Source organism: Hordeum vulgare, chromosome 6H (genome assembly GCF_904849725.1).
Source record: "Hordeum vulgare subsp. vulgare chromosome 6H, MorexV3_pseudomolecules_assembly, whole genome shotgun sequence".
NCBI lineage: Eukaryota > Viridiplantae > Streptophyta > Magnoliopsida > Poales > Poaceae > Hordeum > Hordeum vulgare.
This window is the reverse complement of record NC_058523.1, coordinates 1,020,193-1,092,281: the sequence shown is the minus strand read 5'-3', so window position 1 is coordinate 1,092,281 and position 72,089 is coordinate 1,020,193. Positions and strand designations below refer to the sequence as shown.

The following is a 72,089-nucleotide window of genomic DNA, read 5'->3' as shown; positions in this document are numbered from 1 at the left end:
ACCAACAATTTTAGATGATCAAGGATCAACTGACATGGTATATTTTCCCCAAGTTTAGATGACCAACGATCAACATGGCATAGCATGAACTAAATCCATTTATGTGGTCACAAAAACGAAGAAGTTGTCTTATCATTTTTATTCTATATAAACTAATAAACATACTACTCCCTATGTCCCTTGTGGAATAAACATGTGACTGTCCAGGCATGCATTGAAATATACATAGTTGCGTACAAATCTAACAATGTATCTTTTATAATGACCTTTTGCAGGGTTGTGATGCCTCCATCTACGTGGGTACGAGGCCGTGAACAAGATCAAGGCCGCTGTCGGGGCTTACCAGAGTGGGAGGGGGCGGTGACGACGGTGAGGGAGGCGGCGGCGAGGGGGGCGGTAGCGGCGACGAGGGGAGGGGGTGGTGACGACGACGAGGGAGGCGGCGGTGACGACGGCGACGGTGAGGGAGCCGAGGGAGGCATTGGTGGCTTCAGATTGAGGAGAGGGGGTGGGGGAGTGGGGGAGTTAGCAAATTTCGCGGTCGCGGTGTGAACTGAACATAGTAGTAGCGTTGGTTCCTAAACATGCGCTACTGCTATTGTACTTAGCAGTAGCGGTGGTCCTAAACCTGCGCTGCTACTACAGCTACTGCGGCTACGGCGTTGGGCCCCTTTTATAAGTAGCGCTGGATACTACACAGTGCTACTGATATTGAACTTAACAGTAGCGGAGGTTTAGGAACGCTGCTGCTACTCTAGCTACTGCGGGGTTTCCTGTTTATCAGTAACGCGTATTATGAGGCCTGCGCTACTGCTAAGGACATTAGCAGTAGCGCTGGGTGATATCCAGCGCTACTGCTTAATAGTAGCAGCGCTTTCTACTTTCCAACGCTACTAATAGGCTCCTACCTGTAAGGTGTTTCCTAGTAGTGACACAATGCGTTAATGATTGAAATTACCGGTCGAGCATGAACTTCAGCGACATGTACTCATCATCGTCTATTCTTAGTGAGTCCAGTACGTGAACGGTTCCCTCATCAACGAAAATGACTAGTAGGATCTAGTGGAATCTGTGTTGTATAAACGGGCATGCATGCAACTTATCAAGCACTATAGGTAAACTTAACATTGATCGGGTAAGCAAAACTGAATTTATAGTACAAGACAGTAACACTCACCTGAAGTTGTGAGGAAATAATATTTTTTCATTTTGACTTGGTTTCTCCAAAAACCAGAACAAGTGATCCTCTGTATCTTTTGGGAATTCTAGTACCGCCTTCTCAAAAATGCTATTTGGGTCAATGAAGCCAATGCCATATGCTCCATCTTTTTTCATTTCAAACATCTTCATTCTGCATAACACCACACACAAAAGAATAAAGTAAGGATAATTAAAGGCAAATGAACGAGCCGATGATCTAGGGACTTAAATCTTTCCTACTTATAAAGGTTGGAGTTGGTGGTGAGTCCATATGTGAAACCATATAAATAAACAAATGCACTTCTACCAGCATGTGAGACTAGCAACCTTTCAAAAGATGTAATAAACAAATGGTATTGTTGTGAGACCTATGACATCCCAGATAAACAAGTAGCTTCTATCCTAATATGAGCATAACACTTATAAAAATACAAACTTTAAATGCATACGATTCCAATTCAAAATCATGGTCTTAATTTCTCTACCCAATAAATTCTTCCAGTTTTATAGCATAGTAGAAGAGAGTGGCCACATTGCAATTTCAACATGGTCATAAACGTTGTCCTCCTACAAAATCCATGATCTTGTGCACTGAAATTACTCATGTCCATTCGCCTATGTTTTAGAATTTAAAATGTTATCTCACTGTAATCTTGCAAAGGACCTACAATAGTCTCTTAAAATCGTCAGCGACTAAACATGACCTTTTGTTATATTTACGTTCCCTTTTTAATCATATACCATGGAATAGACGTAAGACATCATCATCTTTGGATGATTTCCTAAGCCAATAGTATCACATCATTGTTTTTATGGCTTCGTAGCCAGGCACGGGCATTGTGCTAGTTACAGAAAGAAATCACTTACAAACAATAGCAACTGACGATAGATTTGTCGAGTACGTCTTGATTGTATAACTGCATAATACTGGATTGGCAATCCACAAATCTTTTGGAGTGAAGAAATGCTCTTCCTTCACATTCACCACGAGGGATGTACGCCCGAGTTCTAATTCGTCCATGTACCAGGTATGGAGTTTGTACATTTGCGTTGATAGCTGCTTCAGAAGCTCAGGCCTGACGAAAGGTTTCTTGGGTTGAAATGTCCATACTAGTTGGTTATCCCCTTCCACCGTGGGAATGTCCTTGTTGCCTAGAAGTTGTAAAACAGTGACACCGGCCTCTCCAGCCATCTCATTAGCAACATAGAGATCGACTTGCTCATTGGTACCCACCTTGGGCGGCGGGATCCATTGCACTGACTGTTCTCCAATCTAGGGAATGGTTTTCCTCCTTTCAGTAAGGAGCTTCCCCCTCGTTCGCCCTTTTTGATGTGACTTGATAACAGAGCGGTCATAGTTTGATATAGTCCTCTTCACAGGCGGAGAGTCCGATAGATTGGCCAGAACGTGCTTGACGGTTTGCAGAGGTATTATCTCCTTTCGCGGGGGCTTTCTGTTGGCAAAATAGGCCCGCAACTCAGCATCAACTGTCTCGTCCCTTTCCTCCGTGGTTTTCTCGCAAGCCAACTTTGGCGGGGGAGGAGGGGTGTGTCTCTTCCTTGGCTTATTCCGCTTTGGACTCTGGTTCTTCATCAGAAAATGAAATGGCGGGTTGGCGTGGTGGAGTCGGCTGACGCAGTGGTGGACTCGCGCTCGGCTCCATGCCGGGGTGGGATGTAGTCGACTGACGTGGTGGCAGAGAAGCGCCGGGCTCCATGCCGGGGTGGGATGGAGTCGGCTGATGCGGTGGCGGACTAGTGCTGCGCTCCTTGTCGGGCTGGCGAGGTGGAGTCGGCTGACGCGGCGGACTTGGAGGTGGAGTGGGTGGCCTTGGAAAGATGATGCAATCCTTTCTCCCTAAGCAGAGACCACGTAAGACTTCTTGCAGTGTTTGTTCACCTCCAGGAACGTCGAGCTCTAGTGACTTATATCCTGGCATCACTTTATCCACCCCGACACGAGCATAGCCAAGTGGAATCGGAGTGGAATGGAAGGTTGCATCAGGGGGATTTGTTAAAGCATAGCCGACTGCTGCCTTCATGGATATGTTCTTGAGTTTCATGTGTAGCTCACAACTTTGCGTCTCTCTGATTTCATTCACGGGGTAGTGAGCGAGCAGTGCATCGTTGGCAAGGACCCCCGTGGAAATCATGCTCCTTTTTGGCATCGATGAGATGGTACTATCCAATGTTGGATCTGCTGGTTACTCTGGCAGCTGAGGAGTCCTTTGCTGGCTAAGTGTGTCGATCTGCTCCTGGTGCCGCATGAATTTGCATTCCAAATCCGCAAGCCGGTCAGCATCCTGATTCCTGTTGGCTGCCTCCTGGTTCTTGTTTCTCGAACGTATTTTGTAAGAGTCGCTCCAGTCCTTCAACCCTCAATCCATGGAATAATGCCTTTGCCTTGTGTTTCTCCCGGGTTTTCAGGATTCTTGAGGGCGCGTGTAAGCTCATCGTTCTCTCTGTCGGGCTGGAACACCGTCATTCGAGCATCTTCTATTGCAGAAATAATAGCTTGAGATGCATTTTTAAGACTTGCTTGCTCCATAAGCAACACCGTGTTTGGGTCCAACTTTCCCCCATGTCCATAAAACCAATTCCTGCACCTTTCAAGCCAAGTGGATGTTTGCGGAGTGACCACTAGATCAATCATCTTATGTTCGAATTCATCCCACTTAGGAATGCCACTCTTGTAGCAACCTGGCACCAGAGAATGGTGATGCTCTTATTTCTGAGCATTTTCCTTGTCTATCCTCGCCCGCACCTTAGATCTTTGTGATTGCTTGAACTGCATGAATAAGTCCTAGTGATCTTTTATCTTCTCGTATTGTCTAGTGAATTCTAGTATCTTGCCTTGTTTGCCGAATTCGACCCATGACCTATTCTTCGAGTTGCAGAATTGGGTGGCCATATACTTAAGAGAAAACTTCTTTACTTTCTCACGTTGTTTATCTGTAAAATGATCTGGTAGGGTGAAATGTGTCATGAGCTTATCCCAAAGCATAGTTTTTGCTCTTTCATCCACAAAACTAACTTCTCCATCTTGCTTTAGCCTACGCCATTCTTCAATGGAGATAGGGATTTGGTCCGTGACAATAACTCTGCATTGAGGTACAAATTCGGATGCATTCTTTTTGGGATCAGTTGGTTTTCCATCTAATGTTATCACATCAATGTTGTACCTTGTGCCCTCGGGCAACTTTTTGGCCGGGCCTCGTACTTCCTTGCTCGATCCGGAGGGCTAAAAGAGGAGATTCATTAATTAATATATATATATATATATATACATATCTATTAATACACATCTAATGATCCCCCGAGGCCAAATATACACCTTGCCGGACTTTGATAATTCGAGAAAATTTTCTTCAGCATCATCGTCTGGTTCCCCTTTGTCTCTTGGTTGTCTCCTCAATTCCCTCACCGGATGGGTATTGTGAGAAATCATATTCTTCTTCATTCTCTTCGTTTCTAGAGTGTACCATGTCATACAATACATGCTCTTGATCATGGTCTCTGTCTCTACCGTCCATAGCTTAACTAACCGAGAAAAAGATAAAACAATTTAGTATTCACTTTATCTAGCAAGATCATCATGTATATATAATATCACTAATACATCGAATAATCCACTTAATTAATGCATCATCCAATAATCCACTTAATATTATCGAATAAATAATCTCGAATACATCATTAATACATCTCTCGAATAATATCTAACTGATCAACAAACAAAGAGTTGCCACTGTACTGAGTCGCGGGCGGTGGACACGCAAAGAGCAAGACCCTTCACCGGATCATAGCTCGGGTGAGATCCCTAAAGAACCTGCCAGGTATTAGAGAACCTGGCGTCCAACGCCTCCATGTAGCGACGGACGTGCCCGTCCTCCTCCCTGACACGGCGACGTACCTCCTCCTCGGGGACCAACCGCCTCGGCATCAAAAGTGGCCCACATGACCGCCACCAAAGAAGCTCTGGGTCGACGAGAGGAGCCCGGTTCCTCACCAAGCTGCGTGCCCCCGAAGGTAGCTCCTCCCAGTGCCAGCCCGGCGGAGCCCAGTCCCGGACATTTTGCGCCTCTCAAGCACGTGGTGGCCACTGAGTCAACGACGAGGATGCGAGCCAGGCATCGTCGACGTCGAGAATCAATTCTACAACTATTTAAATCCCAACTATTTAATGATCTTTTACAAGTATTTAAGTGAAAAAATTGTAGTTTGAAAATTACCATACATGCCATAAGAGTGAAATGATTATGAACAGATCTGAAGTGTAGGAAATGTCATTAGCTCAAAGTGATAGGATTTGGGGAGGGTTGATATTACTGAATTCTAAACTAGCTAGGATGGTAATAATCTCCATCACTAAAGTGAACTTGAAGATAGCTCAAATCTTTTTAGACAAATTATTACTCGAAGGAAAATCTGAGGTAGCATATGTTAATGCAGGTACCGTTGGTAATCCCTGACTAAAGTGAACATGAAGATCTTACATAGAAATGAAATAAAGCTTATATTACTTAGGATCAGTTTTTTCGTGGAATTTAAGGATGATTACTAATATGTTTAAGATTCATGATTCTTTTGTTAATCACCAAATACATAGAAGTACCTACATGTGCCTTCAATGGAATGTGAATACAAGTGAGATTGTCACTAATTTTAATCTATGGCAATCCATGACTAAGCAAGTGAACATGAATTGTGAACATGCAGGTTCCGTTGGCAATCCATGGCGCCGCCGTGCTCGGGAAAGCCGATGGCAATTGCTCCGCCGCGCTAGGGAACGTAGACGGGAGGCGGACCTAGCTAGGGAAGGAGAGGGAGGAGTGGCCGAGCTCACCGTCGAAGCAGAGGAGGGCCAGGATCCAGCAGCTTCTCATCGCCGGGAAGAGGGAGGAGGCGTAGGCGGTCGGCTTGGTGGTGGACGACAAGGACGACTTCGGGGGTGGCGGCGACGACGAGGACGACTTCGAGGGCGGAGGCGACGGCATCGGGGGCAGGGGCGTCGGGGGCAGGGGCATCGGGGGCAGGGGCATCGGGGGCAGGGGCAGGGGAAGCAAAGGGCTTTAGTCCCGGTTGGTTTCTCCAACCGGGACTAAAGGGGGACTTTAGTCCCGGTTGGAGCCACCAACTGGGACTATAGGCCTGTTCTTGGCACCTCCGAGGAAGTTTAGTCCCACCTCCCCAAACGAAGCACGCTGGTAGTGCTTTATAAGCCCCTCCGCGGTTGCCACCTCGAAGTGTGCGATTATATAGAAAATTCGACGTAAATTTCAAAGTGCTACTTGGGCAGTTGATGTAAAAGCGGCACTAAGAATGTTTGGACTATTGAATAACATCCTATGCAATGAGAATGCTTGGACTATTCCAGAACCACCTCCTAAGCCAACTCCGAAGAAAAGAGGTATTCTATTGCTCAGTCCCTAAGATATGCAAGAAGCTAAGAAATCTATGAAAGAGAAATGCATTAAGTCTAAAGATGTCAAAAATCTACCACCTATCGAAGAGATCCATGGTCTCGATAACCCGATACAGGTAGTAGAAGTAAATTATATGCGTAGGTTTGATGAGAGTCATATTCCTTTTGATAAACCTGCTAGCCTATGCCTTGAAGAATTTGATAACTTTGTTGCCAAACAACAGAGTTTCAATGATTATGTTAGCGGACAATTGGAACATAATGCTCGTATGCTTAGTGTAGACAGAAACGTCAATGATCTTAAGCTTCTGTGTAAACATGTCTCTATGGTTACTACTCAGGTAGAACAAGTACTTCAAGCTCAGAATGACTTGCTCAATGAGTTGAATGACAATCATGTCAGAGTCGTTACTAGAGGCGGTAGAATGACCCATGAACCCTTGTATCCTAAGAGAATTGAACAAGATTCTGAAGGAGTTAGCACTCATGCACCTAGTCATCCTAGAAAGAAGAAGAAATATGATAGGAACCTGCACGCTAGCAACCCAGATGCTTATACACCTGAGAATCCAACTGATGTCTCTGTTTCGGATGCTGAGACACAATCTGGTGATGAACATGAGCCTAATGATAATATCAATAGTGATGTTCATGTTAATGCTCAACCTAGCAGTGATAAAGATGTGGAGATTGAACCTATTGATCTTGATAACCCACAGCCTAAGAATAGAAGATACGATAAGAATGACTTCGCTGCTAGTTAGCATGGTAAAGAAAGGGTACCATGGGTTCAAAAACCAATGCCCTTTCCTCCCAAACCATCCAAGAAAAAGGATGGTGAGGATTTTGAGCGATTTGTTGAAATGATTAGACCTGTCTTTCTACAAATGAGTTTGACAGATATGCTCAAAATGTCTCCGTATGCTAAGTACATGAAGGATATTGTTACTAATAAGAGGAGGATACCTGAGGTTGAGATTTCCACCATGCTTGCTAACTATACCTTCAAGGGTGGAACTCCTAAGAAACTAGGTGATCCCGGTGTGCCCACTATACCTTGCTCCATTCAAGGTAACTACGTTAGAACTTCTTTATGCGACCTTGGAGCCGGTGTTAGTGTTATGCCTCTCTCTCTGTATTGTAGGCTTGAACTGGATAAATTGACACCCACTGAAATCTCTGTGCAAATGGCCGACAAATCAACTGCTTTCCCTATCGGCATTTGCGAGGATGTGCTCGTCGTGGTTGCCAATGTCACTATCTTGATAGACTTTGTTATCTTGGATATTCCCGAGGACGATGCCATGGCGGTGATCCTCGGAAGACCCTTTTTAAACACCGCAGGGGCTACTATAGATTGCAGCAAAGGCAATGTCACTTTCCATGTCAATGGTAATGAGCATACGGTGCACTTTCCGAAGAAACAATATCGAGTACATTGCATCAATGCTATCGAAAAAACTTCATGATTCCTATTGGGAGCTTTGAATGCCCTATACCTCCTGTCAAGATGAAGTATGTTTTGCTTGTTGGGGAGATACACATCCCCATTGAGGTGACCTAGTGACTATTCGAAAATTCTCCGTTCTCTCTTGCGATTCGAAAAGGTTTGTCGAGGAGACTTGATCAACCTGATTGACGGATTTCTTTCGATGACCATGAGAAGGATGAATCGAGGAGTCACAAACCTCTGTTCCGAGCTTTCACCTTCGGTTGCTTAGAAGAAAAATGATAAGTTTAGTTTAGTTTTCCTTGTTTTCTGTCTTAGCGTCCCGTAGAAAAGTACCCCGAAAATAAAAGTTCTCCGAATGTCCTGAAAATCAAGTATGATTTTTTTTTTGGAATTTTTGAAAAATACTGAGACGAAAAGCTAGTCTAGGAGATGCGCTAGTGGGCCACAAGCCCAGGAGGGCCGGCCACCCCTCTGGCTGGGGCTGGCAGGCTTGTGGGGCCTACACGCACCCCCTCCACTCATTCTAGTAGTCATCCACTTCTCCTACCTCCAGAAAAACTCATTTCGCAGCTCAAACCCGTGTTCTTGCTCCTCTTGCTGGGATTTTCTATCTCCTTGCTCAAAGCACCATTCTCCGAACTGTTTTGGGGAAACTTCTCCCTGGTAAGTGACTCCTCCATTGTTCCACTTAGTTTTTCCTCTAGTGCCTTATACTTCGCGTATTTTTGCTGCCGTGGTGACCATGTTCTTGAGCTTTGCATGCTAATTCTAGCTGGTCCCAAGTAGTTTTGATGCGTAATATGGCCTCTAGGCACTTGTGGGAGTAGTTGCTACGAGTTTTGTTGAGCCTTGTTCAATTTTCCTTAGAATCACTAAAAAATTCAGAAATTTTCAGAGATAGAAAACGGAAAAGATGAGGAGCTTCTTAAGAGGCTCTTCAAGCCGTTCCCCCAAGGATGATGGAAGTGAGAAGAAGCCCAAGTATCCGGTCCCTTGAGTTGCAGAAGTTCGAGCGTGCGAATGGCCAAGCGATGTGTTCTTACGCGCCGCCGGAATTTATGAGAACTTTTACTACTTGGTGGAGAACGCTAGCCTTACCGCCTTCGTTGAAGAAAAATTTCCGCAATACCTCCTCCTCACTAATATCTTCGTACAAAGCTTTAACTTCTATGCGAGGAAGAATCCTCCTATGGTTGAGTTCAAACTTTATGATATCCCCCAGTGCATGTCACTCCAGGATTTTTGCAATGTTTGCAAATTACCGTACGTTGGGGATATTCATGAACCTCGTCCAGGGGACTTGGAAGCTTTCATCGATACTATTGTTGTAGGAGAGTAGAGAGGAGTGTCTTGTGCTAGAGCTGCTAGCATTCATTTTCCCATGCTTCGGTACTTCTCACTATTTGTGGGAACATGTTTGATTGGCCGTGAGAAAGCTGGGTCACATAGTTCCCCAGATCTTGCGGTCTTGCGCGAAGCCCTTTATAACGATAAAACTTATAGCTTGGGCGCTATAGTAGCTCAACGGTTGAACACGAACCGTTCTAAAGGGGTTGTCTATGGAGGTATCTATGCTACTCGTCTTGCTAGACACTTTGAGATACCTATTTGACTGGACGAGGAAGAAGAGATTCTTCTTCCTGAGAAATATCTAGATTATGATAGCATGGTTTGCCATGACTTTCTTGATAGAGATACAAATAGAAGGATGATTTATAACCTGGTATTTAGTCAGGGTACTCGTGAGACTATTACTTTGCCTGCTCCTTCTTTGTTCAATCTTCATGCAGACAGGTACATTATTATGCCCTCGGACATCTACGCATATTGGGGCCTAGCCCAACCACAGGTGTCCGTGCCCAAGCAACTAGTCGAGTACTAGACGCCGGTTTATCAGTGGATGCCAGAGGAGCTCACACAGCAGTGGCATCCTCAGTCATCTCCGGAGTACCCCGGAGCTGGTTATTTCCCTCCATGGGAGTAGACCAACTTAGGCCAAAAGCCTAAGCTTGGGGGAGTATGTGTTTCTCACCTACTTTACATTCTTGCTTATGCTTTCACTTTGTTCGTCGTTGTTCACACTTTGCCACTATATCATCCATGTTAGTTTATTCTTTTTCTCGTTTTCTTTTTGTGTGCCTGTCTAGTTTGAGAAAACCCAAAAAGATTTTCTTGTTCTTCTTTTGCTTGTTGGGAGCTTTCCCGTGTAAATAGTTTTATTTTTCTTTGGGTCAAGGTAGAAGACCATTGTTACAATGTTTAGTGGCTCTCGCATGCATATCTGCTTATCTGTTAAAGAGCCATATTACTTTGTCTTCTCATTTGTGTTTTCCTGCAGATTCCAGCTTTAGTCCAATGCACGAGCACTCTTATTATTGTTCACATTATTCGATCGTGCAAGTGAAAAGCAATAATGATGATATATGATGAAGTGACTGAGCCTGGAAAAGATGGTATGAACTCAAACTATTTTGTTTTTGTAAATATGACTAGCTCATTGTTCCTGATTCAGCTTTGTTGTGAGAGAAACATGTTTGCAATGACAACTTAGAGATCATAGTTGCCGATGCCATGCTTACTTTGCTAGGAGCTTATAATGGTTTGTCTTGGATGCCCACATGAATGTTGAGATGACTATGATGTAGTATGATAGGATGGTATCCTCCTTTGAATGATTCAAGTGGCTTGACTTGGCGCATGTTCATCCATGTAGTTGAAACAAAATCAACACAGCCTCTATGATATTCATGTTCATGGTGATTTATGTCCTACTCATGCTTGCACACAATGTTAGTCAATCTCAATGCATTTTGATGACTGTTGTCGCTCTCTAGTTGGTCGCTTTCCCAATCTTTTGCTAGCCTTCACTTGTACTAAGCGGGAATACTGCTTGTGCATCCACTCCCATGAACCCAAAGTTGTTCCATATGAGTCCACCATACCTACCTATATGCGGTATCTACCTGCCGTTCCAAGTAAATTTGCATGTGCCACTCTCTAAATCTTAAAGAAATAATATGTTTTGCATGCCCGAACTGCTCATGTGGTGACAGGGGGCTATCAGTATCTTCCATGCTAGGTGTGTTATCCTCGATATGTGTTTATTCACTATCATTCACGAGAAAGGGGCCGGTAATTGGAATGCCAGTTCCATGCTCAAATCGAAAAGATAATTGCAAATAAAACTCCCCCAGGATTGTTGTTGGTATGGACGGTACCCGAAGATTCGTCTAGCCGTGGAGTGTGATTGATCGGTGGTGGGGGAGTCAAAAGTTTACTTTTCTGTTTGGTAACCTCCTATAGCATGTGTAGCGTCGAAGATGGTAAGAACTCTTAGTCATTGCGTTGACAATGAAAGTATTATCTCTGTTTTCAAAGCTTGAGCTCTCGCACCTCTACAAAATCAATGCTTCTCTCTACGAAGGGTCTGTCTATTTATTTTCCTGTTGAGTCTCCTCATCTTATAAAAGCACCAATTAGAGAGCACCTCTGTAATTTTTATGCTTTGCTTTTAACTGTGTTGAGTATCACTGTGACTCGATCTTCTTTGCCATGATTTACAATGTTTAGTCAGCCCTTGGTCTTTGAAGGTGCTCTGCATTTATGTTTTGCGATTTCAGAAAGAGCTAGTGAGATACCATCTGTTCGTACTGCTTCATGATTGTTTTGATTGAAGTGTTGACGTTTGAGACTTATTGTTATTTGCTCGCTAGTTGATTATGAGTTTACCGTGACACCTAGATGTCATTTGCTTATGTGGTTTGCTTATGATCTTGCTGAAATTCTGGATATGAGTTAGACATAGTTGCAACAACAAGATCAAATAGAGTTTGTCAAAGTTTTTCTTTTGTCTCTTTCAGTTTGTCAACTGAATTGCTTGACGATAAGCAAGGCTTTAAGCTTAGGGGAGTTGATACGTCTCCATCGTATCTACTTTTCCGAACTCTTTTGCCCTTTTTTTGGACTCTAATTTGCATGATTTGAATGGAACTAACCCGGACTGACGCTGTTTTCAGCAGAATTGCCATGGTGTTGTTTTTGCGCAGAAATAAAAGTTCTCGGAATGACCTGGAAATCTACGAGAAAATTTTGTAGAATATATAAATAATATTGGTGCAAGAATCAACTGGAGGGACGGAGTCAGGAGCCCACAAGCCCACCAGGCCCCCCCTGGCCGGGGCTGGCGGGCTTGTGAGCCCCTCGGGACTCCGCCGCCCCCAATTCCAGCTCTATATAACCTCTTTCGTCCGAAAAAATCAGGGAGAAGAGTTCATTGTGGTTTACGATATGGAGGTGCCACCACCTCCTGTTCTTCCTCTAGAGGGCAGATCTGGAGTTTGTTTTGGGCTCCGGAGAGGGGACATCGTCACCATCGTCATCATCAACCTTGCTTCATCGCCAATTCCATGATGCTCTTCACCGTTCGTGAGTAATCTCATCGTAGGCTTGCTGCACGGTGATGGGTTGGATGAGATCTATCATGTAATCGAGTTAGTTTTGACGGGGATTGATCCCTAGTATCCACTATGTTGTGAGATTGATGTTGCTACTACTTTGCCATACTTTATGCTTGTCACTGGCGCCCGAGTGCCATGATTTCAGATCTGACCCTATTATGTTGTCTCCAATATATGTGTGTTTTAGATCCTATCTTGCAAGTTGTAGTCACCTACTATGTGTTATGACCCGGCAACCCCGGAGTGACAATAGCCGGAACCACTCCCGGAGATGACCATAGTATGAGAAGTTCATGTATTCACCAAGTGTTAATGCGTTGGTATGGTTGTTTATTAAAAGGAGAACCTTAATATCCCGTAGTTCCCATTAGGACCCCACTGACACGGGAGGGATGGACAATAGATGTCATGCATGTTCTTTTCCCTAAGCACGTATGACTACATACGAAATACATGCCTACATTAGATTGACGAATGGGAGCTAGTTACTTATGTCTCCATGTTATAGATGTTACATGATGAATCACATCCGGCATAATCATCCATCACCGGTCCAGTGCCTAAGAGTTTTACCTACTGGTCCTTGCTATGTTACTTTGCCGCTACTGCTGTCACTGCTACTGCTGTTACTCTGTTGCTACTGCTGTTAGTTTGCTGCTACTGGTTATTATTGCTACTGCTGCTATCATACTACCTTGCCACTGATACTTTGCTGTAGACACTAAATCTTTCAGGTGTGGTTGAATTGACAACTCAACTGCTAATACTTGAGAATGTTCTTTCGCTTCCCCTTGAGTCGAATCAATAAATTTGGGTTGAATACTCTACCCTCGAAAACTATTGCGATCCGCTATACTTGTGGGATATCACCCATCATATGAGCGCGCGCGTGGATCACACCATAGGGTTAGTAGTATGTTGATAGGACTATGTATTGTAGGGCAAGGGTCACAGAACCTTCAGCCTAGCATAGAAATTGATGCATACAGGATTGAAGGGGGACCAATATATCTTATTGCTATGGTTGGGTTTTACCTTAATGAACGTTAGTAGTTGCGGATGCTTGCTAATAGTTCGAATCATAAATGCATAGAATTCCAAGTAAGGGATGACAAGCTAGCAGTGGCCTCTCCCACATAAAACTATCAATCGGTCTAGTAACGTAGTCAATTACTTAGGGACAATTCCGCAACTCCTACCACCACTTTTCCACACTCGTTAAACTAACGTAATTGTTTGTTTGTCTTAGCAGCCCCTAGTTTTTACTTACGTGTTCTTTATTTTTTTGCTAGCCTATCCTATCACTCCTACAAAGTACTTCTAGTTTCATACTTGTTCTCAGTAAAGCGAACGTAAAGTGTGCTTATAGTTGTATCGGTGGTCGATAGAACTTGAGGGAATATTTGTCCTACCTTTAGCTCCTCGTTGGGTTCGACACTCTTAATTATCGAAAAACGCTACAATTGATCCCCTATACTTGTGGGTTATCAAGAACTTTTTCTGGCGCCGTTGCCGGGGAGAAATAGCGTGGGGTGAATATTCTCGTGTGTGCTTGTTTGCTTTATCACTAAGTAGATGTATTTGCTGTTCTAAGTTGTTCTCTATCTTTAGTTATGGATATGGAACACGAATTACCAAAAAAATTAGGTGTACTTGCTACTCATGGAGATGGGGAACCTCCTAAAACCCTCGAAACTCGTTATGTGGAAAATATTATGCAGTTCTTTAATAATCCTGAGAAAACTCAATTCAATTATATAATGGCATAGACGTTGGATCAACGTGAATACTTTAGGGATTATCGTTTGACTCAAAAAGGGAAACTATTATGGGATCAAATTCATATGTTGAAATGCTATGCTCGGGAGCTATGCTTGAGATGTGATGTTACTTGTTGCTCAAGGATGAAGGCTCAACACCTTCCCTTTTCTTGTAAATTTAATGCTAATGCAACCTTGGCTTCTTATGGTAATGGTATATATGATTACTATGATGTGGAACAAATAGAAGAGTTTGTTGCTTTTATGGGTGCTTATGAAATTGAAGCTTTGTTTAAAAGGTGTGATGATAATGATGATGCTGCTTACCGATCTGAAAATTTTGTTATGCTTCGTTATTTTTATACTAATTATGAATATAATGCCCATATTGATCGATTTATGGAGAAATTCTGCACTGCCCAAGAAGAGACTAATATTTTGCAGGAAACTATGGAAGAAGAAAATGCTAAAAGTGTGAGTTCATTAGATGAAAAAGATGACGAGGAGAGCGCAGAACAAAAGGAGGAAGAGTGGACTAGCTACCTGTGCCCACCTTCTAATGAGAGTAACTATTCAACTCATACATTGTTTAATTTCCCTTCGTACTTACCGAAGGACGAATGCTATGTTGATTGCTATGATCCCTTGGATTCGTTTGAAATATCCCTTTTTTATGAACTTGATGCTTGCTATGCTTGTGGCCATGATGCCAATATGAATGATGCTTATGAATATGAACTTGCTATAGTTCCTTATGTTAAACATGAAATTGTTGCTATCGCACCCACTTATGATAGTCCTACTATCGTTTTGAACTCTCCCAACTACACTATATCGGAGAAGTTTGCTCTTATTATAGGGATTACATAGATGGGTTGCCTTCTACTATTAGGCATGATGATTTTGATGAATATAATATGCATGTGCTTGCTGCGCCTACTTGCAATTATTACGAGAGAGGAACTACATCTCCACCTCTCTATGCTTCCAATACGATAAAATTGCAATAAACTGCTTATGCTATGTATTGGCCTTTACTTGATGTGCATGAATTATTGTTTTATGACATGCCAATGCATAGGAAGAGAGTTAGACTTCGCCATTGCATGATATATGTTACCTTGTGCTCACTACTAAATTACAAAACATTGTTAATTAAAATTGGCTTTGATATACCTTGGGATCCGGGTGGATCCATTACTTGAGCACTTTATACCTAGCATAATGGCATTAAAGAAAGCCCTGCCTGGGAGACATCCCGGAAGTTTTAGAGAGTCATTTAGTTCTGTTGAGTGCTTTTATTTATTTTAAAAACAAAAATATATATAGGGGAACTTAAAACTTTTTCAAAAAGAGAAGCGATTGAAAGGTGATGCATTGCGGAAGTGAGGGTTGACCTTGAAACACTTGTGTTCATGCTCATGGAAACAATGTAGAATTTTTCATGGAAGCTTCTCGCAAAAAAACTTATCCCCTTGTAAAATTCCATTGTATTATAAAAATAATGTGCCAAGTAAAGCCTTTATGATTAGTTTGGGTGATAGTTGTTTGATCATGCTAAAAAAGACAAAAACTTTGCACTCACGAATCATTTCTTCTTTCTATATAGAGAGTGATATTGAGTTGATTCTTTTTACTGCTGATTGATATACAAGTTGCCTTAATTAGCATAGTTGTTTCAGAATTTTTGGAGTATCATAAATGTGGTATACGTTCAGATTACTACAAACTGTTCTGTTTTTGACAGATTCTATTTTCTATGCATTGTTCTCTTATTTTGATGAATCTATGGGTAGTATCGGGGGGTATGAACCATGGTGAAGTTGGATTACAGTATATATAATGCTAATATGAATTTGCAATGAGTTCACAACAGTACTTAAAGTGGTGATTTACTTTATTATACTAACGGATCTCACGAAGGTTTTGTTGAATTTTCTGTAATTGAAGTTTTCAAGTTGTGGGTGAGACCACGATGGATGAAGGAATAAGGAGAGGCAAGAGCCTAAGGTTGGGGATGCCCGAGGCACCCCAAGGTAATATTCAAGGAAGACTCAAGAGTCTAAGCTTGGGGATGCCCCGGAAGGCATCCCCTCTTTCGTCTACATTCTATAGGTAATTTTACTCGGAGCTATATTTTTATTCGTCACAGGATACGTGCAAATTCTTGGTGCGTATTTTATGTTTATTTTTCCTTTTTATTTTATGCACCATGCTGGTATGAGATAGTTCTTGGTTGATTTATAGAATGCTCTTTGCACTTCACTTATATCTTTTGAGTATGGCTTTATAGAATGCTTCATCTGCTTCACTTATATCATTTGAAGTTTGGATTGCCTGTTTCCCTACACATAGAAAACCGCCATTTGTAGAATGCTCTTTTGCTTCACTTATATTTGTTAGAGCGGGGCATATCTTTTGTAGAAATAACTAAACTCTCATGCTTCACTTATACCTATTTAGAGAGTTAACAGGAGTTGGTCATTCACATGGTTAGTCATAAAATCCTACATAAAACTTGTAGATCACTGTATATGATATGTTTGATTCCTTGCAATAGTTTTGCGACATGAAGATGTGACATTAGAGTCATGCTATTGAGTAATTGTGTATTCGTAGAAATACTTGTGTTAAGATTTGTGATTCCCGTAGCATGCACGTATGGAGTACCTTGTTTCGATGACTAATAGACTTTTGCAATAAGTATGTGAGTTCTGAATGACTAATGTTGAGCCCATGGATTATACACACTCTCATCCTTCCACCATTGCTAGCCTCTCTAGTACCGCACAACTTTCGCCGGTGCATTACACCCACCATATATCCTTCCTCAAAACAGCCAATATACCTACCTATTATGGCATTTCCGTAGCCATTCCGAGATATATTGCCATGCAACTTCCATCGTTTTGTTTATTATGACACGCACCATCATTGTGATATTGCTTGGCATGATCGTAAGATAGCTGGCATGATGTTCTCATGGATTGTCCGTTTTTTGATGTCATTTCTACGCTAGATGATTGCACATTCCGGTACACCGCCGGAGGCATTCATATAGACTCATATTTTGTTCTAAATATCAAGTTGTAAGTAAATAAAAGTGTGATGATCATCATTATTAGAGCATTGTCCCATGTAAGGAAGTAATAAAAGAGGCCAATGAACCCCAAATAAAAAAAATAGGCCAAAGAAGCCCACCAAAAAAAAGAAAATAATAAAAATAATAGTAAAAAAAGAGAGAAAAGAGGGAAGGGCAATGCTACTATCCTTTACCACACTTGTGCTTCAAAGTAGCACCATGATCTTCATGGTAGAGAGTCTCCTATGTTGTCACTTTCATATACTAGTGGGAAGTTTTCATTATAGAACTTGGCTTGTATATTCCAATGACGGGCTTCCTCAAATTGCCCTTGGTTTTCGTGAGCAAGCGAGTTGGATTGACACCCACTAGTTCCCTTTTGAGCTTTCATACACTTATAGCTCTTGTGCATCTGTTGCATGACAATCCCTACTCACTCACATTGATATCTATTGATGGGCATCTCCATAGCCCGTTGATACGCCTAGTTGATGTGAGACAATCTCCTCCTTTTTGTCTTCTCCACAATCACCATATTCTATTCCACCTATGGTGCTATGTGCATGGCTCACGTTCATGTACTGCGTGAAAGTTGAAAAAGTTTGAGAGCATTAAGGTATGAAACAATTGCTTGGCTAAAACCAGGGTTGGGCTTGATTTAAATACATTGTGTGGGGAAGATGGAGCATAGCGAGACTATAAGATTTTGTAGGGATAACTTTCTTTGACCATGATATTTTGAGAAGACATGATTGCTTTGTTAGTATGCTTGAAATATTATTGTCTTTATGTAAAATGATAGACTATTGCTTCAAATCACTCGTATTTTAGTATTCATGCCATGATTAGATTATATGATCAAGATTATGCTAGGTAGCATTCCACATGAAAAATTATCTTTTTCATCATTTACCGACTCGAGGATGAGCAGGAATTAAGCTTGGGGATGCTGATACGTCTCCGTCGTATCTATAATTTTTGATTGTTTCATGCCAATATTTTACAACTTTCATATACATTTGGCAACTTTTTATACTTTTTTTGGGACTTACATATTGATCCAGTGCGCAGTGCCAGTTCATGTTTGTTGCATGTTTTTTGTTTCGCAGATTATCGAGACCAAACGAAGTCCAAACGCAATAAAAAACCTACGGGTATTTTTTTGGAATATTTATGATCTTTGGGAAGTAGAATCTACGCGAAACAATGCCCGAGGAGGTCACAACCCCCCTAGGCGCGCCCTAGGGGGTGACGCGGCTGGCCGGCTTGTGACCAATCCCTAAGGCGGTTGGGGCCCTTCTTTCACCGCAAGAAATCTAATATCCGGAAAAAAGTCGTGTTAAAATTTCAGCCCAATCGGAGTTACGGATCTCTAGGAATTTTGGAAACGGTGAAAGCCAGAATCTGGTAGCGCAGAAACAGAAGGACATAGAGAGAGAGATCCAATCTCGGAGGGGCTCTCGCCCCTCCGCCGACATGGAGACCATGGACCAGAGAGGAAACCCTTCACCCATCTAGGGAGGAGGTCAAGGAAGAAGAAGAAGAAGGGGGGTTCTCCACCCCTCTCTCTCTACGGCGCCGGAACGCCGTCCGGGACATCATCGTGCGACGACGATCTACACCAACACCTCCGTCATCTTCACCAACACCTCCATCACCTTCCCCCATCTATATTCAGCAGTCCACTCTAGTTGTGAGGTATTGCCATCCTATTATGTCCAATGATGTATTGCCATCCTATGATGCCATCACGGAGTCGTCGGGCCGGAAGACTACGTCACCGACGTCGACGCCGTTGCAGCCGTCATCGTCGAGTGGAGCGTGCGCGAGGAGGCAGAGCGCCGACGTCACGCCGAGGAGCTCGAAGACCTCGAGTGGAGGAAGGTGGTCGCCGCCAACCTTGCATTTTTAATGTAAGACTTGGATAAAATAAGGTGTCTAAGTTCGGAAAACTTTAATCCCTCTTTCATATGTTTGTCAAGCGAGATGCAACAATGAAATTTAATTAAGCCACCAGCTTGGCAAGCCAGATGCAAACACTCAAATATAAATCGCCATTTAGAAAAATTGGAAGTCATCATTTACAAATCTAATTAAGTCATCATTTACAAATCTAAGTCGCCAACTCGGCCATGAATTCATAAATATCTGGCACTACATTCTACTACTATAAATGATGAGGTGATGAGGCACTCCTCTATCAATTTTATAGAGTACGTGGTGGGTAACTAATTAGCTGCTCTCATGGAAGACAGTAAATGCACGGCCGCATTGGTGAGACCCTCCTGCTGTGGATATAAGAGACCAAACCCATGTGACTTCCTATTACTGCGAAATAGTGGTTGAGTGAGAGAGATATTTGCAGCGGCAGAAACTGAGTGGTACCAACACACTCCTTTCCCTGTAGATGTTAATCATGTTGCTCATGTAGGATTAGGAAAGAAAGCCAAACCGAGTCCTAGTAGTATTAGGATTCCTAGTCCTAGTCTATTTCCATAGTCCCTTGTGGACGTGTATAAAAGACACCCTAGGGGTGTTGATTGTAACACCAGAAAAACGAAAAGCAATACAAAGCAAAGGCTCGACACGGGCCTTTAGCCATCAAATCCATCGATCAGTTTTATTCGTGTCGCTAGTTACGCAAGTTCCGTCAAGTAGCCGGCCGAAGAAAGAATCGCGTAGGCACGCCTGTACAGCTGCATACGCACGTTCAAAAGCCAACATTTGGTATCTAGAGCCTCGACGATCTACGATCTACGATGACGGACAGCGACGCTGAGTCGGTCAAGTCCGGCAGCGGCGGTGCCAAGGCGAACAAGAACGGCGACAAGGTGAAGAAGGGCGTCAAGTCAGCAACCAGTGGTGGAGGAACGAGCGGCGCTAACGTCCAGGCGCATCGCAACATCCCCATCCAGTACCCGATGCTCACCGACGCCAACTACGGCGTGTGGGCGGTGAAGATGAAGATTATTCTCCGAACCCTCCGAGTGTGGCAGGCAATCACGGACGACGACGTCGATGACGAGTCCGACGAAGGTGCCATGGCCGCCATAGCCCAGTCCGTGCCAGATTCCGTGCTGATGACATTGGCGGAGTTCGAGACGGCAAGAGAGGCGTGGAACGCACTCAAGGAGATGAGGATCGGAGAAGATCGCGTCACCAAGGCACGGGCACAAGTGCTGAAGCGCCAATTTCACAAGTTGCAGATGGAGGAAACTGAATCGGTGAATGACTACGCCATGCGTCTTACTACTTTGGTGGGAGAGATCCGCGCGCTTGGTGCAAAGCTCGATGAGACCGAGATCGTGGAGACATTTTTCAGTTCTGTCACTGATAAATTCACGTACATCATCGGCACGCTCGAGCAGCTTTACGACATCGACGACATGACCATAACGGAGGCGATCGGACGATTGCGGACATGGGAAGAGAATGCTCGTGGCTGTCGAAAAGGCAAAGGAGGAGGTAGCGACCAACTCATGTACTCGCGCGCAGATTGGGAGGCCCCAAGTAGCAAAGGAAGGCGTGACGGTGGCGAAGGCTCAGGCAACACGAAGGGTGATGGACAAACCGGAAAAGGCAAAGGAAAAGGCAAACCACAAGGTCGTGGTAAGGCGGGCCAATCTAAAGAGCAGAAACCACGGAACTTGGACTTGTCCGAGGTCAAGTGCTATAACTGCAATAAGATGGGTCACTTTGCGAAGGATTGTCCAAAGCCTAACAAGCGGGAGATCAAGGCAAATTTGGCAAAGCAGGAAGACGAAGGTCCAGGTCTTCTGATGGCCGAAGTTTGTGATCTCGCTAAAACGGTGGTTGTAAAACCAAGCCGGAAGGTGCTACTTCATGAGGAAAAAGTGACACCAAAGGTATCCGGTGATCAGAACGTGTCGTGGTATCTCGACACGGGTGCCAGTAACCACATGACGGGGTGCAAGGAGAAATTCCTCGAGCTGGAATACGATGTTGAAGGCTCGGTCAAGTTCGGTGATGGTTCAGCTGTGGAGATTTGCGGGCAAGGATCTGTCCTCTTTGAGGGTCTCACAGGCGAACATCGCATACTCACCGGAGTGTACTACATCCCACGGCTGCGCAACAACATCATCTCTATTGGGAAGCTTGACGAGAATGGATGCAAGGTGAATATAGAGAGCGGAGTGATGACGATCTTCGACAACCTCCGAAACGTGCTAGCTCGTGTTAATCGCACACGGAATAGGCTCTATATCCTCAACCTTCATCAATCTCAACCGGAGTGTTGGCTTGCCAAGAGTGATGATGATTCGTGGTTATGGCATGCTAGATTTGGACACGTTAACTTCTACGCCTTGAAGAAGATGTCAAAGATGCAGATGGTATCCGGGATGCCAGTTATCGACCATGTTGATCGAGTATGTGACGGGTGCTTGGTTGGAAAACAGCACCGCAGGCCATTCCCTGCTCAGTCTACCTATCGTGCAAGTGATGCACTCGAGCTGCTCCATGGTGATCTATGTGGCCCTATCACCCCGGCAACTCACGCTGGAAAGAAGTATTTCTTCCTTGTGGTAGACGACTACTCGAGATATATGTGGGTCATTCTCCTACGATCTAAAGATGAGGCGTTTGAAGCGTTCAAGAAATTGAAGGCTGCAACAGAGATGGAACACAAGCTGAAGGTTCGCGCTCTACGGACAGATCGCGGCGGAGAGTTTACGTCGAATGAGTTCAACGACTACTGCGAGAAGATTGGCATAAAGAGGTTCCTCACGGCACCTTACACGCCGCAGCAGAATGGGGTCATTGAAAGGCGCAATCGAACCGTCGTTGACATGGCAAGGAGTTTACTCAAGAGCAAGAACCTGCCAGGGACTTTTTGGGGAGAAGCTGTCTCGACGGCGGTCTATCTTCTCAACCGGGCTCCAACGAAGGCGGTGATCGGCAAGACTCCGTATGAAGCAATTTACGGACGTAAGCCGAATGTGTCTCATCTACGGACATTCGGGTGCGTGGCACATGTGAAGACGGCGGAGCCGCACCTCTCAAAGCTTGCCGATCGTAGCACCAAGATGGTGTTCATCGGATACGAGAGCAGTTCTGGCACCAAGGCATACCGTTTCTACGATCCACAAACCAAGCGTCTACGGATTTCACGCGACGTCGTGTTTGAAGAAAACCAAGCGTGGAATTGGAGCGCCGCAGCCGACGATGCTCCAAATAGTAACATATTTGCAGTTGAATTTCCAACTGATGATGATGCAGGGGAGGATGTCCAGGTGATTGGCAAGACACCTAACCAAGGTGACCACAATGGTAGTGATCATCATGGTGCCGACACCGACGACGACGCGCATAGGTCGCAAGGAGATAGCGACAACGCCGCGCACGACACAGGTGGAGATCTCGACGACAACATCGACAACGAGGCGCATAGTGACGACGACAATCAAGATGATGGTCACGGTCACGACGACTACGCCGACGACACGGATGTCGATGACACACCAAGGTCTCAGCCGTCTTCCTCAAGTGCATCAACACCGACACAATTTGTGTCGCCTCCTTCGCAAGCCACAACGGACTCCTCAGGGCCTCGTCGCTACAAGACCCTCAAGAAAGTCTACAAGTACACAAAGCCAGTTACGCTCGAGTACTCCGGACTATGTCTGTTCGGAGTTGAGGAGCCGGCGAACTTCGTAGATGCGAGAAAAAGTCCTAGCTGGACGCACGCCATGGATGAGGAGATGAAGGTAATTGAGAGCAATGGCACGTGGACTTTGGTAACCCGACCTCCAAACCAAAAGACGATAGGTTTGAAGTGGGTTTACAAGTTAAAGAAGGACACGGAGGGTGCCATTGTGAAGTACAAGGCAAGACTCGTTGCAAAGGGCTACGTTCAACGTCAAGGAGTTGACTATGATGAGGTATTTGCACCGGTTGCTCGAATCGAGACGGTGAGAGTGCTCCTAGCTTTGGCAGCACAAGAGGATTGGAAGGTTCATCATATGGATGTTAAATCCGCTTTCCTCAACGGCGATCTCACAGAAGAAGTGTACGTGGAACAACCCCTCGGCTACGAGAAGAAAGGCGAAGAAGGGAAAGTTTACAAGCTCAAGAAGGCACTTTACGGGTTGAAGCAAGCGCCAAGAGCTTGGAACTCAAAGTTAGACCGAAGTCTGGTCTCGCTCGGGTTCAAGAGATGTCCCCTCGAGCACGCAGTCTATACAAAGAACTCCAAAGGCTCAAACCTGCTAGTTGGAGTTTATGTCGACGATCTGATTATCACCGGAGATAGCGTACAAGAAATTGAACGTTTCAAGGCACAAATGAAGAACAAGTTTAGCATGAGTGATCTGGGATTACTCAGCTATTACTTGGGCATCGAAGTGAAGCAAAGCTCCGGAGAGATTTCCCTATGTCAATCGGCTTACGCGGTCAAGTTATTGGACAAGTGTGGCATGTCAGATTGCTACGCGACACAAGTTCCAATGGACCAACGTCACAAGTTGAGCAAGCGTAGCTCAAATCCGCCGGTGGACACCACAATGTATCGAAGCGTTGTGGGTAGCCTAAGATACTTGGTGCATACCCGACCTGACTTGGCTTATTCAGTCGGGATCGTGAGTCGTTTCATGGAGAATCCGACAACCGAACACATGAGCGCGGTCAATCAAATTCTACGCTATGTGAAAGGCACAATTAATCTTGGCTGCACGTACAGAAAGGGAAAGGAAGGATTGATCCTTCGTGGATATTCAGATAGTGACATGGCAGGTGATGTTGATGACCGAAAGAGCACAACGGGCATGGTTTTCTACCTTGGCCCGAATCCGATTAGCTGGAATTCTCAGAAGCAAAAGGTGGTGGCACTGTCTTCATGCGAGGCAGAATACATAGCGGCAAGCACGGCGGCTTGTCAAGCAGTGTGGCTGAGAAGACTCCTAGCTATTCTTGCAAAGCGGGAGGTGCAGAAGGTGTCACTGAAGATCGATAACCAAGCTGCAATCTCGTTGTGCAAAAATCCGGTTCATCACGAAAGAAGCAAGCACATAGATACCCGGTTCCACCATATCCGGGAGTGCATTGAAGAAGGGTTGATCGAGGTTCAACATGTGAACACGAAAGACCAACTTGCCGATATTTTCACCAAGTCCCTCGGTCGACAGAAGTTCATCGAGATGAGGAGGAAAGTCGGAGTGCAAGAAGTGAAGTCAAGCAACAAGATTAAGGAGGTGAATGTAGATGTTAATCATGTTGCTCATGTAGGATTAGGAAAGAAAGCCAAACCGAGTCCTAGTAGTATTAGGATTCCTAGTCCTAGTCTATTTCCATAGTCCCTTGTGGACGTGTATAAAAGACACCCTAGGGGTGTTGATTGTAACACCAGAAAAACGAAAAGCAATACAAAGCAAAGGCTCGACACGGGCCTTTAGCCATCAAATCCATCGATCAGTTTTATTCGTGTCGCTAGTTACGCAAGTTCCGTCAAGTAGCCGGCCGAAGAAAGAATCGCGTAGGCACGCCTGTACAGCTGCATACGCACGTTCAAAAGCCAACATTCCCTCTATAAATAGGAGCCTTGTGTTCTAGGATTTCCATCAATCCAACATAGCCATTTCTCATTCTTCTGGAGAAATTAAAGCCAAGAAGCCAACCATGGCACCCAGCAAGAGTATTAAGAGTGTGGTCATTTGTGTTCTCATACTGGGTTTAGTTCTGGAGCAGGTCCAGGTGGAGGGAAAAAGTTGCTGCAAGGACACGTTAGCTAGAAACTGCTACAACACTTGCCGTTTCGCGGGTGGTTCCCGTCCAGTCTGCGCAGGTGCTTGTCGTTGTAAAATCATAAGTGGTCCAAAATGCCCTAGTGACTATCCTAAACTGAATCTTCTCCCTGAATCCGGTAAGAGATATCATTGTTATTCTTTTCAACTTGTTCATAATGACCTCCTAACATGAAATTATTTACATACTTATTGTTCAAATTACTTTGGCAGGTGAACCAGATGTCACTCAGTACTGCACCATTGGATGCAGGAATTCTGTCTGTAACAATATGGACAATGGTAATTTTAATTTACCACATTTTTATATTTTTTATTCATCTCATAGAAAAAATTTGTGTTTTAGACATACATAACGTCAACTATTTTGTAACAGTTTTCCGTGGCCAAGAAATGAAATTCGACATGGGACTCTGCAGCAACGCATGTGCCCGTTTCTGCAATGATGGTGCAGTCATTCAGTCTGTTGAAGCCTAATCATGCCTTCTTGTGCATGATTTCTATGGCCAAGGTCGTATTGTCATTTTGTCTTGAATAATCTTGATACCATCAGCTGTATCGAAGGAAATGTATCATCTTACTTATGCATTTCTGTTTTTCCCTTGTTCCAATAAGGGTCGCCACGATGAATCTATTTGTACCCTTGGCTTAATATAAAAGTTCCATGGATATATTATGTGATACACTACAATTTTCAAATTTTCCGATGTTGTTTCATGTATATCAATCGTTTTATATTAAGTCCCAATGTTTTGAGATTATATTTACCTTTGAACATATGAGCTATCATGTATTTACCGTGAAACTTTTTTCTCCACTAAATATTAATGAGGCGTTACACGATATAAAGGAACTCAAAGGGCCATCAATTGGCTAGTCGAACAGAATGTTGCTAGCAGGAAATTAATGGTAATCACCAACATGTTTTGCGTATTTTAGGACAACTATGATCACTAAGGGAGGAGGGACGGTCGGTGGAGACATATAACTTTGATTGCTAACTCGTTAGGCCACGACGAGCGTATATAACCACCAAACTGCCCCTTAAAATTTGTAAAATTCTAGTGTTCTAGGGAATTTCTATACATTGTTTGGCGATGACCCAAATCGTCACACAATAATGATATATCCAGCTATATTTTTGTGTCGATTGTATTTCCTTTTCAGCATCTTCAATCTAACATTATAGACTGGTGCACCCTCATATTTGTAGCCTTGTAAAAGGGAGATATGGATTTGGACTACAAACCAAATGAAAATGAGAGTATGTTCATAGAGTCACTTTAAGTAATACTCCAAATAAAAAGCACAGTGACCTCGACTGTGTTTCGGTCACAAAACTGATCAAGATTAGTTACTGGAGATAGTTCTATGCACAAACCAACCCTAATAATACTCATAGTTTGTTTCTTGTTCACTGAACGTATCTATGATAATACTTAAGAAAAACTTCATGTGACTCTATATACTGGGGCATCTCACACGTATATATTTCTTTATTCTGAATATTGTTTACCGAAAATGTCAATGGGCCTAGATTTAATGAAGTGCGGGTATGCAATATAAATTTGTTTCTTTGTTTGAGAATATGTATCTAGGGTATTCACATGCTAGCACACTCAGAGGTATACTGGACCAGAATGAGGTTGAGGCCGCTTTCATGGTATTGGTAGTGGCTTGTTGCCGCCTTCTGCATGTCTTAAGTATCACTTCTTATCATGTCTTAAGTATCACTTCTTATCATCCGCCTTCTGGACCATGTGCCTTAAGCCAATAATGCTTTTCCCCTTCAACAAAACGCAAGACAGGCAAAGGCTAGTCGCAAAACAAAACAAAAAGTTTGCACACCTAGATGGGGCAATGATGCTTTCATCCATAATGTTTTCTTTCTCATTTGAATGCGATTTCCTCTTTTGATTAAAGTTTCATGCAGTAGTTAATGGTAAAATGGAGTACTACTTGGGTAGCTCCCGTGGTCCGTGGGTCATGATTTACTTAATCGGATATTTTTGTGAAAGATTCACTCCTCTATTATTTTTGAAAAGTACCACTCCATCTTAAAATAAGTGACTTAACTTTGTACTAAATCTGAAGGTAGTAAATGATGGGCTGCTCACATGCAACAGGGCGGATGCATGGATCTGTACAATAGGGATGCCTGAATACTCGTGGTACACGAGTATACCATAGGCAAGGATGATGTGTGCTAATCTCGTTATGTATAAATAAGTTACGCCATCAGGGCCGACAGCGCAATCACTTGTAAAAGCATCCCTAGCAGATCCCGAAAAAAAGCATCCCTAGCATACCCAGAATAAAAACATCCTTAGCAGATCCCGAATAGAGAATAGAGACGATAGATTTTTTTTCTTGCCACAAAGGGATGATAGAGATGTGAGAGACAAGAATAAAAGCATCCCTAGAAGATCCCGAATAATGCCCCGACCTGTAAAACAACCGTAAAAATACGAGTCCATGCGGAAAAAGTTACCCGATAAGACCCCTCAAACGCGTGGGACCAGTAAATATTTTTGCGGGGCGCGGCAAAATTCCCACCCCAACCCGCGAAAACGCAGGTTCTCCCCTTCACCCTGTCAGTGCCCTGTATATATCAGGTTCGGTTGACAGGTGGGATATTTCAGCCCGGGCTTTTCCCCCGCCCATCGTCGTCGGGCTGCCGCCTATGACTCCTGCCATACCAGCTGTCGGGATCACGCTGGCGGGTCGCCATCACCCCGGGATTGACCCGTACCCCTTCTTGCTGCCTCGGCCGGTCGAAAAGTTGCATATCGGTGACTGTTTGTCGTGCCTGTGGGATCTGACATTCCCGGCCACCACCGGCTGCGCCAAGCCATGGCTTGGTCGCGGAGCACTCCGCAGAGTCCTAGAAAAGCGCCAGCGCCGCATGCAGGTACTGGATGTACTCTAGTCGTCATCGTTGGTTTTCCGGCAAGGCCTCGGCCGACCGTCGACCAGGCTCGGTGCTCGTGCAGCGGCTCGCCGGCTTGCCGATGCCGCTCATACAGTGCGACGACTGCACAGAGACAGTGTTGTGGCTCACATCTAGCTAGTATGCGACAACACCTCGAATGTGTATTCTTAAAATGCAATAACGACGGTTTATGTCCTTCTTTCCGGTCCTCAAAGATTTGATAAATCATTACGTATCCAATGTCTTTGTAGAAAATAAAGAAGCAAAAAAAATGTGTTTTCATGCTCCAAATTAAAAAGCAAATAACAGATTTACGGGTCGGTGGCGGACGACGACCGAGAAGCCGTTTTTCCATAAACCGTAAACGACCTTTTGGTTCGCTGATATATGGGGTCTGCTAAAGATGCTCTAAGGGCTGCCGGATTGGTCATCAAGGAATTAGTGAGTTGGTCAGAATAATATTTTTGGAAATATTTGTTGCTTAGTAGTTATTACAAAACATATTTATACTTAGGTTGAGTCATCATCCATACACTGAAGTACCGAAGTTGCACTTAGATAGTTCACAAATTAGTATGAAATTTTACTGTCCTACTTCATGAAAAAGTAGTTCACAAAAAGTAGGATTCGTATGAAATTTTACTGTCCTACTTCATGACGATAGTAGCTTCTCTCTAGGAAAGCATAGATAGTTCACAAATTAGTATTCACAATAAAAAATGATTTTAATAGAAAATCTTGCATAAAATATGCTGTCTAAATTGGACAAACAATATGCCCTCTTTCACTTGGTCGGTAAGCCAGATGGAACACTGAAATTTAATTAAGTCAAGAGCTTGGTAAGCCAGATACAAACACTCAAATCTACATCACCTTTTACTAGTTTAAGTCACCATTTTAAAATCTAATTAAGTAATCATTTATAAATCTCAGTAACCAGCTCAGCCATAAATTAATAATTAGTATGCACTGCATTCTACTACTATAAAGGATGAGGTGACAAGGCACTCCTATATGATTTGGTCACTCGTTTTACTTTATTAACCAAATTCAAGGTCAACAAAGACTGCATGGAAAGGTTGGGACTGAAGGCGCATCAGAGTACACCACCATGACGAGTAGCTGCATTATCCTGTCCAAGAGCGGGTTCAATGCTTGTTTAAAAAACTACCTCTGGCTTCTCCATTTGAAGAAATGGCGTTGCTGCCTTCTCATTCATGGACGATAGGAATCCACTATGCCATCGCTAGAGAGAAAAGAGAGAAGAGAGAATGGAATTTGCATTGGTTGCCTATTGGAGAAAGATGACAACAATCAAAGGCAAGTTAATTGCCATCACATGGTCGACGTCGCCTCTTTCGTTGTATTTGGATTAATTGAGTACAATAGGTACTTAGTGTAATTTACAAAGATATAGAATTTGCGCATGGTACTTTTTTGTTAAAAAATGGAAGAACAACCTTTTCTACGGGGGATGCCACATATGTGGTGGCTCCCTAAAATGTAATCAATAGTCTTGCGTGATTCACGTATGAGTTTGGCGTCTATTGGCATGCATTATTGCTGCCCATACTATGATTGTATATTATTGATTATATATGCAAGTAAGTACAAAGTGATGGTCCATGTCATCAATTTAATAGCAGCTTTATGCGGGACCGCAACATACATTTCTACCAGTAAGATTGGTAACTTTTAAAGAAAAATGTTATTCGGGCATCTTTTTGCATTTTTTGCGTTGGTATTTGGGTTTAAGATATTTGTTTTTTCATGAATGCTTTGTTTCTAGCAACTAGACAAATGCGGGAGTCCTACAAAGAGACAAATAAAAACGTGAAACACGCACAAACATAAAATCTAGATCAACAAGTGTACTAAGAGACGAATGCATACGTGAAACATGCAAGCCAACTTTCTAGGCTCCTTATCATGTTGGTGTTTCAATAGGGATGGGAGGCTGCGTCCTACTAAAAGATCTAAGCAATAAGACTTCCATATAATAAAAATGCAAAATTGTTTCGGGTGGTTGGTGGTTCATAATTTCTCTTAAGTTATTAGATATCTGAGCATGGGCTCTGAATTTTTCAGATGGTCCCTATATGGTCTGGACCAGCGGGTTGACATGTAAATGTGATATAGTACTCTAACCTAGCTATATATCCATCTATTATCTACTAAAATAAAAATACGAATATAAAATAGGGAAATAGGCTAGAAAATCAGACATTAACTAGCAACATATGACCATTATTTAAATGATGTATGAAATAGTCTATGGATATAAAAGTTTCATAATTATTACTTACATATGACCATTATTTAGTATGCAGAAGATTATTGACTGCACGGTGGCAAGAAAGAGATGAAAACAAAAGAGTTATTTAGTAAACATAAGGTTGTTTTTGCCAGTGCATGTAACTAGTATTCAATTACTGCGTGTAGTGATTAGTTGGGTAATGGGTCTATTACCAGCAATACACTATTCAATCCATCCAGTAAGGGTTGCTGTAGCCAGCAACGATGTTGTCTTTCAGCTCACCTCCATTATTGTGGATCACGGAGTCATCACCTCCATTATTGTGGATCACGGAGTCGTCACCTCCACAATTCTGGACCATGCGTCAGTTTTTGTAATGAGGGTGCAGCCATTCAACCCGTTGAAGCCTAATCATGCATTCTTATGCATGATTTCTATGGCCAAGGTCGTATTGCCATTTCATCTTCAATAGTATTGGATACCACCGGTTGTATCAAAGCCTATGTTGCATCTTACTAATGTATTTATGTTTCTTACTTGTTCCTATAAGAGTCGTCACGGTGAATCTATTTGTACCCTTGGCCAATCAATATAAATGATTCATGCATATATTATGTGATATATTGTAATTTTTACATTTTTTATGTTGTTTCCTCTAAATCAATCCTTTTAAATTACGACCATGTGTTTTCATATTCTATTCAACAATCAACATATGAGCTATCATGTTGTTACCATGAAAGTTTTCTCCACTAAGCTTTAATTAGGTATCATAGATATAAAGGAACTTAAAGTTTGATCAAGTAGCTAGTTGAACAGAACTCGAAATTTAGAATAGGAGGATGGAGTGACAGAAATGATAGTTCCTCGGTTGACAAGTTCTCACATAAGGTCTAAATATGGAGCCAAGAGGAAGTTATGGCTATGCTTGGGTATTTACCCTAATAAATCTTAGGATTTGTGTATTATTTGCTAAAAGCACAATCAAAGTATATGTGAGTCATTGGTCTCTCATGACATAATATCTTACTTGGGAAGGCAAGCAATTTAATTTATTTTCTACAGAAAAATATTGGTTGGAAACAATTTTTCATCATATACATGAATCCAGATTGCTGTGTAAGGATTAAGGAGGATAACTATGTAGCTCGCAAATCACGTTAACTAGCCATACTTTAAGCGTGTGAATCCAAAAATAACTAGCCGGACGCCCCCACCCCATTCACTAGCCTTTATAAAGTAAGCTCAGTATCTCTTACTCCATCCGTCCCAAAATTCGTGTCTTAGATTTGTCTAGATATGAATGTACCTAGTCATGTTTTAATATTTAGATACATTCACTTTTAGACAAACCTAAGACAAGAATTTTAGGATGGAGGGAGTATTTACTAATTGGACGCACCTTTTAAGGATCTCTCATTAATCCAGATCATCAAAATTAATTACACCATTGCATTGTGGAATTAACGTTCAAGATAAAAAAGAAAACGTACGTAACGCGGATGAGCCCATGCCACAAAAAATAGGCATCTGATATGTGAAACATTCCATTACTGTTTTTTTATAGAAAACACAACAACACGTACATGTAGGACTAAACCAACACGTACATGTAAGAGTCCTCCATCTCCACGTTCAAGTTCTAAGCACTAAAAATACACGTGCCTCTATCTGCCTACAGAAAAAGTAAACAAATATGGAAAAAAGTGTCCACGTCCCAATTGTGGAAAATACAAGTTCATGTTCCATTCAAAAATAAAAAAACAATACACTAATTTTTCCGGAATTGTTTTTCAGTAGCACACACAATGAATAAAAAGGCCTGTATCCCGATTTCCTGAAAAACACGTGCATGTTCCCCTCAAAAATGAAAGAAGACACATATTTTTTTTTATCAAGCACCACGTTATGGGGAATAAAGAGTTGATGCATGATAAAGACCCATGTAACCACGTTATGGGTTGGGAAATCGCACCATACAAAATATTAAAACAGAACATATACATAAAGTTGCATGCCCAAAATAATATATATGAATACAAACCCCGTAATTTTTATTGTTATTTCAAATAGGTGTATTTTTCGCAACCATGCCCACTTAAATTGTAAATTAATTGGTAATTGTTTTCTAAGTATTACGGTATACTCAATTTTTTAATTCGATACACGAGAGATACATTCACAATTAAATATTCTTCAGTTAAAGAGTAAGCTCTAAGCAATGCACACAGATGTGATGGAGATTAAGTAAAATGCAGAAATAACTTTGTTTTTCTTTGTCTGAGTATTTTTTCCCATGTGAATGAAGTCGAATTGTGGTTGTGCTATATTTACACCGAGCATGACAAATCAATACAATCTTAGATAAACGAATTGAACACAAAATGGAACACACATTCACGCAAAAAGTAGTCGGTAGAATAATATTTCGAAAACATGTTGTACTTCTTCTGATAATTTCAATTTATTTAATGTTTCCATTATTTATATATGCATCATCATTGGAGAAAAAACAAACCCATGTGAGCCACTACATCTTGATTAGGGGACTCGATCATCATGAATCCCTTTTGTAAATGTATATCCGAGGAATAATATATCATGGCCAAACTACATTTTTGTTAGCCAGAATATAAATTATTTTATATTATATTTTTGTACATATTTTTGACTCTTTTATATGACAAAATTTAATTATCTTAGTAGTATGCAATTACTGAACAATGTTAAAAAGGACTATATCATAGTAATATGGAATTCTGAACAATGCAGAAGCACGGTTTGATGACTAGTTAACCTAATCCAACAACACTTGATTAGTATGATAGGATATAAAATTTCAGCCGTCTGATGCCTAGTAGTGCACGTTGATAAAACCACATATAGTCATCCTTGCGAAATACCCGTGTAGTTGTAATACTCATGATGCCATTGAATGAGTCTAGTACATCCATCAATTACTGATGTGCATCCTGCTGGACGCTGGACTAGCATGAAGATGTGATGGACAAAATAATTGACGAATCTTAACTACGTTGTGTGTCGATTTTTTGTTTGTGTTATTAAGATCTATGTTAGTTCCCACAATTTGCTGGTTCCGTACAAGTTTAGGCCTACGATCTTCAATAATTGCAAGGAACCACCACACGTGTGCCATCACTTGTAAACAAGCTAGTTTTTATTCCGTTTTTGAAAGCACCGCCCACAAATTCTATAATTGTAGACTGCACAGGCCCACTCATTTCGCTTTATTAACAAAATTGATGGTCAACAAGTATTACACGGAGAGGTTGGGGACTGGAGGAGATTACGAGCAGTTACATGCCGGCTGTTGGATGTCCTTCTCCACATTAGCATCAGAGTTCACCGCCACGACGAGCGGCTGTTTTATCTTGCTCGACAACGAGTTCAAACTAGAGCAATGCTCGTTAAAAAAATCTACTTCTACCATCTCCAGTTTAAGTATCTTTCTCCAGCATGGCCGATAGGAATCAACTATGCCATCGCCAGAGAGAAAAGAGAGAAAAAAGACTGGAGTTTTCATGGGCCGCCGATTGGAGAAATATGACAACCAACAAAGGCGCTTTAACGGCCATCACATGGTCATGGTCGTCACTTTACCTATTTTTTGGTTAATTGAGTCAAACATGCAATTGGTGTAATCTGTACAGTAATAGAATTAGCTTTTTTTGCAAAAAACAATAAAGAACAAACTTTTTTTCCGTGAGTATGGTAAGAAAAAATGTTATTCAGGCAGGCATTTTTTGCGTTGGTATTTGGTTTTAAGGTATTTTTTGCTTCATGAATATTTGGTGTCTACCAACTAGACAAATGCGGAAGTCCAACAAAGAGAATAATACATACGTGAAACATGCACAAGCATCCAACCTAAATCAACGGGGTACTAAGAGACGAATGCATATGTGAAACAAGAAAGAGAGCCTGCTACCCTCGTTATCATGTCGTTGTTTCAATAGGGGCTCGGAATGGCGATGGACGGCTGTTCCTACTATTAAGATATCAAAACAATAAGACTTTCATATAATAAGAAATGGAAAATTATTCGGTCTTGTTGGTGGTTCATAGTCCCGGTTGGTAAGGGCCTATAGCCCCGGTTTATCAACCGGTACTATTAACTTGGGACTAAAGACGCCTCTCCCTTTAGTCCCGGTTTGCTACAAACCGTGATTAATACCTTTCCACGTGGCTCGGATTTTTAGTCCCGGTTGGTAACATCATCTGGGACTACAGGCTATGGTGATTTTGGGTTTTGAGGTTTATTGTTTATTTTTGCTTTTTATTTTCTGTTTTCTATTTAATTATTTTTCATTTAAAACATATCTTACGCTTGTACATATCGTACATGTTATGCATATATCATAAGATATCTCGTAGGACCAATCATATATCATAGAATTTCGAGAGGGGCCATATATGTGCATGCGCATATTATATAACACACCCATATATATATACAATTTGGTATATATAATTTCTACTACAACTTGCGGATCCATTACATGCATGCATTAATTGGTGAACTGGTATTCTCCTTTCGGATCTATAACCTGCTCCAACAAAAATCCCAAAAATTAATCTTTGAAACGCTCGTATGCATTCCGTTCGGAGGAGTTCCTCCCGCTTCTCCAAAATCTTTTAAATAACAAGATCAATATGAATATTTTATACATGCGTATATATAGTAGGTGAGGCATGTCGCACATACCCCGATAGTCGCCGCAATATTCACACTTCCAATATTCATCGTTAGACATTTTCTGTTTTAATGTGGTAAATGTGTAAACAACAACCGTGACACTATATCGAAAGAATTCACACTCCCAAGCACTCCATATGTCCTAGTTTCTAGCACTAATCATGACGAAATTCACGGAAATTTTCGGCATGACCATTGCTAAATAGTGGACATATGGTGCGTCTGAAATTTGCCGGAACGGAAATGAATCAACATTCGGGCAAAACATAGGCCACTCGCACATTTCGACAACACTCGAATAATAATGTGCACTACATTTCAAATACAACATTTGCTAGATGCCAGGTAAGAAAAAACATGAGCTTAATTTTTGGTTTCTCACCAACTTCAACTCTTATTAAGCTTCTACTGTCTAGAAAAATAAGATTTATTATTTAAACCAAAATTATGCAAGAGGTGTTTCTTACTAAGTCTAAGTACTTGAAATCATCAACCTTTAGGTAAACAACACCAACAATTTTAGATGATCAAGGATCATCTGACGAGGGTTATTTTCCCCAAGTTTAGATGACCAATGATCAACATGGCATAGCATGAACTAAATCCATTTATGTGGTCACAAACAAGGAAGAAGTTGTCTTATCATTTTCATTCTATATAAACTAATAAACATACTACTCCCTATGTCCCTTGTGGAATAAACATGTGACTGTCCAGGCATTCATTGAAATATACATAGATGCGTACAAATCTAACAATGTATCTTTGATAATGACCTTTTGCAGGGTTGTGATGCCTCCATCTACATGGGTACGAGGCCGTGAACAAGATCAAGGCTGCTGTGGGGGCTTACTAGAGCGGGAGGGGGGCGGTGACGACGGCGAGGGAGGAAGCGGCGAGGGGGGCGGTGGCGCGACGAGGGGATGGGGCGGTGACGACGACGAGGGAGGCGGCAGTGATGACGACGGTGATGGTGAGGGAGGCAAGGGAGGCAGCGGCGGCTTCAGATCGAGGAGAGGGGGGTGGGGGAGTGGGGGAGTTAGGAAATTTCGAGGCCGCAGTGTTAACTAAACATAGTAGTAGCGTTGGTTCCTAAACATGCGCTACTGCTATTGAACTTAGCAGTAGCGGTGGTCCAAATCCTGCGTTGCTACTACAGCTACTGTGGCTACGTCGTTGGGCCCCTTTTATCAGTAGCGCTGGATACTACACAGTGCTACTGATATTGAACTTAGCAGTAGCGGAGGTTTAGGAATGCCGCTGCTACTATAGCTACTGCGGTGTTTCCTGTTTATCAATAGCGCATATTATGAGGCCTGCAATACTGCTAAGGACATTAGCTGTAGCGCTGGGTGATATCCATCGCTACTTCTTAATAGTAGCAGAGCTTTCTACTTTCCAGCGCTACTAATAGGCTCCTAACTATAAGGTTTTTCCTAATAGTGACACAATGCAATAATGATTGAAATTACCGGTGGAGCATGAACTTTAGCGACATGTACTCATCATCATCTATTCTTAGTGAGTCCAGTACGTGAACGGTTCCCTCGTCAACCAAAATGACTAGTAGGATCTAGTGGAATCTGTGTTGTATAAGAGGGCATGTATGCAACTTATCAAGCACTATACGTAAACATAACATTGATCGAGTAAGCAAAGCTGAATTTATAGTATAAGACAGTAACACTCACCTGAAGTTGTGAGGAAATAATATTTTTTCATTATGACTTGGTTTCTCCAAAAACCCGAACAAGTGATCCTCTCTATCTTTTGGGAATTCTAGTACCGCCTTCTCAAAAATGCAATTTGGTTCAATGAAGCCAATGCCAAATGCTCCATCTTTTTTCGTTTCAAACATCTTTATTCTGCATAACACCACACACAAAAGAATAAAGTAAGGATAATTAAAGGCAAATGAACGAGCCGATGATCTAGGGACTTAAATTACAGAAAGAAATCACTTACAGATAATAGCAACTGACGATAGATTTGTCGAGTACGTCTTGATTGTATAACTGCCATAATACTGGATTGTCAATCCACAAATCTTTTGGAGTGAAGAAATGCTCTTCCTTCACATTCACCACGAGGGATGTACGCCCGAGTTCTGATTCCTTCATGTACCAGGTATGGAGTCTGTAAATTTGCGTTGATAGCTGCTTCACAAGCTCAGGCCTGACGAGAGGTTTCTTGGGTTGAAATGTCCATACTAGTTGGTTATCCCCTTCCATCGTGGGAATGTCCTTGTTGCCTAGAAGTTGTAAAACAGTGACACCGGCCTCTCCAGCCATCACTTTAGCAACATAGAGATCGACTAGCTCATTGGTACCCACCTTGACTGTTCTCCCATCTAGGGAATTGTTCTCCTCCTTTCAGTAAGGAGCTTCCCCCTCGTTCGCCCTTTTTGATGTGACTTGATAACAGAGCGGTCATAGTTTGATATAGTCCTCTTCGCAGGCGGAGGGTCCGAAAGATTGGCCAGAACGCGCTTGACGGTTTCCAGAGGTATCTCCTTTGGCGGGGGCTTTCTGTTGGCAAAATAGGCCCGCAACTCAGCATCAACTGTCTCGTCTCTTTCCTCCATGGTTTTCTCGCAAGCCCGCTTTGGCGGGGGAGGAGGGGTGTGTCTCCACCTTGGCTTATTCGGCTTTGGACTCTGGTTCTTCATCAGAAGATGAAATGTCCGCCCGGTGGCGGGTTGGCGGGGTGGAGTCGGCTGACGCGGTGGTGGACTCGCGCTGGGCTCCATGCCGGGGTGGGATGTAGACGACTGCCGTGGTGGCAGAGAAGCGCCAGGCTCCATGCCGGTGTGGGATGGAGTCGGCTGACGCGGTGGCGGACTAGTGATGCGCTCCGTGTCGGGCTGGCGAGGTGGAGTCGGCTGACGCGGCGGACTTGGAGGAGGATTCGGTGGCCTTGGAAAGATGACGCAATCCTTTCTCCATAAGCACAGACCACGTAAGACTTCTTGCAGTGTCTGTTGCCCTTCACCTCCAGGAACGTCGAGGTCTGGTGACTCATATCCTGGCATTACTTCATCCACCCCGAGACGAGCATAGCCAAGTGGAATCGGAGTGGAATGGAAGGTTGCATCAGTGGGATTTGTTAAAGGATAGCCGACCGCTGCCTTCATGGATATGTTCTTGAGTTTCATGTGTAGCTCACAACTTTGCGTCCATCTGATTTCATCCAAGGGGTAGTGAGCGAGCAAGGCATCGTTGGCAAGGACCCCCGTGGAAACCATGCTCATTTTCAGCACCGATGAGATGGTACTATCCAATGTTGGATTTGCTGGTTACTCTGGCAGCTGAGGCGTCCTTTGCTGGCTAAGCGTGTCGATCTGCTCCTGCTGTCGCATGGATTTGCATTCCAAATCCGCAAGCCGGTCAGCATCCTGCTTCCTGTTCGCCGCCACCCAATTCTTGTTTCTAGAACGTATTTTGTAAGAGTCGCTCCAGTCCTTCCATTTGGTAGGTTGTTCCCGTCCAGTGTGCGCAGGTGCTTGTGGTTGTAAAATCATAAGCGGCCCATCATGTCCAAGGGACTATCCTAAGTTGAATCTTGTCCCTGGATCTAGTAAAGAAATATAATTTTTATTCTTCCCAACTTGCTGATAATTACCTACTAATAGGAAATTAATTATTTGCATACTTGTGGTTCAAATTACTTTTGTAGGTGAACCAAATGAAACTGAGTAGTGCACAATTGGATGCATGACTTCCGTTTGTGACAACATCGACAATGGTAATTTTAATTTACCACAAATATTTTTATTTTACCGATAGAGAAAATATTGTGTTTTAGACATACATAACTCAACTATTTTGTAACAGTTTTCCGTGGCCAAGAGATGAAATTCGACATGGGACTCTGGAGCAACGCATGTGCCCGTTTCTGTAATGATGGTACAGTCATTCAGTCTGTTGAAGCCTAATCATGCCTTGTTGGGCATGATTTCTATGAACAAGGTCGTATGGTCATTTTCTCTTCAATAGTCTTGATACCATCTGCTGTATCGAAGCAAATGTATCATCTTATTTATGTATTTCTGTTTTTCCCTCGTGCCAATAAGAGTCGCCATGATGAATCTATTTGTACCCTTGGCTTAATATAAAAGTTCCATGGATATATTATGTGATACACTGCAATTTTTTAAATTTCCGATGTTGTTTCATGTATATCAATCGTTTTATATTCAGACCATACATTTTGAGATTATATTTACCTTTGAACATATGAGCTATCATGTTTTTACCGGGAAAGTTTTCTCCACTTAATATTAATTAGGCGTTACACGATATAAAGGAACTCGAAGGGCCATGAACTGGCTAGTCGAACAGAATGTTGCTAACAGGAAATTAATGGTCATCACCAACATGTTTAGCATATTTCAGGAGAACTATGATCCTTGTGGTAGATGACTACTCGAGATATATGTGGGTCATTCTCCTACGATCTAAAGATGAGGCGTTTGAAGCGTTCAAGAAGCTGAAGGCTGCAACGAAGATGGAACATAAGTTGAAGGTTTACGCTCTACGGACAGATCACGGTGGAGAGTTTACGTCGAACGGGTTCAATGACTACTGCGAGAAGATTGGCATAAAAAGTTTCCTCACGGAACTTTACACGCCGCAATAGAACGGGGTCGTTGAAAGGCGCAATTGAACTGTCGTTGATATGGCAAGAACCTGGCGGGGACTTTTTGGGGAGAAGTTGTCTCGACGGCGGTCTATATTCTCAATCGGACTCGTATGAAGCAATTTACGGACGTAAGCCAAATGTGTCTAATCTACGGACGTTCGGGTGTGTGGCACATGTGAAGACGACGGAGCCGCATCGCTCAAAGCTTGCCAATCGAAGCACCAAGATGGTGTTCATCGGATACAAGAGGAGTTCTGGCACCAAGGCATACCGCTTTTACGATCCACAAACCAAGCGTCTACGGATTTCACGTGATTTCTTGTTTGAAGAAAACCAAGCATGGAATTGGAGTGCCGCAGCCGATGATGCTCCAAACAGTAATATATTCAAAGTTGAATTTCCAGCTGACGATGATGGAGAAGAGGACGTCCAGGTGGTTGGCAATACACCCAACCAAGGTGACCACCATGGTAGTGATCATCATGGTGCCGACACTGACGACGACACACATAGGTCGCAAGAAGATAGCGACAACGACGTGCACAACACGGACGGAGATCTCGAGGACAACATCGACAATGAGGTTTATATTAACGACGACAATCAAGATGATGGTCTCGGTCACGATGACTACGTCGACAACGCGAATGTTGATGACACACCTGGGACTCAGCCGTCTTCCTTAATTGCTTCAACACCGACACAATTTGTGTCGCCTCCTTCGCAAGCCACAACGGACTCCTCGGGGCCTCGTCGCTACAAGACACTCAAGAAAATCTACAAGTACACAAAGCCAGTAACGCTCGAGTACTCCACACTATGTCTATTCGGAGTTAAGGAGCCGGCGAACTTCGTAGAGCCGAGCAAAATTCCTAGTTGTACGCACGTAATGGATGAGGAAATGAAGGCGATTGAGAGCAACGACACGTGGACTTTGGTAACCCGACCTCCGTACCAAAAAGCCATCGGTTTGAAGTGGGTTTACAAGTTAACAAAAGACATGGAGGGTGCCATTGTGAAATACAAGGCAAGACTCGTTGCAAAGGGCTGCGTACAACATCAAGGAGTTGACTATAATGAGGTGTTTGCACCGGTTGCTGGACTCGAGACGGTGAGAGTGCTCCTAGCTTTGACAACATAAGAGGTTTAGAAAGTTCATCATATGAAATGAGATCTAGCTCGTTAATCAAACGAGATCTAGCGAATCGATCCGAGCTAGCTCGACTCGGCTTGAATTCCATCTGTAATTCCCTCCGTACCACAATTCCATCCGACAACAAATATTTAGGAACATAGGAAGTACTACTTGGGTAGCTCCCGTGGTCCGTGGGTCATGATTTAGTTAATGGTATATTTTTGTGAAAGATCCGCTCCTCTATGATTTTTAAAGAGTCGTCACACAAGTAGCATTGAACCATCCGTGGACAACCTGTGCTCTGCTATTTTGGGTAATGGATTCATCACCTCCATTACTGTGGATCACGGATTCATCACCACACTGTTGTGGAGCATGTGCGCTCATCATGTGGTGATGTGCCTTCTCTAGCGTCCAAGGAGCATCCTGTCTTGAAACTTGGTTGCTCAGTACAACACATATTATATATTGCCACGTGGCCATGTTTGTAGAGGGTTCACGTGGTCAAGGCGGCGAGAAATTAGGGCGGAGTAGGAGTTGAATCGCAGCGGAGCTGTGGCGGAGGAGGATAGGGTTTGACCCGTAATTGTGTTGTGCAACATCATATATGCCGGTTGGAGGGGTCTTTTTGCGGGCCGCGGTAAAAAATTACGGGCCGGATGCGTGATACGGGTCTGTTCGGGCCATCAAAACAGGTCGAACCCGTATACTCGCCGGAATTTTGCGGGTTAGGCCCTTTTACGGGGTCTGCTAGAGATGCATTAAGAGAATCTCTAGCAGACCCCGTATAATGCCCCGACCCGCAAAATAACCGTCAAAATAAGGGACGGGCGGAAAATGCTGCTAGACCAGACCCCACAAACACGTCGGGCCCGTTAATTGTTTTGCGCGGCGCGGCAAAAATTCTCCCTCAACCATCAGTGTAACGGGGTGGGATGCCTATCCCAGCTCGCCCTTAATCCGCAACGAGATTTGGAGTGACGGAAATTTCTGCGCGTCCGTTCCCCGCTCCCCCACCTAGGCTGCCGTTGCCCCGCCCACCGCGTGCTCCGGACCTTCTTCCCCGCCACACTTCATTTCCATGGAAGCCTTCCATCCGGCATGTATCGTCAACGTGGAGGTCGCGCACGTGCAATCCCATCCGACGGATCTTGTCGCCGGACATGTCGCCCCCGCCCTAGCCCTAGTCACCAATGCGACAGCCTGCAAGCGGCAAGGCAACATTGTCGTGCAGGGCGGCATTCCAGTTGGCCCCATCAGAAAGGAAGGCGCGCCAGGCGCCACCGCTACTGCGCGATCTTCCCGGCCGCCGACGGGGAAGATGAGCAAGGTTTCAGGCGTGAAGCGGAAGAAGGTTCCTACGAAGAAACCTTCGGCCACTCCATCCGCCCGGCGAGGCCTTGCCCCGACGGTGCCTTTCTACGACACTTCTTCCAGCATAGGCGAGGTGTTCGATGAAAGGGCCGGAAGGTATGCATCCTCGCTCACTTACTTTTTGCTTCGATTTTTTGCCATTGTGGTAGGTAGTGATGTGCTTTCGCTCAATGTAGTGGTGGTTCCAACAATGTTCGAAAACTAAGACAAGTGGGCGTTGATTGACAGAGAATCCCCACCGAAGAGACGTTCATTGACGGACATGGATGAAGATGATGATGGCCCAAGAAACTTGCACAAGCCCCATGGTGAAATAAAGACAAAAGAGAAGATGAAAATGGAATGCGAAGACTCGACCTTGCGGGACAAGATAGATTCCATGCTACAATCAAATAAGGTATTGCTAGCGAAGTCTTTGGAGGCAAAGATAGAGTTGGTAGAGAAGAAGTCACGAGAGAAGCAAGAGAGGGTGAAATTTCTCAAGGAAGTTGAGGAGAGAAAAGCACGTGCCGCTGGGAACAAAACCATGGCCAACCTTCTTGCCGAAAAGAATAGAATCTTGACTTTGAACTGCAATGACATGGACGACATCAACAAAGAATGGCAATGATATGATAATGATACAAATCTTGAAGAGGAGGAGGCTTGCGTGTTACAATGGCGGCGAGGGTTTCTCGTCTGGAATCGGAACCAATTATTTCGGTGCCAGTAGGGACAAGTGCCGAAGTAGGAACAAGTGCAGGCAATGAATTCGAGGGCAGCGATGTCCTAAATGGTGTAGACTGAAGAACGGCCAGGATGCATGAAGTCCTGTTGCATTTGTCTTTTAAACTATGCTATCATTTCGCACACGAACTATGTTTTATTGTTTAAATTCGACTCATTTACTAGAATCGTTGTCAAATTCTAACTATGTTTTATTGGAAGGTTTTTCGGTTCGCGGGTCAACGCGATGGCGCCCGAACAGACCCGGCATTGACGACCCATATAATAGCATCTTCTACGAATATCCTTTTAAACCAGTCCCTCTTGGGGGATCTGCCTCTGTCGCACCCGCGCTGGCCCACAAAAAAACGTTTTTCACGAACTGTAAACGATTTTTACAGGTCAACAATATACGGGATGTGCTAGAGATGCTCTAAGCTACTTGGCGGTTTGCAATGACATCTTCTGAAGCCCCTTCAACAAAACGTGAGACATGCAGAGGCAAGTTGCAAAACATAGCATTGAACCATCCGGGGACAGCCTTTTCTCTACTATTGTGGGCCATGGATTCATCACCTTCATTATTATGGATCACGGATTCATCACCACACTCTTGTGGTCTTGTGAACCATGTGCGCCCATCTGTCTTGAAACTTGGCTAGTGCATACATATTATATATTCCCACATGGCTAGTGCATACACTGTAGTACTGAACCTGCACTCTCCTACCTAATATTCACTCTAGTACCTTCTATCTAGGAAAGATGAAAAAAAATCACGAATTAATATTCAGAATAAAAATAGTTCATTTCCAATCTGAATCTTGCATACAATATGATGTCTAAATTTGGCAAACCATATGCCCTCTTTCACTAGGTCGGGAAGCGAGATGCAAGGCTGAAATTTAATTGAGTCACCAGCTTGGCAAGCCAGAGGCAAACACTCAAATCTAAATCACCATTTACAAATTTACGTCATCATTTACAAATCTAATTAATTCATTATTTACAAATCTTAGCCACCAGCTCGGCCATGAATTCATAACTGCACCCCTCGTCTAGTTGAGTAAAATAGGCATGAACAGGTGTGACACTTGCAGAACACGTATGTGTGACACGTGTGACACATGCAGGAACATGTATATTCATGACGTCCTATTGTTGCAGATTTGCACTAGCAGATTTCCATCCCTCTATAAATAGGAGTCTGGCGTTGTAGGATTTCCATCAATCCAACATAGCCATTTCTCATTCTTCTAGAGAAACTAAAGCCAACGAGCCAACCATGGCAATCAGCAAGAGTATTAAAAGTGTGGTTATTTGTGTTCTCATACTGGGTTTAGTTCTGGAGCATGTCCAAGTAGAAGGCAAGAGTTGCTGAAAGAACACGACGGGCAGAAACTGTCAAAAAAGTTGCTGCAGGTTCACCATAGACCTTGTGGTTGTAAAATCATAAGCGGCCCAACATGTCCTAGGGACTATCCTAAGCTGAATCTTTTTTCTGAATCCGGTAAACAGATATCATTTTTATTCTTCCCAACTTGTTGATAATTACCTACTAATAGGAAATTAATTATTTGCATACTTGTGGTTCAAATTACTTTTGTAGGTGAACCAAATGCGACTGAGTACTGCACAATTGGATACATGACTTCCGTTTGTGACAACATGGACAATGGTAATTTTAATTTACCATGTTTATTTTTATTTTCACCGATAGAAAAAATATTGTGTTTTAGACATACATAACGTCAACTATTTTGTAACAGTTTTTCGTGGCCAAGAGATGAAATTCGACATGGGTCTCTGCAGCAACGCATGTGTCCGTTTCTGTAATGATGGTGCAGCCATTCAGTCTGTTGAAGCCTAATCATGCCTTCTTGGGCATGATTTTTATGGCCAAGGTCGTATTGTCATTTTGTCTTGAATAATCTTGATACCATCAGCTGTATCGAAGCAAATGTATCATCTTAGGTATTTATTTCTGTTTTTCCCTTGTTCCAATAAGAGTCTCCATGATGAATCTATTTGTACCCTTGGCTTAATATAAAAGTTCCATGGATATATTATGTGATACACTACAATTTTTAAATTTTCCGATGTTGTTTCATGTATATCAATCGTTTTGAGATTATATTAACCTTTGAACATATGAGCTATCATGTTTTTACCGTGAAAGTTTTGTGTCCACTAAACATTAATTAGGCATTACGCTACATAAAGGAACTTGAAGGGCCATCAACTAGCTATTCGAACAGAATGTTGCTAACAGGAAATTAATGGTAATCACCAACATGTTTTGTGTATTTTAGGATAACTATGATCACTAAGGGACGAGGGGCGGTCGGTGGAGACATATAACTTTGATTGCTATCTCGTTAGTCCACAACGAGCGTATATAACCACTAAATTTCCCCTTAAAATATGAAAATTTCTAGTGTTCTAGGGAGTTTGTATACATTTTTTGGGGATGACCCAAATCGTCACACAATAATGGGATATCCAGCTATATGTTCGTGTCCATTGTATTTCCTTTTGAGCATCTTGAACCTAGCATTGTAGACTTGTGCGCCATCATATTTGTGGCCTTGTAAATGGGAGATATGGCTTTAGACTACAAACCAAATGAGTATGAGAGTATGTTCATAGAGTCACTTTAAGTAATAAAATATAAATCAAAATAAAAAACGCAGTGGCCTCGGCCGTGTTTCAGTCACAAAACTGATCGAAATTAGTTAGTGGAGATGGTTTTATGTACAAACCAACCCTAATAATACTCATAGTTTGTTTCTTGTTCACTGGATGTATCTATGATAAACCTTAAGAAAAAATCTTCATGTGACTATATACTGGGGCAACTCACGCGTATATATTTCTTTATTCTGGATATTGTTTACTGAAAATGTCAATGGGCCAATATTTAATGAACTGCGGGTATGCAATATAAATTTGTTTCTTTGTTTGAGAATATGTATGTAGAGTATACTGGACCAGAACTAGGTTGAGGCTGCTATCATGATATGGTTAGTGGCTTGTTGCTGCCTTCTGCATGTCTTAAGTATCAATTTTTACCATCCCTTGGACCACGTGCCTTAGCTACTTGGCCATTCGTCACGTGCAATTGTTGGTAAGCCAATAATTCTTTTTTAAGCCCCTTCAACAAAACGCGAGACACGCAGAGGTAAAATGATGTCGCAAAACAAAACAGAAAGTTTGCACACCTAGATGGGGCAATGATGCTTTCGTCCATAATGTTTTCTCTCTCATTTGAATGTGATTTCCTCTCTTGATTAAAAAGTTCATGGAGTAGTTACTGGTAAAATGTAATTAGTTTATTTGGTCATAACAGAACTGAGGGAGTACTACTTGGGTAGCTCCCGTGCTCCATGGGCCATGATTTAGTTAATGGGATATTTTTGTGAAAGATTCACTCCTCTATTATTTTTAAAAAGTATCACTCCATCTTAAAATAAGTGATTCAACTTTGTATTAAATCTAAAGTTAGTACAAAGTTAGTACGTGTTTGGTAACTGATGAGCTGCTTGTATACAATAGGGATGCTTGTATACAATAGGCATGGATGATGCTGGTTTAGCTGCCGGAACATGTGTGCTAAATCCCGAATAATGAGACGATAGATATTTGTGCCATCTTACCGGAAAGGGACGATAGATATGTGAGAGACAAGAACAAAAGCATCCCTAGCAGATCCCGGATAATGCTCCGACCTGCAAAATACGGGTCCATGCGAAAAAAGTTACCCGATTACACCCCTCAAACCCGTCGGATCCGTAAATATTTTTGCGGGACGCGGCAAAATTCCCACCCCAACTCGTAAAAATGTAGGTTCTCCCCTTCGTCCCGTCGGTGCCCTGTATATATCGGGAGCGGTTGATGGGTGCGACATTTCAGCCCGCGTCTTTCCCCCACCAACCGCCCTTGGGCTGCCACCTATAATTCCGGCCATACCAGCCGTCGGGATCACGTCGGCGGGGCGCCACAGGCCGGTTGTAAAGTTGCATATCGGCGACTGTTTGTCGTGGCTGCCGGATCTGACATTTCCGGCCACCAGCGGCTGGGCCAAGCCATGGATTGGTCGCGGAGCACTCCGCACAGCCCCGGCAAAGCGCCAACGCCGTATGCAGGTACTGGTTTGTCCTCTAGTCGCCACCGTTGGTTTGCAGGCAAGGCCTCGGCCGACCGTCGACCAGGCTACATGCTCGCCCAGTGGCTCGTGGGCTTGCCGATGCCACTCATAGAGTGCGAGGACTGCACAAAGACAGTGTTGCGGCTCACATCTAGCATGCGGCAACACCTCGGATGGGTATCTTCAAATGCCATAAAGACGGTTTATATTCTTCTTTTCATTCGGCAAAGATTTGGTAAATCATTATGTATCCAATGCCTATAACTCATTTACGTAAACGATTTTTGCTGATTGGTGATATATGGGGTTTGCTAAGGATGCTCTAAGGGCTGCAGGATTGGTCATCATTGAGGAATTTGTGAGTTGGTCAGAATAATTACTGCTGACCATCATGTGGTGTTTTGCCTTCTCTAGCGTAGAAGGGGCAACGTGACTTGGAAATATTTATTGCATAGTATTTATTAGACAACATATTTATATTTAGGTTGAGTCATCATATTTAGTGCGTACACCGAAATACCGAAGTCGCCCTTAGATCTACGCTGCTAGATATGAAATTTTACTCTCCTACTTCATAACGATAGTAGCTTCTCTCTACGAAAGAATAGACAGTTTCACAAATTAGTATTCACAATAAAAAATGATTTACAATGGAAATGTTGCAAAAAATATACTGTCTAAATTGAACAAATTATATGCCCTCTTTCACTTGGTCGGTAAGCCGGATGGAACACTAAAATTTAATTAAGTCACCAGCTTGGCAAGCCAGATACAAACACTCAAACCTAAATCACCTTTTACTAGTTTAAGTCACCATTTAAAAATCTAATTAAGTCATCATTTATAAATCTGAGTCACCAATACAGCCATGAATTAATAATTAGTAGGCACTCCATTCTACTACGATAAAGGATGAGGTGACGAGGCACTCCATTTACTTTATTAACCAAATTCAAGGTGAACAAGGACTACAGAGAAAGGTTGGGACAAAAGGCGCATCAGAGTACACTACCATGGCGAACATCTGCATTATCCTGTCCGAGAGCCCGTTCAAACTACCGCAATGCTCGTTTAAAAAACTACCTCTAGCTTCTCCATTTGAAGAAATGGCGTTGCTGCCTTCTCCTCTATGAACCATAGGAATCCAGTATGCCATCGCCAGAGAGAAAAGAGAGAAGAGAGAATGGAGTTTTCATCGGTTGCCAATTGGAGAAAGATGGTCGGCGTCGCCTATTTTGTTGTATTTGGGTTAATAGAGTACAATGGGCAATTAGTGTAATTTATAAAGAAATAGAATTTACACATGGTGCTTTTTTGTTAAAAAATGGAAGAACAACATTTTCTACCGGTGATGCCACATATGTGGTGGCTCCCTAAAATGTAATCAATGGTTAATCAATAGTCTTGCGTGGTTCACGTATGAGATATATTGGCGTCTATTGGCATGCATTATTGCTGCCCATACTATGATTGTATATTATTGACTTAGATATGCAAGTAAGTACGAAGTGATGGTCCATGTCATCAATGTAATAGCAGCTTCATGCGGGACCGCAGCATACATTTCTATCAGTAAGATTGGTAACTTTTAAAGAAAAATGTTATTCAGACATCTTTTCGTATTTTTCGCATTGGTATTTGTTGCTTCATGAATGCTTTGTTTCTATCAACTAGAAAAATGCAGAAGTCCAACAAAGAGACAAATCAAAATATGAAACACGCACGGACATAAAACCTAGATCAACAGGTGTACTAAGAGACAAATGCATATGTGAAACATGCAAGACAACTTTCTAGGCTCCTTATCATGTTAGCGATGGGAGATTGCGTCCTACTAAAAGATCTAAGCAACATGACTTCATATAATAAAAATGCAAGATTGTTTTGGCTGGTTGGTGGTTCATAAGTTATCTTAAGTTACTAGAGATCTGAGCATGGTCTCTGAATTTTTTAGATGGTGTAAATGTGATCTAGTACTCTGTGACCAGGCGGTTGGCGTGTAAATGTGATCTACTGTTGTGACTCACATCTGTCACGCGGCATCACCTCGGATGGGTATTCTTGAAATGCAATAACAACAGGTTATATTCCTTTTCAGTTCGACAAAGATTTGGTGAATCACTATGTATCCAATGCCTTTGAAGAAAATAAAGAAGCAAAAAAATGCGTTTTCATGCTCCAAATTGAAATGCAAATAAGTGACTCAAATTGAATGCAAGCCAGATACAAACACTGTAAACTTAATCACCTTTTACAAGTTTAAGTAACCATTTAAAAATCTAATTAAGTCATCATTTATAAATCTGAGTCACGAGCTCAGCCATGAATTAATAATTAGTGGGCACTGCATTCTACTACTGTAAATGGTGAGGTGAAGAGGCAGTCCTCTATGATTTGGTCACTCGTTTTACTTTATTAACCAAATTTAAGGTTAATAAGGACTAGAGGGAAAGGTTGGGACTGAAGGCGCATCAGAGTACACCACCATGACGAGCAGTTGCATTATCCTGTCCGAGAGCGGGTTCAAACTACCGCAATGCTCGTTCAAAAAACTACCTCTAGCTTCTCCATTTGAAGAAATGGTGTTGCCTCCTTCTCCTCCATGGACTATAGGAATCCACTATGCCATCGCCGGAGTTAAAAGAGAGAAGAGAAAATGGAGTTTTCATTGGTTGCCGATTGGATAAAGATGACAACAATCAAAGGCAAGTTAACTTCCATCACATGGTCGTCGTCGCCTCTTTTGTTGCATTTGGGTTAACTTAAAACAATTGGAAATTAGTATAATTTATAAAGAAATAGAATTTGCGCATGGTGCTTTTTTGTTAAAAAATGGAACAACAACCTTTTCTTCCCGTGATGCCACATATGTAGTGGCTCCCTAAATTGTAATCAATGGTTAATCAATAGTCTTGCATGATTCACGTATTAGTTTGGCGTCTATTGTCATGCACTATTGCTGCCCATACTATGGTTGTATATTATTGATTCAGATATGCAAGTGAGTACAAAGTGATGGTCCATGACATCAATGTAGTGGCAACTTCATGTGGGACCGCAATATACATTTCTATTAGTTAGATTGGTAACTTTTAAATTAAAATGTTATTGGGGCACCTTTTCGCATTTTTTGCGTTGGTATTTGGGTTTAAGGTATTTGTTGCTTCATGAATGCTTTGTTTCTATCAACTAGACAAATGAGGATGTCCAACAAAAAGACAAATAAAAATGTGAAACACGCACGGACATAAAACCTAGATCAACAGGTCTACTAAGAGAAGAATGCATACGTGAAACACGCAAGACAACTTTCTAGGCTCCTTATCCTGTTGGTGTTTCAATAGCGACTCAGGATTACGATGGGAGGCAGCGTCCCACTAAAAGATCTAAGCAATAAGACTTCCATATAATAAAGAATCCAAAGTTGTTTTGGCTGGCCGGTGGTTCACAATTTCTCTTAAGTTATTAGAGATTTGAGCATGGTCTCTGAATTTTTGAGATGGTCCCTATATGGTCTCGACCAGGCGGTTGGCCTGTAAATGTGATCTAGTACTCTGTTCAATCCATGCAGTGAGGGCTGCAGTAACCAGCAGCGATGTTGTCTTTTAGCTCACCTCCATTATTATGGACCAAGGATACTGTTGTGGAACCATATGGTGATGTGCCTTCTCTAGGGCCGAAGGGGCAACATGGAAAATTGGTTGCTTACACTAGTGGAGGAAGGGGTATTAGAACCGGTTGGTAAGGGCCTTTGGACCCGGATACACATCCGGTGCTACGTATCCGGGACTAAAGGCCCCCCCTTTAGCACCGGTCTCTTACAAACCGGTGCTAAAGGCCTCCACGTGGGCGCCGATGAGTGCGCGCAGGCGGAGGACCTTTAGAACCGGTTGGTAACACCAACCGGTCCTAATGCTTTTTTTTTTCTTTTTTTTTTCCTTTTCTTTTCAGGGTTTCCGATTCCGTACTATGGTGTTTCCGTGTTCCGTATTTTCAGGGTTTTCGTTTATGTGTTTCCGGTTCCGTATTTCCGTTTACGTCTTTCCGATTCCGTGTGTCCGTGTTCCGTTTTTTACGAACACGGAATCGGAAACACGTATCCGGAAACACCGATTCCGTGTTTGCGGTTAAGTGTTTCCGATTCCCTGTTTGCGGTTAAATGTTGATGCACCAAATAAAAGTACATATATACATGTAACACGAAGTACTGGACCGATTATCATTACATAATTTGAAGTTCGTTTCCTATAGCTCTATACTTGCATAGAGAAGGGAGCTGGCTATTGGTTCATAGGATGGAAAAATTCTTCGCCTTCATCTATGACTTGCGTGAGGAGAAATCCTGCCAATTCCTCTGCAACTGCCTTGCAACGTTGGATTGGTCTTAGCATCGCCCGCTTTCGTTGCAGCTCTAAAAGAAGTAGATGAAAACAATTAAGTTATGAACAAAACTAACATAATTGATGGCAACATAAATAAAGTTGTGAAGATCCGTTTACGTACCTCTAGATTTCTGGAAGTACGGGATTTCTCATTGATAATCCTGTGAATGTACTCGCAAACGTAGTATCCACAATAATCAGTGCCCTGTGGTTGTTGCGGGACGCCCTATATACGAGAACATAATTCAGTCGAATTAATAATAATCAAGAGAATGGTAATGGTATTGAAACCAGGGTACGTAGTACTACTTACTTTGTTAATCTGAAAGTGGATCTTGTCTGCCCATGTACCGGGTTCTTCCTTGATGAACATTTGCCAAACCCTGGCCGACAAAGAAAAATGAATACAAGAGTTAATTATTACTTACTTGATATCAGGAAATGAACGAAAAAGAGGCCGATGAACGAAAGAGGCCGATATATATATACCTCTGAAGCATCTGACGTGCGCTCTTCCATTTGTCAGCGTCCCAGGTTAACGGGTCCCAGACTTCAACTTGTCCTTCATCGATTCTAATGATGAACAATATGAAGTGGGACCTGCGCACGTGTACACACGCAGTCATGCATACTCATCAATTACACTTAACATCAGGTAAGTAAAATGGAATGTGTACAAGGCAGTAACACTCACTTGAATGCGTAGGGCCAAAGTATTTCTTTTTTGGTACTTTGTCGCTTCAAAAACCTTAGCAAATCATCCGGTGTATCCTTGTTGAACTTTTCTATTGTCTCTTGATGAAACGAATACGGGTCAATGAACCCAAAGTCCCAGATTCCTGCCAGCCTGCATTCACGAATCTTCATTCTGCATAGTAGCGTACAAAAAGAATGTCTCGTGAGTGATAATTATACGGGCAATGAACGCGAGCTTAACTAAATAATTAAATTACACAAATAAATCACTTACAAACAGTAGCAGCTGACGATAGCTTTGTCGAGGGCACGTTGATTGTACATCTGGAAAAAATCATCGAACCCAACCTCCACACCGTACTCTCCGAAGTAGTGTTGATCCTGAACTGCCGCCATGATACAGTCTCTCTTTTGCCTTGCGGCCTCCAAGTACCAACCATGTAAATTCCATAGTTGGGTTGTTAGAGCACTAGGATTTTCGACCAGAGGGTGCTCGGGCTTATATTTATATACCACATCAGCAATAGCGTAACCTACGTCGCCCATGCGTGGACCGGACACTGAAGCCTGGTCAGATAACACCTTGAGCGGGGCAATTGACTGTGCTTCTTGTTGTCCGAGCTGGGGAACTTGTTTCCTGCATTTCGTCTGCTCCGCCTGCTTCATCTGCTCCGCCTGCTTCATCTGTGCGGTGTGCATCTTTTCAATGAACCGTTCATAGTCTGAAAGGGGCGGCGGTGGCGGTGGTTCAGGATAATATAAGTTGTCGATGGTGCGCTCAATTTTCCACTTTGGTACGTTCTTCAGAGTTTCCTTCCAGATGTCTGGAGGGGGCTTCAGGGGAAACCGTGCGAACCATGCTTTGTTTTTGGCTTTCACGGCCTCGTCTAGTTCCTCCGGAGTCATCAGGCCTGGTAACTTCGGGGGAGTCTTGACTTTATTGGGTTTCCTTTCTCTCTTCTTGGGAGGAGTCCCGTTTCTTGTGAACTGCAGCTTCCGCTTTGCCGTACCCGTAGTGGGCGCATCCGTCGGCTCACTGGAGTGCACGGGCGATGGACTCTCGGCCTCGGGCTCCCTATCTTCGTTGTGGGGTGGACTTGGAGGTGCGTTGGGGGGTGGACTTGGAGGTCGTGCATTCTCTGTACGAAAGTGAAAAAACTATTAAAAATAGGCTTACATGTGGTGCAACATTCAGTAATTGTTGGAGGTGGTGCATTTGCACCTGGAAGAGTCGGTGGCCTTGGCGCCGCGTTAGGAAACACGATGTGTTTCTTCTTCCACAAGATGATACCAAGCTCCATTTCTCCCAGTGTCTTCTCGCCTTCACCTCCAGGAATATCAAGCTCAATTGACTGGCATCCCGACGTAATTGTTGACAACCCGACACGAGCATGGGATGCTGGAATCTGACCACCATGGTAGGTTGCTCCAGGTTGATTCGGTAAAGCATAGCCTGACGCCACCATGAAGGATATGTTCCCCATTGGCATATGTATCTCACAGTTTGTCTTCTCCGTGACATCATCCACGGGGTAGTGAGGCGCCGACGGTTCGACTGCAGGACCGTCTTCTAGCTGCAGCTGCGTGGAACCCACGCTGCTTCTATGCTGAGATGGGACGGCATCTGCTACAGGATCGTCTTCTAATTGCTGCTGATCAGCGTCAGGTGCAGGATCTTCTTCCTCCTCTTCAGTGTCAGGTACAGCGTGTCCCCCTTTCTTCAAGAGAAACGCCACCTTTTCTTCTAATGTCGATATCCGTTCCAGCGCCTTCCTCTTGCTTCTACCACGGCTTCTGTAAGTGCCAAGGTCCGCCGGAAACCCTTGGTTCCACGGGGTAGTGGCTCAAAAGCCTCGTGTTCGTCCCCACTTTTCGTGGTTCCCGAGTGCCTTCGTCAACTCGTCGTTCTCTCTATCGGAACAAAAGTTCCTTTTCGAACAGCTTCTATTGCCTTCTCTAGATCTGATACGACTTGTCTTATTTTTTCCGACCATGGTCCCTCCGCAACAATCATCCCAGTCTCAGCGTCCAATGTTGCCCCATGCGCGAACAACCAGAACTTGGACCTATCGGGCCAGTCATGTGTCTGTGGAATGATATTTCTTTTCAGAAGCGCATCTTCATAGCGTCGCCACCTAGGCAGGGCAGTCATGTAGCCACCTGACCCCAAAATATGGTGATATTTCTTCTTCTTCGCATTCTCCGTATTTGTGGCTGATCGGGATGTAAAAACACCCGATTTCTTGTACGCCTTAAAATCAGGCCAAGCGTCTCTTATCTTCACTAGGTGCCCAGTGAAAACTGGATCTTCGTCCTTATATTTCTTCCACAAGTCTTTCTTCCACCTCTGGAATTGTGTGGCCATCTTCTTCAAAGCCCACTCCTCGACTTTCTTCTTCTTATCTTCCGCTACGCTGAAATTTAGCCAGACCATGTCGCAAAGCACTCTTTTCAATCTGTCATCGACATAAGTAGCTCCAACGTTGGTGCCGGTCTTCGGCTTATTCCATTCTATTAAGTTGATCGGGACCAGGTCTCTTACAACAACTCCGCACTAATTTACAAATTTGCGATAAGTTTCTGGGGGTTCCAGTGGTTTGCCATCAGCAGCAACTTTATCGATCGAGAACCTTGCAGTATCTTTCAACCTTGCGGCCGGGCCTCGTTTCGACTTTGTCTCAGCACCTGCGCTAGGTGTTCCGCAGGGCACCTAAACGGGAAAATAATGATTCGTTAGTAAGTGCAATACCCATTAATTGTTGCGTCAACAGTGACTTAAGATATACATTGGCAGAGTTTGTTCCGGAGGGCACTTCTGCATCTACTACATCTTCTATATTCTCAGCTCCGTCACCGGAGTCGTTCAAAATTTGATTGCTAAACGCATGCCCACCGTCGTCATCATGATATATGGCCGTTGCATCTTCAAAAATCATCTGGCACATGTATCTTTCCTTCTCCGCCTCACCCATTCCCGCGAGCTGATCGGCGTGCTGATCATGTGGTTCTTGGGGATCCATAGCTCAACGCCTGCTAGTAACAAGAATTTAACTTAGCAAAATTATTTACGGAACCGGAAATTTTACGGAAAAGTTTTACGGAATCGTCGGAGTCGTAATAGTCGCAAAGTTTTACGGAATCGTCGGAAAGTTTTACGGAATCGTCGGACTCGTCGGAAACTTTCCCCGCAGTTATGGAATCGTCGGAATCGTAGGAATGTTTTACGGAATTGTAATCGTCGGAAAGTTTTACGAAATCGTCGGAATCGTTGGTTTAGGGTTTTACGGAATCGTCAGAATCGTCGGAATCGTCGGAATCGTCGGTTTAGGGTTTTACAGAATCGTCGGAATCGTCGGAGTCACCTCACGTTGCACGAATGTTGACCGACTTCGTCTATAGGATTTGTACGTCGGAAAGTTTTGAATGTTGACTGAAAAAGTGAGTCTACTAGAATCGTCTTCCTCGCTTTAGCGACATAAATGATGAAGGCGGCTTCAAATCGAGCCGTTATGATTACAAGCATACAACAATATGGATATACGAAATAGCAGCCAATAAAATATAAATCGAGCCCTTATGATTACAAGCATACAACAATATGGATATACGAAAATATGGACGATATACCGTACGTGAAGAAGACGAAGTGGGGAGGCGGCGAGGAGGCGACGAGGAGGCGTGAGGAGGCGACGAGGAGGCGCGAGGAGGCGGCGGCGGCGAGGAGGCGCGCGAGAATCGGCCGGCGAGGAGGCGACGTTGCGGCGCGGAGGCGACGGCAAGGAGGCGGCGAGGATGCGGCGAGGATCGGCCGGCGAGGCGGCGCGAGGAGGCGACGGCGAGGAGGCGGCGCGGAGGCGGCGAGGAGGCGGCGAGGATCGGCCGGCGAGGCGGCGCGAGGAGGCGACGGTGAGTAGGCGGCGCGGAGGCGGTGAGGAGGCGACGGCGAGGAGGCGGCGCGGAGGCGACGGCGAGGAGGCGACAGCGAGGCGGCGACGGCGAGGAGGCGGCGCGGAGGCGGCGAGGTTTGGCCGGCGAGGCGGCGCGAGGAGGCGACGGCGGCGAGGAGGCGGCGAGGAGGTCGAGTCGGCGAGGAGAGACGCGCGGGAAGGCGAGAAGTTGGCGACCCCGTAGAGGTATAGACCCTTTAACACCGGTCTGTGTTAACAACCGGTGCTAAAGACCCTTTAGCACCGGTTGTTAACACAGACCGGTGCTAAAGAGTCCAAAATTCGGGCGCGAACCGAACCCACTTTTAGGACCGGTTGTTGTTACAGACCGGTCATAAATGTTTTTTTCCTTTTTCTTTTTTCCTTTTTTCTGTTTCCTGTTTTCTTTTTCTTTTTGTTTCCTTTTTCTTTTTCCTGTTTCTTCTTTTATTTTTCTTTTTTCCTTTTTTCTGTTTCCTGTTTTCTTTTTCTTTTTGTTTCCTTTTTGTTTTTCCTGTTTCTTCTTTTATTTTTCTTTTTTCCTTTTTTGTGTTTCCTGTTTTCTTTTTCTTTTTGTTTCCTTTTTCTTTTTCCTGTTTCTTCTTTTATTTTTCTTTTTTGTTTCCCTTTTCTGTTTTTCTTTTACATTTATTTACAAATTGTCAAAATGTCATTTTTACACTTAAAAAATAAAAATGACATTTATCAAAATGGTCAAATTTAGTGGAAACTGGTCAAATTTTTAATATTTATCAAAATAGTCAACACAATTACATAAAAGTTTTAATACATTATTACACATCACCAACAACACCCCTATCTATTTTTCTTCTTGCCTTTCTTCTGATTGCACCGTAACCATGGACTATCTTCATCATTTAACGGGATACTTGGATCATCTTTGACTTTGAAGGGAGGAATTTCATCAAATTTATTGTAATCTTCTGACATGTCTGTCTTGTCCTCGACTCCCACGATGTTTCTTTTCCCTGAAAAAACTATGTGGCGCCTTGGCTCATCGTCTGATGTATTCGCTTCCTTATCTTTTCTTTTTCTCGGTCTGCTAGACATGTCCTTCACATAGAAAACCTGAGCCACATCATTGGCTAGGACGAATTGATCATTGCCGTACCCAAGATTCTTCTGATCCACTGTTGTCATTCCGTACTTCGGGTCTACCTTCACGCCTGACAGGTTGAACCATTTGCACCAGAACAAATGGACCTTAAAGGAAGGTCCGTAGTCAAGTTCCCATATCTGCTCTATGTAACCATAGTATGTGACCCTTTGCCCATTGTCGTCTTTTGCATCAAACTGGACGCCACTGTTTTGGTTGGTCCTCTTTTTATCTTGGTCTGTCGTGTAAAATGTGTTACCATTTATCTTGTACCCTTTAAAGGTCAATACAGTCGAAGATGGTTGCTTGGCCAACAAGTATAGCTCATCTTCAACAATGTTGTCATTAATGAGACGTCTTTGCAACCAACCGCCGAAAGTCTTCGCGTGTTCTTTAGCAATGAAATCTTCAGGTTGCTCCGGGTATTCCGAGCGTAAAATATCCTTGTGTTCCTGGATATATGGAGCCGCCAAGCTGGAATTAACTAGAACTCTGTAGTGTGCTTGAGTGAAAGATTGCTCGTCCATACATGTTGTTGATTTCTTTCCTAGCGTGCCTTTTCCACGCAGTCTCCCCTCATGGCGTGGCTGAGGAACACCGATCGGGTTCAGGTCAGGAATAAAGTCAACACAAAACTCAATGACCTCCTCTGTTCCATAGCCCTTGACCATGCTTCCTTCTGGCCTAGCACGGTTTTTAACATAATTCTTCAAGACTCCCGTGAACCTCTCAAAGGGGAACATATTGTGTAAGAATACAGGACCGAGAACGGAAATCTCTTGGACTAGGTGAACTATGAGGTGCGTCACAATATTAAGAAGGTTGGTGGGAACACCAACTCGAAGCTGACAAGACATTGGACCACGTCCTTCTGTAAACTTGGTAGAGTTGCTGGATCGATTGCCTTCTGAGAAATTGCGTTGAGGAATGCAAATAGCTTCACAATGGGTACTCGCACATTTTCTGGCAGAAGCCCCCTCAATGCAACCGGAAGTAACTGGGTCATGATCACGTGGCAGTCATGAGACTTTAGGTTTTGGAACTTTTTCTCTTCCAGGTTTAGTATTCCTTTTATGTTCGACGAGTAGCCAGACGGGACCTTGATACTGTTCAGGACTTGGAAAAAGATATCCTTCTCTTCCTTGGTAAGAGCGTAACTGGCAGGACCTTTGAAATTCTCTCGATTCATCAGGTCGTCTCGTTCGTGTATACGTTGGTGGTGCAGCCGTGCTTTTGGTGTATCTCTCGACTTCTTCCCATGCACGCCCAATAAGTTTAGCAGGTTCACGCAAATATTTTTCGTCACGTGCATCACGTCGATCGCAGAGCGAACCTCTAGGAATTTCCAATAGGGTAGTTCCCAGAATATAGATTTCTTCTTCCACATGGCTACGTGCTTGTCGGCGTCATTCGGAACAGATTGTGCGCCAGGACCCTTACCAAAGATTACTTTTATATCTTTGACCATGTCATATATATCAGTACCTTTAGGGAGGGTTGGCTTCCTCCGTGTATCTGCCTCGCCTTTGAAATTCTTTCCTTTCTTTCTTACGGGATGCCTGTCTGGAAGAAATCGACGATGCCCCGGGTACACATTCTTGCCTATATGTATACTTTCAGTCTCGCCTAAACAGTGTGTGCATGCGCTGTATCCCTTGTTTGACTGTCCTGAGATGCTACTAAGAGCGGGCCAATCATTGATGGTTACAAACAGCAACCCTCGTAGGTCAAATTCCTCCTGTTTGTACTCGTCCCACACACGTACACCTTCGTCAGCCCATAACTCTAAAAGTTCATCAACCAGTGGCCTCAGGTACACATCAATGTTGTTGCCGGGTTGCGACGGGCCTGGGATAAGCACTGGCATCATAATGAACTTACGCTTCATGCATAACCAAGGAGGAAGGTTATAGATACATAGAGTCACGGGCCAGGTGCTATGACTGCTACTCTGCTCCCCAAACGGATTCAGGCCATCTGTACTTAGACCAAACCTTAAGTTTCTTGGGTCACGTGCAAAGTCCTCGTACTTATCGTCGATGTTTCTCCACTGCGACCCATCAGCGGGTTGTCTCAGCATATCGTCTTCCCTCCGGTCTTCTTTGTGCCATCGCAGCAACTTGGCATGCTCTTTGTTTCGGAACAAATGTTTCAACCGTGGTATTATAGGAGCATGCCACATCACCTTGGCAGGAACCCTCTTCCTGGGGCGGTCGTCGTCCTCAACATCACCAGGGTCATCTCGCCTGATCTTATACCGAAATGCACCGCATACCGGGCAGGCATTTAAATTCTCGTGCTGACCGCGGCAAAGGATGCAGTCATTGATGCATGCATGTATCTTATGCACTTCCAATCCTAGAGGGCAGACAACCTTCTTTTCTTCGTACGTACTGCAGGGCAGCACGTTATCTCTTGGAAGCATCTTCTTCATTATTTTCAGCAGCTTTTCAAATCCCTTGTCAGATATTCCATTCTCTGCCTTCCATTGCAGCAATTCCAGGGTGGTGCCCAGCTTTTCCTGGCCATCTTCGCAATTTGGGTACAACAATTTTTTGTGATCTTCTAACATGCGCTCCAACTTCAACCTCTCGTTTTCACTTCCGCAGTTTATCTGTTCTTCACGAATGACCTGACGAAGATCATCATCAGACTCATCAACAATGTCCTCAAGTTCAAGCTCGTCTTCCCCCATTTCAGTATCACCGTGTTCACCGAACATAGGATAGTTATCATTATCCTCTTCTTCTTCATTGTCTTCCATTACAACCCCTCTTTCTCCGTGCTTGGTCCAACAAAAATAACTTGGCATGAAGCCTTCTTGCAACAGGTGGGTGTGTATGGTTCTTGAGTTAGGGAAATTCCTCTTATTCTGGCATTTTTTACATGGACAAAAAATAAATCCATTCTGCCTGTTTTTCTCAGCCACATTGAGAAAACTATGCATGCCATTAAGGAATTCGGGACGACGTCGATCACTGTACATCCATTGCCGGTTCATCTGCATTATATAAATTTATCAAAAACCATTATGCTAAATCATCATGACTAAATTAATTAATTAATACAAAAGTTCATCACACGTTAAAACCAAAGTAGCGTAGTGACCATACATATATAGTTCTCGTAAAAACACACACTGAAACCAACCATAAAAACTCTCTCTAATTAATGCATTTAAAAACAACAACAAATGCGATCAAAATCGCAACAAAGGTAACAATTGACCCGACGGCATAATGATACCAAGCCTCTTTACTAATTGCATATATTCTAATCTTTCTAATCTTCAGACGCATTGCGTCCATCTCGCTCTTGTGACCATCGACGACACCGGCAAGAACCTTTTCCAAGGTCATCTTCTCTCTTTCAGTTTTTTCCAACCTTTCTTCAGTTTTTTTCAATCTTTCTTTCAGGCCAACATTTTCTTGTTCAACTAAGTGTAACTTCTCAACAATAGGGTCGATTGGCATTTCCGGTTCCACTACCTCCTAGATAAAAATATCTATGTCAAGTTGGTCGGCGTAATTAATTGTCATATAATCAGGAAATGAAAATATGTAGTTATAAAAGATAATATACCACATCCGAATCATAGACTGGACGAGGGCCAACGGGGACGGATATCAAAACCATGACGCTATACATATAAAAAAATCTTACACAATAAGAAAATTATATACAAGTAAATATGTAAATCATACAAATCAAATTTTGTTTTGGTAAATAAAAACAATAGGCTCACCAAGGTTGTGTCGGTGACGGGGCGATCGACGGCGGTGAGGAAGGGGACAAGGCGCGCGACACTAAAAAAACAACAAATCATAATTAAATTTGAGCTCAAATTGCATATGTATACATAACAAATGATGAACTCTCTCTAGCTTAGGCATTTCATCAAACACCTAGCTAACACAACAAAAATGAAATGAGCAAGAAAACGAGCAAAACTTGCAATACCGGAAGAGGGAATGTTGATGCTAACCGTAGGACCGATGGGTGCCAACAATCTTGACAAATGGTGGACAAAAATGGGGATGGATTAGAGCTCCCAAGAGGAAGGAGAGAGCAAAAATGGAGTTGAGCTCGAGCTAGAAAAAATGGAGCTAGAAAAAATGGGGTGGAATATAGGGGTGCTCGGGGAGGAAGGAGAGGAGGGCTTTAGGACCGGTTTGTGTCAAAAACCGGTGCTAAAGGGTCTGACAGCGGGGCCCCGCAGTTGCTGCAAAAATGAGAAAACCTTTAGCACCGGTTTGTGATACAAACCGGTTCTAAAGGGTCTGTCCACTGGGGCCCCCTCCCTGCAGCAAACGGTCCAAAAACCTTTAGGACCGGTTTGTGTTACAAACCGGTCCTAAAGGCCTTGCGGCCATTTGCTGCACGGAGGGGGCCCAGCGGACAGACCCTTTAGAACCGGTTTATATCCAATCCGGGTCCAATGTGGTTGGCTCAATGTCCTGTTTTCTACTAGTGTTAGTAAAAATATATTTACATTGCCCCATCCAGACATCCTAATGGTCATGTAGGTAGCTGGGTCACGTGGTCTAGATTCAGTCATCAGTCATAGCTGGTGCGTACAACGAAGTAGTGAAGTTGCACTTGGATATGAAATTTCACTCTCTTACTTCATGACCATCGTAGCTTGCCAGTACCAAAGAGTAGACATTTTCACAAATTAATATTCATAATATTTTTTTAATGTAAATCTTGCATAAAATATGTTGTTCAAATTTGGAAAACTATATGCCCTCTTTCACTAGGTTGGCAAGTCGGAACACTGAAATTCAATTAAGTCACTAGCTTGGCAAGGCACATCCAAACACTCAAACTTAAGTCACCATTTACAAATTTAAGTCATCATTTACAAATCTAATTAAGTCATCCTTATAAATGTAAGTCACCAACTTGGCCATGAATCCATAATTAGTGGGAATTGCATTTACTACTATAAATGATGAGGTGACGAGGCGCTCCTGTATGATTTTTGTAGAGTACGTGCTTGGTGTATGACGATGGAATTGCACGATGTATTGATCAGGTGCAACCGCACGTATATATGATGTACATGGTGGGCCACGACCTCAACTATACATAATTAGGAGGTGGGCGTAATACACAATATGCACATAACATATATACTCAACCCCCCTGCAGTCCAAGCGTCGACGTTGCTGACGCAAAGACGTCGTGCGCAAGCCTTTGGTCATGATATCTGCAAATTGTTGCTTTGTGGGAATATGGAGAACACCAACGTCACTAAGAGTGACCTGATCCCGAACAAAAAGAATATCAAGCTCAGTGTGCTTGGTGCAGCGATGTGGACTGGGTAGGCGGAGAGGTAGACCGCCAAGACGTTGTCGCAGTAGACCACTATCTCCTTGGTGACCTGACACGAGAGATCAAGAGGAAGATGACGAAGCCAGGAACACTCAGCGACAACATTCGCCATGGCACGATACTCAGCCTCAGCACTTGATCGGGAGACCGTAGGCTGCCGCTTGGACGACCACGAGATGAGTAGTAGCCCAAAGAAGACACAGAAACCCGAAGTGGATAACCTTGTGTCGGGGCAGCCAGCCCAGGCAGCCTCGGTGTAGGCGGTGATTTCGGTGAAGGCGGAGGCAAACAACGTGATGCCCAAGTCCACGGGGCACTGGTGGAAAAAAGGCCTTTGGTCGCGGTTCGCAACTGCCATTAGTCGCGGTTGCGCAACCGCGACCAACTAAGCGCGACTAAAGCCCCCCACCTTTAGTCGCGGTTTCTTAAGAACCGCGACTAAAGGCCCGTCCACGTGGGCGCCAGGCGGCCGTCGGGGCGGAGGACCTTTAGTCGCGGTTCTTCTGGCCAACCGCGACTAAAGGCCCGCACGCCCCCCCCCTAAACCTGTTTTCTGTTTAATTTGTATTGTTTTATTTCTTTTGTGCTTTATTTTAATTTTGAAGGAATTTCATATATTCTACGGTACTACATACATGCATATGAATGTACAATTTCAAACAAATTTGAAATTAGAACCAAAAAGAATTCAAGAGGAATATACAATATATATTCAATATCATCGGATGACCATATACAATTTTGAACAAGTTTCCATACATAATTTAATGCATATAAAGTTCTACGTCCTCGTAATGGTGTTCTCCTTTAGGATGGAGGACTTCCCTGCTGAACCATCCAGCTAGTTCCTCTTGAAGTGGTCGGAAGCGAGCTTCTGGACTAAGCATCATCCGGAGGTTATTCCTCTTAGCATTGGTATCACTCGGAACCCGCTCAGAGGTGTATCTCCGGATCATCTCACAGACATAGTATCCACATAGATTGGTCCCCGCTGGCTGAATATCCCCAGCATTCTTCGGCTTTGACCTTTTGAATTCTAGCTCTTTTTTGAATTCACCGACCTTTGTATCTACGAACCGTCTCCAAACCCTACGAGGCAAAGAAAATTAAATGAACAAGAGAGTTATTAGTTACTTGATATTAGGAAATGAACGAAATAGGCCGATCGATATAGAGCGCAAATGAATGAAAATAATTACTTCTGCAGCATTCTTCTCATGCCGTCCCAAAGCTTTGGATCCATATTCAGAGAGTCGTGGACGAGACATTCTGAGGTGTTAACTTTAATTACTAGCAGAATCCAGTGGAACCTGCGGACACGATACATGCACAGTACGTCATGCATAACTCATCGATTAGCCGGCCACATACCATGCATGGAGTAAACAAAAGAGAATGTGCTCAAGACAGAAACACTCACCCAAAATGGTAAGGAAATAGAATATCACTTTTGAGTTCCTGCTTTGTAAGAAACTGCCACAGGTCTGCCTCCATGTCGGCGGGGTGATGCTCCAACACATGTCCATTAACGATGTGTGGGTCAATGAACCCAACATCATGGATGTTCCTTACTCTGCATTCCTTAATCTTCATTCTGCATGTATAATAGCGGACACAACAATATAGTTAGGACATATATATAGTGCAGGCAATATGAACGAGATGGGGTAGAAATAAATCACTTACAGAACGTAGCAACTGATGATAGATTTGTCGAGATCGCGCAGATTGAAAAGCTGGAACAATTCACTCAGTTCAATTTGTACATAGTAATGTTTGAAGTGATGCTCATGTCTAACTTCCGCATAAATATAATCTTTGGCGCTTTTATTTTTTATGTAACCCTTGTACCATTTCAGCAGACCTTTCATTTGTGGAGGTAGATCCTTTTCCTGCGCAGGCTCGACGAGAGGCCCATTCTTGACATATGTAATTACTACCTCCTTCACTGGCGCCTCATCAAGGCCTAACAGTTCACAAAGAGTAATACCTAAGTTGGCCGCTTGTTCTCTGGCACTCGTTGCAGTCAATCCCTGTGCTGCCGCAGCTTGTATGATCTCGGGGGCATCCGGACCGGCGGCTTCCACTATAAGCGGGGCAATCGATTGTTTACTTTGTTCCCCGAGCTGGGCAACTTGTTTCCCGCTTTTTTTACTTTCGGCCTTCTCCCGCTCTTTGTTCTCCTTGAACATGAGTGCCTGCCTGCGAAGTTCACGTGCATAGTCGTCAGGCAGATTCTTCGCGGCTTGGGACGGTGTGCTCAAAAATGACTTAGCCCACTTCTTTTGCTCATCAGAAAATACTGGCTTGGGCTCGGGCTCTCTTTTCTTCTTGCAGTCCGCCTTCCATTTCTCCAAATCAGCAGCCGCGGCCGTGTCGACTTCCTCGGCACTACGTTCCCAAGGCCTTGTGGGGAGAGGCTTCAGTGATGGCTCCGGTACCTTTGTGGTCTTAGGTACATAAGGGTCCGGGTTAATAATCCAGGACTGCTTCTGCTTCTGCTTCTTTGCCGGAGGTGGATTGGGGGGCGGCGTCTGATCACCCGCCGGACGAGGACTGGGGGGCGGCGTCTGATCACCCGCCGGACGAGGACTGGGGGGCGGCGTCTGATCACCCGCCGGACGAGGACTGGGGGGCGGCGTCTCTAACAACGGCTCCGCATTGGCTGACAAACTTGGTGGCGTTCTTGCGGGGCTCCAGCGGCCTGCCGGTTGCACTGTCGACAACCTCGATGGTGCATGTTTCTCCTTGTTTCATCGTCTTGGTTGCGCCACGCTTTGACGACGTACTCGATTGTTTCGACGATCCGGCCGAGGGCTAAAATAAGAAAGAGAGTCGCGCGCGTTAGTACACACATATTTATTCAAATCAGTTAGTTTGTATCACCAGAGGCTCAATGTATATATACCTCGGCGCCGGAGGTGGTTGCTACTTCCATTTGAAGATCGTCGTTTATCGACGTTTGTTCGGCATCATCTTGCTGACGGCGCCCTTCATCTTCACCGTCAAGGTTCAGATAAGAAGAGATATCATCTTCTTCTTCTCCGGTCGGCACATATAGAATATCGCCGTTTATGATGCCGAACATATGTGCTTCACCGTCCGGATCATAGTTGTCCATAATCGGGTCAGCTCTATCGTCCGCCATTATGTCAGTCCTGAAAACATGTAGTAAAAACAAATTAATTAAGTGAAGAAGGGGGGCGGTGGCGGTGGCGGTGGCGAAAGGGCGGTGGCAAAAGGAGGGGGCGAGGAAGGGGTGGGAGAGGGTGTCGCGGTAGAGCGCGAGACGGGGCGGCAGACGACGGCGTCACGGAGAGTTTTAACTAGAGTTTTTGACCGTGAACCTGCTGCTTCAGCTTTGCACTGGCCGACCGCCGATTCGCTGGTTCATTTGCTAGTATTTTTCAATTTAGATTGATTAATTATTTAAATTGATGATTTTTTAACTCGATGATCTTTTTTATATTCGATGAAACTTTTTCATATTTGATAGTCTCTGTTCTTTTTCATATTCGATGAAACTTTTTATATTCGATGAAACTTTTAAATAGATAGTCTCTGTTCTTTTTCTTCCAAGACGTTCTTCCAAGACGTTCTTTTTCTTCCAAGACGTTCTTCCAAGACGTTCTTTTTCTTCCAAGACGTTCTTCCAAGACGTTCTTTTTCTTCCAAGACGTTCTTCCAAGACGTTCTTTTTCTTCCAAGACGTTCTTCCAAGACGTTCTTCCAAGACGTTCTTTTTCTTCCAAGACGTTCTTCCAAGACGTTCTTCCAAGACGTTCTTTTTCTTCCAAGACGTTCTTCCAAGACGTTCTTCCAAGACGTTATTTTTTCTTCCAAGACGTTCTTCCAAGACGTTCTTCCAAAACGTTCTTCCAAGACGTTCTTTTTCTTCCAAGACGTTCTTCCAAGACGTTCTTCCAAGACGTTCGTTCTTCCAAAACGTTCTTCCAAGACGTTCTTTTTCCAAGACGTTCGTTCTTCCAAGACGTTCTTCCAAGGAAGCGAGGAAGGCGGGCGCGGCGCGGGAAAGATGAAAGGAACCAACCGCGACGGCGAGGGCGGCGACGGCGGCGACGACGGCGAGGGCGACGACGACGGCGAGGGCGACGGCGGGCGGCGTCGACGGCGGCGGCAGGCCTTCGGCGCGCGCGCGACGGTTGGAATCGGAGAAGACGAGAGAGATGGAGAAGACGGCGGCAGGGGAAGCGACCCGCACTGTATTTATAGCCCCCCCCTTTAGTCGCGGTTGGGGACGAGACCCGCGACTAAATGTACCCTTTAGTCGCGGGTCGCCTCCCCAACCGCGACTAAAGGGTTTTTGGCGGGTTTTTTGCCTTCCCGCGCCCCCCCCCCTTTAGTCGCGGTTGGCGAGGCGACCCGCGACTAAAGGGTAACCTTTAGTCGCGGATGGCCAGACCAACCGCGACTAAAGCCCCCCCCCCCCCCCCCCCAAATCTTCTTTTATTTTCAGAACCTTTTATCTTTTTCTTTTCAGAAAAATCATCATTGCTTTTATAGAAACTTCAAACATTTTATTTTCTGTTTTCTAAGCATATTTTCGTAGGAAAAATATGCATCTTGCTCACGCCTCGACCCATCTTGCTCACGCCTGCCTGGTGCGGTGGCTGTGATGCCCCGCTGAGAGGCCTCTCGCCCGAGCCGTGAGCGCGCCGCCCCTTTCTTCTCCTATCCGCCCGCTGAGAGGTCGTTTTTGCGTTCCCCGCGCGCAACGACCTTCAGTCGCGGTTGGTCTGGCCTTTAGTCCCGGTTGCACCAACCAGCCGGGACTAAAGGTTAGATGACCAGCTCTGGATTCCTCTTCTTCCCGCCATTTCTTTCCTGTCTTCCCGCCTCTTTCTTCCCGCCACTTTCTTCCCGCCTCCTGTCTTCCCGCCTCCTGTCTTCCCGCTCCCATTTTTCCCGCCATTTCTCACTACATATATGTAGCCCGGCTTGGCCAGCATTATCACATCTCTACAATCTCTCATCACTCTCTCATGGCTTCCACCGCACCCACTCTAACCTACCAGCAGGTGGAGGAGCTTTGCGCCTCGAACTACCCTTGTCCACCGGGCTACCGCGTCCCCACCGGCTGGAGCCTAAGCGCCGGCGGCGTGCCGGTCCCTCCCGTCCCTCAGGGTACTGCGCGCCGGGCGGCCATCACGAACCACTACTACCTCGACCTCACGCCGGAGCAGCGGATGAATCCCCGCTGGCATCCCGATAACCAGCATACTTGGGACGCCTTCTTCATCAATCGGCGTGAGAGGGCGCTCGCCAGGTATGAGGAGGACGGTCTGCCTCCTGGGAACTTCCACGAGGCCGGCCGTCGGCTATGGTGGTACGGCCGGACTCTGCAGAGCGTCATGGACTACATCACGGCCGGCGATATCCCCCGCCTGCGCTACCCTCAGTTCGAGCCACGAGCGCCGCCCGACGACAGCGACGACAGCAGCGACGACGACGGCGGCAACTTAGAAGGCGACGACTACCAGTACAACGACGACAGCGGCTATGAAGACTACGAGTATGCATATTATATGCCTAGGCAGGAGTATGACTAAATCACTCCAAATTTCATGTATCATCAGTGGTATCTCGAATCATTCGAAAATGGACACCAAACACATCACGGGTAATATAATTCACATGATCCATTCAACAAAGTTTGGTACAATAAATTATTACACATCATTTCTTCCCTTGTGTCCCTGCTTGCTTACGATTGTGCCGTATCCATGGAGCATCCTCATCATTTAACTTAATGCTTGGGTCGGTGTTCACTTTGAAGGGCGGAATTTCAGCAAACATATTATAATCTTCTGACATGTCTGTCTTGTCCTCCACTCCCACGATGTTTCTTTTCCCTGAAAGAACAATGTGGCGCTTTGGATCATCGCATGATGTACTGATCGTTTTCTTATCTTTCCGTTTCCTCGGTTTGCTACTCATGTCCTTCACATAGAAAACCTGAGCGACATCTTTCGCTAGGACGAATGGTTCGTCAAGGTAACCAAGATTGTTGAAATCCACCATTGTCATTCCGTATTGCTGGTCCACCTTTACCCCACCTCCTGTTAGCTTGAACCATTTGCACCGGAACAAAGGGACCTTAAAGGAGGGTCCATAGTCAAGTTCTCATATCTCCTCTATGTAACCATAATATGTGACCTCTTGCCCATTCTCGGTTGCTGCATCAAAGCGGACACCACTGTTTTGGTTGGTGCTCTTTTTATCTTGGGCGATCGTGTAAAATGTATTCCCATTTATCTCGTACCCTTGGAAAGTCGTTATAGTCGAAGATGGTGTCTTGGCCAACATGTACAGCTGATCTACAACATCATTGTCATTCATTAAATGTTTTCTCAACCAACTGCCGAAAGTCTCCATGTGGGCCTTCCTAATCCAGGATTCAGGCTTCCCCGGGTTGTCAGAGCGTAAAATATTCTTGTGTTTCTCAAAGTACGGAGCCACCAAGCTGGAATTGGTCAGTACAGTGTGGTGTGCTTCAGTCAGAGAATGGCCGTCCATACATATCGTTGATTTCCTTCCGATCGTGCCTTTTCCACTTAGTCTCCCCTCGTGCCGCGATCGAGGAAGACCAATCGGCTTAAGGTCAGGAACAAAGTCAACACAAAACTCAATTACCTCCTCATTTCCATAGCCCTTGGCGATGCTTCCTTCTGGCCTAGCACGGTTACGAACATATTTCTTTAATACTCCCATGAACCTCTCGAAGGGGAACATATTGTGTAGAAATACAGGACCGAGAACGAAAATCTCTTCGACTAGGTGAACCAGGAGGTGCGTCATAATATTGAAGAAGGATGGCGGGAACACCAACTCGAAACTGACAAGACATTGGATCACATCGTTCTGTAACCGTGGTAGAACTTCTGGATTGATTACCTTCTGAGAGATTGCATTGAGGAATGCACATAGCTTCACAATGGCTACTCGAACATTTTCCGGCAGGAGCCCCCTCAAAGCAATCGGAAGCAATTGCGTCATAATCACGTGGCAGTCGTGAGACTTCAGGTTTTGGAACTTTTTCTCCGCCATGTTTATTATTCCCTTTATATTGGACGAGAATCCAGACGGGACCTTCATACTGCTCAGGCATTCAAAAAAGATGACCTTCTCTTCTTTGGTCAGAGCGTAGCTGGCACGACCTTGAAACCATTCCGGATGCCGGTCATCAGGGTCTTTCAAACGTTGCTGGTCCTGCCGTGCTTCCTTTGTATCATTTGTCTTCCCATACACGCCCAAGAAGCTTAGGAGGTTCACGCAAATATTCTTCGTAACGTGCATCACGTCGATTGCAGAGCGGACATCTAGGACTTTCCAATATTCTAGCTCCCAGAATATAGATTTCTTCTTCCACATGGCTGCGTGCCCGTCAGCTCCCTTCGGAACTGATTGTCCGCCAGGACCCTTTCCAAAGATGACTTTCAAATCCTTGACCATATCAAATACCTCAGCACCAGTGCGTTCCGCAGGCTTCGGCCGGTGATCTGCCTTGCCGTTGTAATGCTTGCCTTTCTTTCTTACTGGATGAATTTTCGAAAGAAATCGACGATGCCCAAGGTACACGTTCTTCTTACAATTTGGCAAATGTACACTTTCAGTCTCATGTAAGCAGTGCGTGCATGCATTGTATCCCTTATTTGACAGTCCCGAAAGGTTACTAAGAGCAGGCCAATCGTTGATGGTTACGAAAAGCAACGCTCGTAGGTCAAATTCCTCTTGTTTGTGCTCATCCCACACACGGACACCACCCCACAGCTGTAAAAGTTCACCAACTAATGGCCTTAGGTACACATCGATGTCGTTGCCGGGTTGCTTCGGACCTTGGATGAGCACTGGCATCATAATGAACTTCCGCTTCATGCACAACCAAGGAGGAAGGTTGTAGATGCATAGAGTCACGGGCCAGGTGCTATGGCTGGAGCTCTGCTCGCCAAAAGGATTCATGCCATCCGTACTTAGAGCAAATCTTATGTTCCTTGCGTCAGCTGCAAAATCTTTGAACCATCTGTCGATCTTTCTCCATTGCGTTCCATCTGCGGTGTGTCTCAACTCCCCGTCCGACTTACGGTCCTCTTTGTGCCATCGCAACAACTTGGCATGCTCTTTGTTCCTGAACAGACGTTTCAACCGTGGTATTATAGGAGCATACCACATCACCTTGGCGGGAACCCTCTTCCTGGGTTTCTGGCCCTCAACATCGTCACCAGGGTCATCGCCTCTGATCTTATAACGCAATGCAGTGCATACCGGGCATTCATTCAAATTCTCGTATTCACCGCGGTAGAGGATGCAGTCGTTGATGCATGCATGTATCTTCAGAACCTCTAAACCTAGAGGGCAGACAACCTTCTTTGCTTCGTACGTACTGGTGGGAAACTCGTTATCCTTTGGAAACATATTCTTCAACATTTTCAGCAAGTTTTCAAATGCCGAGTCAGCTACACCTGCCTCTGCCTTCCATTTCAGCAAATCCAGTGTGCAGCCCAGCTTTTTCAGACCATCATCGCATCCGGGGTACAGCGCCTTTCTGTGATCCTCTAACATGCGATCCAAATTCTCCCTCTCCTTTTCAGTTTCGCAGCGTCTCCGTGCATCAGCAATGGTCCGACCAAGATCATCAACGGGATCATCACGTGCCTCTTCTTCACCTTCCCCTTCACCTTCAGCATCCTCCATGAAAGTATCACCGAAATGAGCAAGATAGCTTTCATCGATGAAATCATCCCCTTCTTCATCTTCTTCCATTATAACCCCTCTTTCTCCATGCTTGGTCCAACAATTATAGCTTGGCATGAAACCGTGCCTTAGCAGATGCATGTGAACATCTCTTGAGGAAGAGTAACCCTTCTGATTCTTACAGTTAACACATGGACAGATAACAAAACCCCCCCGCTTGTTCGTATTAGCCACTACGAGGAAATCTTTCAAACCCGTAGTGAACTCGCCGGAGAGTCGGTTAACGTACATCCATTGCCGATTCATCTGCATTATTATAATATAAAATATATAATTAACCATCATGCATTTGTTAAACTAACTAGCTACAAACAATATAAATTAAACAATGAACTACACACATGCATATTTTATCAATGACACATCAAAGGTTCATCAAGTTGCTAACCGCGATCGAGGAGTGTGGCTCCAACACTTCATGTCATGTTTGTTTCATGCTCTTGGGGAATTTCATCAAACACCTTATGTGCATAAGAGGAACCAAAAGCAAACCTAAACCCTAAGTGTGAAGAGAATGGCTCTAAATGGCTAAGTGTTGGCTGCTGGATGGGTATATATAGGGGAGGGGCTTTAGTTGCGGTTGGCCTGGCAAACCGTGACTAAAGGTGCCCGAAGGCCTTTAGTCGCGGTTGTCCTGGCCAACCGCGACTAAAGCCCCTCACGTGCACCAGCTGACCACCGAGCGCCCTGGGCCCAGGCCTTTGGTCGCGGTTCACCTCCAGAACCGCGACTAAAGGTCCCATTAGTCGCGGTTCCTACAGCTTCGCGACTTATGGGGCTGGACGGAAGCCTGTTTTTCCACCAGTGGGGCCATGCA

At 43.9% G+C, this 72,089-nt stretch overlaps 1 protein-coding gene across 2 annotated transcripts; it reads left to right on the top strand.

Moving 5' to 3' along the window:
* The first annotated feature begins 24,940 nt into the window (after positions 1–24,940).
* LOC123404334 (leaf-specific thionin DB4-like) lies at positions 24,941–44,971 on the top strand. Of its 2 annotated transcripts, none has more exons than XM_045098258.1 (3): positions 24,941–25,253; positions 44,505–44,573; positions 44,665–44,971. In XM_045098258.1, the coding sequence occupies exons 1-3, from the start codon at positions 25,010–25,012 to the stop codon at positions 44,763–44,765; spliced, it is 414 nt and encodes a 137-aa protein (XP_044954193.1). In that variant the 5' UTR covers positions 24,941–25,009; the 3' UTR covers positions 44,766–44,971. The 2 variants fall into 2 exon arrangements, with proteins under 2 accessions (XP_044954193.1, XP_044954192.1); XM_045098257.1 differs by lacking the exons at positions 44,505–44,573; positions 44,665–44,971 and adding exons at positions 25,348–25,416; positions 25,511–25,833.
* The last annotated feature ends 27,118 nt before the right edge of the window (positions 44,972–72,089 follow it).

What these genes read in the sequence shown, in the direction of transcription:
- LOC123404334 (XM_045098258.1), top strand. Translation starts at nt 25,010, where the DNA reads ATGGCACCCAGCAAGAGTATTAAGAGTGTGGTCATTTGTGTTCTCATA. An exon ending in GAATCTTCTCCCTGAATCCG is followed by an intron (nt 25,254 to 44,504) that starts GTAAGAGATATC and finishes TTACTTTTGTAG; the next exon opens with GTGAACCAAATGCGACTGAG. An exon ending in TTGTGACAACATGGACAATG is followed by an intron (nt 44,574 to 44,664) that starts GTAATTTTAATT and finishes ATTTTGTAACAG; the next exon opens with TTTTTCGTGGCCAAGAGATG.